This window comes from Protopterus annectens, chromosome 5.part0, assembly GCF_019279795.1.
Source record: "Protopterus annectens isolate FY-2018-M chromosome 5.part0, PAN1.0, whole genome shotgun sequence".
In the NCBI taxonomy this organism is placed as follows: Eukaryota; Metazoa; Chordata; order Ceratodontiformes; family Protopteridae; genus Protopterus; species Protopterus annectens.
This window is the reverse complement of record NC_056735.1, coordinates 1,514,377,346-1,514,449,434: the sequence shown is the minus strand read 5'-3', so window position 1 is coordinate 1,514,449,434 and position 72,089 is coordinate 1,514,377,346. Positions and strand designations below refer to the sequence as shown.

Here is a 72,089-nt window from a genome sequence, read left to right as displayed (position 1 = left end):
CTGGCCAATCAGCGTGCACGTTTTGGGGGGGTCATGGTATAATACTGTTGTTTGGCTAAATCACTCTTGTCTGTCCACATTGTTTTGCACACATACAGTCCAAGATTCAAACCACTATCTACTGGTGTAAGTATGCTGTGAAAGGCAGTATTAACTGCATGTACCAAAGTAGCAGTCTCACCACAAGGATCACAGAACACCTATTTGACAGGCATGAAATTCACAATGTGTTGAAAGGTGCTTGTTCAACATTAAACTGGGCAGAATGAACTTGATGCTATGCTGTTTTTGTCATGTCAGTATACTTACATAATGCTGACCTTTGCTAGAGATGAACAGCCACATGTGTAAGTTCACAAGCTACAGAACTGTACATTAACCATATACACCGCAGGCAATGTCTTACTACAGCTTTTAAAGAAGGTTAAAGCTAGAAATTTAAACTTGTGAGCAGAACCTGTTTCTTTGACATTTCTGATGTCTCTTAAATGCTCTAAATTGTTTATTTTTATATAGGCAAAACGAACAGGGTATTCAAATAGAGAATTTTAGAGCATTTAAGAGACATCAGAAATGTCAAAGAAACAAATGCATTGGCCATGCATGTTAAGAGTGAAGGTTCTGCTCACAAGTTTAAATTTCTAGCTTTAGAACTTGTACGATCTAGTGTTAGGGGTGGTGACCTCATACATAAAACTGAATCCAAGGAACAGAAATGGATACTGCAATTACAGGCTGATAGACCCCCTGGTTTGAATAGTAAGGTTTCCCTCAAACCTTCTTTAAAAGCTAGACCCCTTAAACATTGACCATTCACTTATATATACACATATAATATGAGTTTAGTCAATAATAGGTTTTACATCTGTATATATTTTTTTCTCTTTTTTATATGTACATTTTTATATATATGTATATACATGCACAGCATGGGGTTAGCATTAGCATAGTCATCAATATGTTTTTCTATAGGATTGTACATCTGTACATTTGTACTCAGAGCACTAGCTTTTCTCAGATATATATATATGGATATGTTCTGCATCCTATGTTTTATACCACTGATTTTATTGTTGCTGATAGATTATCTGTCTTGAAGTGCTTTAGTCACATTTGAATTGCCATGTATTATATACTCAGTGATTTTTTTTTCCCTCCTTTTGCAGCTACATTTGATTGGTTGGTTTGTGTTTTAAATACTTGTCAGTTATTCTTGTGATTTTAATTATGGTCTGATGAAGCGGTTTTGATCCGCGAAAGCGCTTACCTGTTGTATAGAATAAAAGATTTTTCTAGTTTTATAAGGATCATTTACCATTTTTGTGAACCACGCCTGGAACCTCTGATTTTTGTGACTTTATACTTATCTTTGCTTTGTGGTTCCTTTATCAACAACAAGGTATTTCTATTTTCGGTTTTACAATGTATACATAACCCTGATTTGAATTCATGTCTTACTAAGGCAACAAGTGTGTGAACAGATGGCTTAATGGTTAAGGTCTTTGCTTCCCATGCACGAGGTATAAGGTTTGATCCTGACCTCTGACCAATGCTTGTTTGAAGTTTGCATGTTTCCCTGTGTCTCCGTGGGGTTTCTCCAATGTCTGAAAAACATGCTGAGTGTTCCCATCTCAAAACTCACCAATGAATGGAGCTGTGGGCAGCAGCACACACTTTACATGGTGCCCTATAGGGGTAAGAGTTGTACAGACCAACCGCTTTGGGCATCTACTGTGGTGCGCAGTATCCTCTAGATAAGAGAACACAGATCACAGACTGTGTGCTTTGGCAGGGCTAGCCGCTCAATGGTGTAAAATATGGCTTCAGGTGATTCGGTCATGTTAACTAATGTTGCCAAAAATGAAATGAGCATGGGTAGTTACTGGTGATAAGTTGGTTGAGGACCCAACCTGGCCTACTCTGACTCATTCCAGGGAACCTTGTGTGCCTGGCATAAAGCCCAGGAGACCTGGTTCAATAAGCTACTGGCTGACTAGTGTCTAGTTGCCCAGCCTGGGTTACCTGGGATAGCTCTGTTGAGCAAAAGCTGGATGCAACACCAACCAAATCAACCTGCCAAACAGGAACTGAGAATTGCTATGCTTAATATAGGTTCACTGACGGGATGTAGCTTGGAAGTGGATGACATGACGGTACTGAGAAGGCCGAACATCATATGTATCCAAGAAATGAGATGGAAGGGCAGTGCAACAAAGACACCTGGCTTGGGATCCAGACTCTACGACTCATGTGGGGACATGCTAGAAATGTGGAACTGTGGTGAGAGAGAGGCTTCAGAAAGCAGTAAGGGATATCATCAGAATTAATGACAGACTCATGGCAATCAGACTCCAGTGTAATAATAGGACAGTATTCATAATCTCAGCCTATGCCCCACAGCAGGGTTGTGATAGTGAGGAAAATAGTGCATTCAGACAACAGCTGCAGGACCTACTAGATAAAGCAGGACAACATGAACTGATGTTGAAATGGGTGACTTGAATGCACATATCGGGACAGACAGAACAGGATATGAGGACTGCCTTGGTCCACATGGGTGAGGCAACAGGAATAAAGAAGGGGAAGCCATTCTAGACTTTTGTGTGGCAAATGGCTTGATAGTAGCCAACACATGATTCAGAAAGAGAGACAGTCACAAGATCACATACAAGCGTACCCAACATGCAACTCAGGTAGACTTCCTCCTAGTAAGGAAATGGCACTGGGGTAGAATCCATGATTGCAAAGTCATCCCCAGCAAAACAGTCGGCACACAGCATAAACCACTAGTTGCTACAATCAGCTGCAAGCAGTGGTCAGAGAAGGCTATAAGGTAAACAGAGATCAGGTTGAAGACCTGGAAGTTGACTGGAGAGAAAGTACAACAGTTCAAGGAATTACTCAGGGCTCTAGCACCCCAAGAAGAGGAGGAAATAGGTGGAGTTGATGAAGAGTGGCAGCGCCTAAAAACAGCATGTGTTAGGACTACAGAAAAGATATGTGGCCAAGCCAGGTATGGAAATAAGGTACATAAGGAAAGCTGGTGGAATGCAGTAGTCCAGGAAATCATCAAAAGAAAGAAGGAGTGCAGGAAGAAGTGGGAGATAGAAAAGACTGACCAGGCTAGGAAGGACTACTTGTTGCCTAACAAAGAAGCTAAGAAAGAAGTTGCAATAGCAAAGAATAGGACATCAGAGGCACTCTACCAAATTCTGGAAAGTGACTCAGTAGGGGGCACAAAGAAACTATATCAGGTTGCAAGGCAAAGACAGAAAGATAAAGAAGATAGTCAGACACCCTTCATAAGAGATGCCAGCAACAATCTGCTCACCAGTCCACAGGACATCAAAGACAGATGGAAGGAGTATTTCCAGCAGCTTCTGAATGAAGAAAACCCCACAGAAGCTGTACTGCCCCAGAAACAGTCTACAATGAGAAAAGAAGAGGAGCCCAGATAGGGGAGAAATGGCTCCTAAGGGTACTAATAGCAGTGTGGAGAGAAAGGCGTATCCCAGATGGGTTGAGAATAAGCATATTCATGCCAGTGTACACAAACAAAGGTGACATCCATAACTGTGGGCAGTACAGGGGCATAGAACTCCTACCACATTGCATGAAAGTTCTAGAGAGGGTGATTGATAAATGAATATGCAGAGTAGTAGAATAGATGGGGGATGAGCAGTTTGGATTGAGATCAGGATGCACCACAATTGACCCGATGTTTGCAATGAGACAAATACTTGAGAAGAAGCTAGAGATGAGAAGAGAGTCCAACTGGGCTTCCCTAGGCTTGGAGAAAGCATATGACAAGGTCCCAAGAAAGCTTATCTGGGCAGTACTGCAGTGGTTTGAAATCCCAGAAACATTGGTAGAATTAGTGCAGGCTATGTACAAGGACCCAGTGACTCTAGTACAAACAGTGTTCTGCCTCAGAGGGGTTTTCAGTGGCAGTGGGTGTACATCAGAGTTGAGCTCTGAGCCCACTGCCATTCATACTGGTGATAGACTACATTAGCAAACAGGTTGGAGGGGACAGATCAACAAAACAGCTGTATGCAGACAACGTGGCAGTACAGGCAGACTTTGAGCTAGAACTTCAGCAAAGGATAGGAGAATGGAATGCAAATCTGAAGGCACATGGGATGAAACTAAGCACAGATAAGACAGTGATAAAGACAGCAACAATGGCAAGCACTACAGGAGAAGTTAGAACACAACAATGAGAAATGAGAAAATGCACTTTTGAAAGCATTATCTTATCACTGGTTTACAAAAATGGGTTTTGAATAAGAATGGGAGCAATTGATGGCAGCCCCTCTCCCAGTATAAATATGTCTCCTTTGATGGGGTCCCTTCTCCCAGTATAAATATTTCTCCTTTGATGGGGTCCCCTCTCACAGTGTAAATATGTCTCCTAAGCGGAAGTGTACACAAAGGATCTTTTGTTGGAGGCAATTCTACGTGAAAGTTCAGGCATATACACACAGTTTCCAAAACGACATACAAACTGCAGCCAAGATCACAGTTTATTCTCTGACTTTAGTGCCTCGAATTCAGCAGTCTTCAAGACGTATACACAAAATTACCAAAGCATTCCCCTAAAATACCCACAAAGAACAATTAATAAATCAATTAAAAAAGCAATTAAACACTTACATCATTAAATCAAATACTTCCAATTAATCTCACAGTTAAGACCATGTGGAACCAAGGTTTTATATTTCAGAATCAGTAAAGATGCTTTAAATAACAATTGATCTTTTAACATTTCATCTCCTAACTTCACAAATTTTTTTTCTAAAACAGTTGCCTGTAATAATTTATAGTCACTATTGTGACATTCTTTAAAATGGACAGCAATAGAGCTATTTTACATTTTTTAATATCTCTACCATGTTCCTGTAAGCGACATTTAAACATTCTCTTAGTTTCACCTATGTATACTAAATTACAAGGACAAAGTAAGGCATACACAATTCCTTCAGTAATACATGAAAAATTCCATAAAACATTAAAGTTCTTGCTTTCAATTTTATCGAACGTTTGAACAACCAGCTCAGAAACATTACATTTACCACAAGGGAAAGCTCCCCTCAATAGTGGACTTATTATAACACCTTCTACAGGGGCAATAAAATAAGATTTTACCAATTTATTCACTAAATTACCCACAGTTTGATAGGGAACATTTGAAAGGATGATATCAGGGTGTTGCACAGAATGCATTTTTGGCTAAAAATGCAACAGATTGATATGAGAGCCTTTTCCTAGTGTAAATATGTCTTATATGTGGAAGTCTAAACAACAGATCTTTTCCTGAAGCCAGTTTGGCCTGACAGTACAGACACCTAAACACACAGTCATAGTATTTTAAGTAATGCTGGAGTTGAACCACCTACCTATCTAGTTACACAATCTAGAAAACACAGTATCAACTGCAAATAACACAGAAGAAGTCTGACATCTACAGTGAGAGAGTGCAGTTTCAAAAGGATGACTTCTTATCTGTGTTTTGGAGAAGGTATTAGTGATAAAAGAAGGAGAAGTGATGGGAAGCCCTTTCCCAGTTTATGTGTTTCTCTGAAGTAGAAGTGTGCACATCACATCTGTTGTTGAAGCCATACTTTGCTGACACTAGAGCCATAAACATACACACACACACACACACACACACACACACACACACACACACACACACACACACACACACACACACACACACACACACACACACACACACACACACACACACACACACACACACACACACACACGCATGCACACACACACACACACACACACACACACACACACACACACACACACACACACACACACACACACACAAACACAATCCTACACTGTTGGATTTGAACAACCTAGCTACTTAGTTACATAATTTAGAAAATAGAGAACCTAGTGCAAGCACCACAGGAGAAGTTTGACTTCTATAGTGAGAGAGTGCACTTTTAAAAGGATGACCTAATCAGTGTGTTGGGGTGAAGATATTTCTGATAAAAGTGGATGAAAGTGATGGGGGGGTTCTCTCAGTTTAAATGCTTCTCCTGAGTGGAAGTGTACACATCATATCTGATGTAGAAGCAATACTTACCTGACACTAAAGCCACCCCCCCACACACACACACCCTCAAGTTCAACACTGTTTAATTCAAACCATCTACCTATCAAATTATACAATCAGAACACAGCACCAACTGCAAGCACCACAGGAGACTTCTGATATTTACCATGACAGCATGCAATTTTGAAAGAATGACTTCATCAGAGTGTTTTAGAAAAGGTGTCTGTGATAAAAGTGGGAGAAACTAATGAGGAGCCTGGTCCTAATTTAAATGTTTCTCCTGAGTGGAAGTGTACACTTCAGATGTGTGAGCGGATCCAGTCCTACCTAGCACTACAGATGCACACACACACTCATGATAGTTAGTTCCCATTGTATTCAAATGCCTACCTATCTAATTACACATTCTGGAGTCCTTTGTAGCAACCACAAACACCACAGGAGAAGCCTGTCTTTAAATTTGTGATAATGCACATTTGTAAGGATTACCACATCAATGTGTTGCAGAAAAGCTAGTGTGCATCACAGGTTTGGGTGAAAAGACATGCATCTTGACAAGCAGAAGTAACAGCAATGTGTTGATCATAAGTAATTACATACTGCTCAGATAACTTATCTATCCTGTCATTATTTATCTTGTCATTCAAGTACATTACAGTAGTGTGAGTTACATGTACCACTTTCATAGTAAGGTGCTTTTGTGACAATATTACTTGTGAAACAGTGCATTGACAATCAAGCATTGATGAGTATTCAGCTCAGTATGATTATATGCAAATAGTAATCATTTGTTGTATCATTTCCAATATTATTTACACTTGTTTGGACAAGGTACAGCAAGACTGATTACAATGTATTAACACATGCTTAATTGCATTTGGAAATGTTGAAATTAGAACTGAAATTAACAGTAATCAATGGTGCTCCATGCCAACTTTCATGCAAAAAGGACTATAGACATACAAACAATTCTGATACTGACAAAATTAAGATGTGTGTTATGTTAATATTTTATGTGTCATATTTTACTCATGCGTCATGATTATTTCAGTAAAGTATTAATTACAAGGATAATACAGTTGGTTGCATACTTACACAGGCCTCATATCTGGTGACTATCCATGTATTTGAGGCATGATATATTGCACTGTATGCAATTGTATGTGTCTGTATGACATCACTGAGTAATACCATCACTCTGTGATAAAAAGACATGTAGGTTGCATAATTAACAGACTTCAGAACATGTTTGGAGATGCAACTAAATTCATCCTATCGCTGTGTGATAAAAGACATGTGCACAGGAAATTAACTTTCTTGGGTTGGTGTATGCCAGGGAACTTTGTTGGCTAGGCTTACTTGGGCCCTTGGGCTGATAGCCTAGTACCTACCTATGAACCTATGTAGTTTGCATAATTAATAGACTTCAGAACATGCATGGAGATGCAACTAAATTCATCCTATCTGTATATAGCAGCAATATTTTTCCAGATGTGCATAGTGTACTATGCTTCTTAATACATAAAGTCTTGATTGCAAAAAAAAAATTATTTTACTCATTTCCATGAATATATGAGCATTTAGGGACTGATTTTGAAACATATAAGGGGACAAACATGTCAATGCTGATGGAATCCTGGACTGTGGAAACTCTATGAAGCAAGGATGTTTGTGTGCAGCATACTTCATAACAGTAGTTACAAATGCAAAATCCCATATGGTGTACATTCAAATTTGCAGCCTGTTCAACGTATCATTATAACAGAATTGTCATAGTACTATCAATTTATCTTTCCACAGTGCAGTATGGTTAACCACAGTTGCATGAGGAACAGAAGATTAAAGCATCTGAAGGCACACACTCACATGTTTTTTGTATAAGCCATTAACTGCCATTTCCCATCAGTTACTATTGCAACTCAGTGCCAAGCATAAAGCAAATATTGTAACATTTCAGGCCATCTTTGTTGTGTGTTACTGTAGGCTTGTAATCATAATTATTTTGCCCTCAACTGTTCAAGAAAGTGTTCCCCACAGGGATCAAACTGATTAAAGTAAAATCAGGTTAATGGTGTGTAAATAAAATATGTAGCCAACACTTACGCGCAAAATAGTAATGTAAAAAATATTCAGTAATACTTTGGCATAATTCTGCATTCAAACACTGATCCTATCTAAAAGTCAATCTTCATACCTGAGCATTATCTCAGCACAACACTTAGGAAATCCTACTTCACAATATTCAAATCAGACAAAAGATCTATGCAGAGGAGAATGTATGAATTAGCCTTATCACAGTAATGACAGTTATAAAATACCATAAGATGTACATTACATCCAGGAGTCTAATACATATTCAAGAGTAAAAATAATGAAACAGACAGTGTGCAGTGTAAATACAGACAGCTCAGAAATATGACAGTATACTGCTTAATAACACTGTGGAAGTGTGCGTGAAAAGGGTCCATACCATTGTACATCATTTGTAAGTCTAAATTTGTGGAAGTGCAAACATAACTTTACATAATTAAGTTTGCAGTCCACATCACAGTCTATTACAACATACACAAGTAATACCACTCACAGTACTTTCTATTTTTCAAAATTGTTTCCTGAAGTGCACTGCTGACAAGCTCATTTGTGCAATTGATGACAGTTTTAGATTATGCATAATTACATTTGAAGTTTTGAAATTAGAACCTGTAAGAAGAGGAGAATGGAGAGAGAAAGACGTGGAGACACGGAGAGAGACATACAAAGATTTTTGTTTCTGGAGATTTCTGACCATGTTTGTGGTGTTTTACTCTTATATTTTTCATCACAATTAATCTGTCAATCTCTATACAATAAACTATTTCCAATAGTGAGTAAGCAGGGTTAGAAAAGTAGACACATGATTAAGACATACGCATATAATGGTGGGTTAATAACATATGTAGCCAATGGATACGCTCATAGTAGTAATATAAAAAGTAAATAATAATTTGATGTAATTCTGGATTCAAGCTCTTGAAACTATTGAAAAAATAGTCTACCACCACGAATTATCTCAATAATAGTTCACAACATTAAAATCACTTCTTTGTAAAGACAGTGACAAAAGACTGAAGCAAGAGAAAATATAGTCATCAGGCTTCATCACATTAATGACAACTGTAACATCCCAAAAGATGTACATTACATCTTGCAGCCTAATACATGTCTAGCAATACTATTTCTATAGCACAGTTGTGTTAAGCACATTTCTGTGAAGATAACCAGACTAGTAAGGGTGATGACAAAAACTCAGCAGTTTTTGAAATAGGATATGAAATGCCTTTTACCAACATTAAACACTGTTGCTCAATGCCATGCTCCCTGCAAATGCTGAGGACAAAAGGTGAAGGCTTTTTTAATGGGCATTTTTCTGGCCATGTCTGTTACTTTGTGTGCATGATTCTATTTTTTGGTCTGATTAAATGTGTGAAAAAGGGGTTGATGGGACAGTGCTGAAAATGAGTGACAAGCAGAGAGTAGAACATAGGGGAAGAATGTGTATGATGTTGGTGGGAGACCAGCAGAGCTATCCACTTCTTCACAAGATAAATATAGATTTATAAACAGAATTTGATGAATCTGAGGAGTCACCACATCAGGTCTGAATGACAACAGCAGAATCATTTTGCATAGCCAATTGGACCAAATCAAGTATGTCAAGCAAACATATAGGCAAATAATTATTTATGGGGCATAATGTTTTGTGGGACAGGTGCACATTTTTTATTTATTTATTTTTCAGATAGAGGGCTATTGGGAAAGGTGCTTAGGAATAACAGGGTCAGGTAGGTCGCATAGGTTAGTAGCAGGCATAGACATACATAACATATAAGACAGACAGGGATGGTGATGGACACAAAAGGTTGGGGATACCATTATTGTGGATAGATATGGGGCAATTGAAGGTGCATCTATATCCAGCTTAAGCACAGTGAGAATCTAGTCATCAGTGTCACTTTCAGAACTGTCATCACTGTCTCCTGTCTCAGTTTCCTGGGTGAGTGCTGCATGTGGCATCAATTTTTTAATTCCACGAAGGAACGTATCTACACTACTGAATTGGGTAGGCTCCTGTCCATCATGTCTCCAGCAGCCCGCTCAGTTCCTGACAGGTGACAAAACCACTATCTTCAGGACTACTCCTGGTAGGTAGTTCTGCACTTGCAGCTGGGGCAGCACTACCTGACACAGTTGGAGTAGCTAATGTAGCTGTTGTAGAGGTAACACTAACAGGTTGCAACCAATATTTTCTGCCTATCTATGGTGCTTTAGCCAAGTGTGGAGATATGGTGGTCCAAACCCCAGTGGTCAGTCTAGCTCCTTCTACTGATGGCCATTTGTGTTGCAGCAGCAATGTGTACAAAAAAAAAACATGAGAGAGAGAAAGGGTGATAGATAATAACATTATCATTAATAATAATTAATAAAATTATTAATTATTATTTTAATATATAAACAAATACAACAATCAATGGCATGTCACATTACTATTTCAATATTTAAACAACTACAACACATAACTATGTTCACCTTCACCAGATTCAGATAAGATGTGAAGGCATTAATGTGTCATAAAATTCATTAATCTCAGTGCTATTATAAATAGCAGGGAAACAGTTATTTCAGTATGTAATATCGGATATAGTCATTCCATTTAAATAAATCCACCTACAAAAATGGAATGTTTAATGTAATTTAGTATAATGGTAATTAATTGAAATATTTTATCCTATAATAATAGTTACTTTTTGCTGCTGGAAACTGAATCCACACACAGCTAAGTTAACATACTCAGTGCCTAATAAATCATCAGAAAGCATTTGCTTGATCTAAAGATTAGTTATGCCTACTCAAGCTCATATGGACTGATGCCCTAAAAAAGTATGATCTGGCTTGCATTTATTCCTGATGCATACTTACTGCAGGCCTTTCAGAAATTAGACAGCCTCTGCTAATGCACTTCTGTGTTCAGGAAAATCGTTTCAGCAGCTGTACAGTACAGAAAAAAGACAAGAAATGGAATCAAAATAAATAAATGTATTGGCTGGCAAATCCATACTATATCATTGACTGGGGATAGTTCACTATACTTCCACAACTGATGGGAGTTTGCAGTCTTTGAGTCATTCTCCCATTGGCACAGGAGGTCCCACTTGTACCCCTTCATGTCACTGCAATGTTGAAGATATTGTTCCCTGGAGACAGCTTTAACATAGTCGTTCCAAGCCTCAACCTTGATCTGAGACCCAGTATAGTCCCACTGCAGAAGCCTACAGCTGTAGTCCTTGATGAGTACAGCCACAAAGATCATTGTCTCCTCTACACCACCTTTAGGCTCTGAATGGAGCACCATCCACACCTTCACCTGACATGTCTACTGAGCTATACCTAGAATGACATGTTTGAACTGGCACCCATTTCAGATCTCTCATGTACCAGCCCGTGTGTAATAATGCACAGTCTTGCCATCTGCATTTATGCATTTAAAAGCACAAAAATACCTCAGCCAAGGCATTGGAAATTATTCCATAAAAATACAAATGTGGTGTGAAATATAGCAGTGTGACTTGACCCTGTATAATAGTCACCCTATTTACACATGTTCCACTGTTAAACAATAAAATGTTTTATGATGTTTGCTATAACCGGTGTTGTTTGGAGGTAAAATGCTATGAACTGGGGTATAGTGTGTTGTTGGGACATATACAATACAAAAATTGACTAATACCACCTGCAAATCAAACCCAAGAGAAAAATGAAGGGTAAATGGTAAATATTGCCTATTAACTGTCAATATCACAGGAGAGCTTATTTTTAAGTTGTAAGTTAAGGTATACAAACTTCAAAGTGAATGAAAATGTACTTAAGAGATGCCTCTATGTGTGTTACTTTAACGACTAATGATAATGGAGTTTTATGAAAAAGGGATTCTTTGTTGTTCTAAATACATTTCATATGTGATGAATCATACTAATTTTAAATGCATATTGTGCACGTTGTACTTTGTGCAAGTGCATTTTCCATCAACTATCATCATTGCTATACTTAACATAACTTACACACATAATATTTGACTTGCATGATAGCTGTGTTCCAAATTCATGTTTGTAATTTTCATCATATTTAATGATACATCAGCAAAGAAAATTATGTGACAATACGTTTTCTGAACTCCTCAGTAAAATTCTCTTAAACTGGATTCAAACCCTCCATTACCTGCACTCTTTCTCCACAGTCACTGCAATTACACATTGTGCCACAGAGATAGGTAGTTGCAGGGTGCATTTTATTTAGTCAGTACTGTCCATAGTGGTACAGCAGTGTACAAATGACAGTTTTATTTGTGCTACTGAAGGCAGCTCAAATTAGATATTTGACTTTTGCTTGTAGATGTGAACCATTATTAAGCAATGCCAAGTGACGCACAAATGCAGAAGCCAACTAAACTAAAACTAAACCAATTATTGGGTATCTATAGCTATGAACAAAGCACTTATGACATAAATCTGACACATTAATTCTGTTAATATCGGCTTGTCACCTCATATGTTGCATTTCTGTTACACATTATCAGGCCTTCGGGTAATGCCAATTATTGAGAAAGGGGGACACTCAGAAGATTAGATAAGATAATTTTTGGCACACCATATACAAATAATTATGACATACTTTTAAAGGAAATGTACTATTGTCATGATTACATGACAAGCCTTCCAGACTCCCTCAGCAACCATTCTCCAACCTTTCTATACAGAAAACGTGTACATTTTCAAAGCAACATTACTTAGAAATACATACTTAGCATGAAAGATTTCTCCCCGATATTTTTAACCTGCCACTTAAACATTGAGACTGGACACCACTAAAAAAAACTTCAACTAGATCAGGCTGTTTAGTATTTCAACAACACCTTCCTTAATATACTTGATAACCTTGCTCCCACCAGGAAAATACGTAAAAAAGCCAAGCACCTACCTTGGTTAACTACCACCACCAAACTACTACTTAAACAAAGAGATAGGGCCTGGGCAGCTTACCACTCCACCAAAAATAATGGAGACATCTTAACATATCAACAGTTACGGAATGTAGCTAAAAAACAAATCAAAAAAGACAAACAAACCTACTTCCTAACTTGTTAACAAAAGTACGTAAATAACCCCAAAATTCTGGCAAAACATCAACTACCTCCTCAATCCTGGACATTCCCCAACCCCTGCCCCATTCACCCCAAATAACAACAACCCTATTGCAACTCACTTCAACTGTCACTTTATAAGCACTATAATCTCCCTGCTAGGCAACCAGCCTATGCAACCACTTACTCTGACAAACTAATGTTAAAGGTAACACTCTTACATAACTATCACGGTGACTCCCTCTATTCTTTCAAAGTTGCCAAACTCTGGAATAGCCTTCCTCAGACCATCCAAGAACAATCCATACTATCACAAATTCAAACAACTTCTGAAAAACTGCCTAGCTAGTCAATGGCTCTGCTCCCGCCAGACGCCATGCTAATCTACTCCTTCACTCCTTATTTCCTACTGCATCTATTATCCCACCTTCAGACTAAGCTATATTCTTAACAACTATGATATTCCAGTTAAACTTTCACAACGCCATAATTTTACATGGTTGTGTTGATGTTCTGTAAGAACTTTATATTTTATCTACTAGTATATTTACTGTTACAGCCAGAATTTTACTCTGTATGTACAATTGTATTTTAATTTTGAGTATATTTACTGTTACTGTCTTGGAGCTTTTCTCCCTGGGCCTCTGCTGAAAACATGCTCCCAGCCCAGCCAGACACTACCCAGTTAACAAATGTAATAAATAAAAATAAAAATAAAAATTACTACTTGGGAGAAATGGATAAGTAATCCAGCATATATTATGCATTTTATATATACAATATTTTCACATTCCTCATCTTATTGATTTCCTACTATCTCACTTTACAAACTGTCATATTTTTCATCATGCATATCAAATGTTGTTATTAATAAGAAAGTTAAGTTCCCAACAATGAAACATTTTTAACAATACTTTACAAGGGCTATAGGTAAAATAAATAGCATTTAGCACACAGACTTAATTTGTTTAATTCATATACTAAAATGTGTGTCAATACTTAATCTGACCCCATAAGTAAAACTATTATTGGTAGTTTAGATATAAACCCATAATTACCTCTCCTGCTGTTCCCAACTCAATGTATTTGCAACTTGTGCCACAGACATAGGTAGCTGACATGTGCATTTTCTTCACTCAGTACCATTCAGGGTATTGACAGCAGTCCACTAGTGCCTATCTCATTTGTGATACTGATATGATTCCAAATTTATTTTGAGTTTTTGTCTTGGGAAGACAATCATTATTCACTGCTAATAACCACTGACAGCAGTGTACAGTGCAAGTAGCATGCAGAGAATGAAGCAAAAAAGCAAAAAAAAAAAAAAGGATTGTAAAATGAATCTGTGTGATGTTTTCTCAACTTTGTTGTTTTATAACATAAAAATGTGCACATTAAACATTACTACTTATAAACAAACAGTACTCTCTCTAGATTTGAACATTGAAACCATGGAATTAACATGACACATTTGAGTCTCTTTTCAATATTTGCCATGTACACAGGCATACTATGAAGAAATGAAAGGAGATTATGTATACTCAAGCTGTGACAGTGTATCACATATTATGGGTCCACAATAAAGTACTTTCTCACAGTGGTCCTTCATAATTTCTCAGTAGATGGATGACTGAGGTATTTGCAACAGTTAAGCTAATAATTCTTGCCTCAACTGTGATGAATACTTGCAATTGTGTTTTTTTCTCTTTCATTTGTGGGCATTATTCTCTTTTTTAGGATTTTCTAATATGAATGCAATGTCACTTGGCTTTATTTTGAAAATATGTTTTTTTATATTTATCTGCTATGGTGGCTTAAGTGATGTCTGCAGTATGAATTGCAGACAACATTTTACTCAGAGGCACAGTTAGAACATAAACATTTAATAATACAATTGTTATAAAAGTTTTCTCCTAACTCATTCAATGTAATCCCCTGACATTTGGTAAAGCTATTCTCCCCAACACACCTTCAGTAATTGCACATCAAAGTGGCAGCAGTGTGAAACAATTATTCCTACAGGAAGAATATCAGTGTGAAACAATTATTCCTACATGAAGAATAAGCATTCATACTTGCTAACCCTTAGCAAGAAATACTTTTCAGTGCTCATTCTTGCACTGCTAGGGCACATCCACGGCATCATGTAGGTCCTCATACCATATTTCCCTGCCCAGCACTTCATGCAGATTGAGAGGTTCATGAATGATAATGAGTTAACAACTGATCTGCATATTCACAGTGCTCACAGGGGATAGTCTGCTCTATATAAGCTCATTGTGGTGATAAGACACTTGTCTCTTACAAGTGAGAGCCTGCTTGGATCCACAGACTTCAATACTGTTGTTTCACTGCTGTAATTGCAATTATTTGGGTACTTTCATAACATTCTGTAAAGGCATGTGATATTTCTTTACTAATAAATGTTTTAAACAGTATTGATGGCTTAAGTGATGTCTACAGTTTGTCTATTGGTGTTGCCATAGCATGCATATCAGTTGTTTCTTTTTAAGTAAACCCAGGTAATTTTACCTGCCTTTATAGCAACCTTTCTCTGAGAATGTGAACACATGTTACAAAAAAGTGTTATATGAGCAGTAGCAATGGCAATGATATGTTGTAGTCCAACAACTGTGTTAAACCTGTTATATACGACTGAGATCAACAATTTATCATAACTGGTAACATGTTTAACTTTCTACATTTTCATTCATATATTTTGTTAATACTGCTATCTATGACTGACTTCTTCATTCTGGTTTTGCTTATCAGAGGATTGTCATTGCTTTTATTTATTTATTTTTTTGGGGGGGGTGAATTTATACTTGTGTATATCATTTGTACCCCTAGATAGCATAAGTTAATTTCTGTTAGTGATGCCCACTTACATTTATATTTGTTTTGTTGCCAGTCACTGCTTAATTTTCAGCCACATATATCTGTTTGTATTCTTTTTCATCCCATACAGGGAAATAGCTCTGAAGAAATCTGGCACATGTAAACCAGCAATCTCAGATGCTAGGAATGAAGTGATAATACAGGCATTTTGTAGACATGGATCACACATATTAGAGAAAGTCAAAGTTAACAAGTCATTCCATGACCATACCTGGCAACAGGTAGTTTATGATATCAGTGCTGTGGGTGGCCATGGTCATGATTATGTCTAAATCATACAATGGGCCAGTGAAAAGATCACCAAAGCCAAAATATTAACCACTGCTATAGCTCAGAAACAGAGGGCTACAGATGGTGGTCCTGTTACCAAAATACCACTGACTGAGATGAAGGAGTTCCTATCCACTGTAAGGGATCTGGACAGCTCATGTAGGGTTTCCAATGTAGTGGTTGATATAAGTGCTGTTGTGGAGGATGACAAAAGGGTATTTACTGTGAAGTTCCAGGTATGCCTGATTAATCTTCATTTGCATATGTAGAATGAGAGAGTTGGATGGGGAAGAGAAAGAGAGAGAGTGAGATAGACAAAGGTAAGGAGGAAGAGAAGGAAAGTGGAAAGATAATAGATACAAATATAAATGCATAAGATATTTCTTAATATGCAGATCTAGTTGAGTTTGATGTTTATTTGCACAGTTTGCATTATGATGCTTATCATCACTCTTTCATCTCTATTTGGGCTCTCTAGACACCATACCTCCCAACCGTACTGAATTACTCAGTTTTTACTGAGTTTTTGGGGTCTAATAATGGGGTGCTACAATTCCTGAGTGGCACCCCTTCATTTCTGACTTTTTCCAAGCTTTTTTTTCATTTATTTTTTTTCCACCTTTTGTTGACGTCATCACATGAGTGATGATGTCAGCTCTCTGAGCCTGTCAGAATTGAGCTCAAGGGCTCATGTGCGGCTGCATTTCCGCCTGACTTCCTCCTTCTGTTTGAATTGTCTGTGAGCAGGAAGTGTACTGCGTATGTGTGTAGGATGACAAAACATGCCCGTTGAAGTGTCAAGAGAGAGCTTAGAGCAGACAAAGGGGAGCCTCTTGAAGTACTGGGAATGAATGCACGTTAGGACAGGTGCAATCTTGTGCAGAGAACATGATGTTTTATATTTGCTTTATGGTGTTTTGCATCATGGGTATTGACTTACAACTATAATCCTTGTATGTACAGACCAGTTATTAGATTAGTGATTTATTTTTCATTGGGAGAAGGGGCTTTCAGTGTTAAGGTTGGAGAGATGGCCACAAATGCAGAGAGTAATCACTGCATGTACAGATTAGTGTGTATACATTAATATAGGACTGATCTACCGGAAGGATATCTGACTTTACTAAAAATACATCTGTTACTTGAAACTCCTGTTGAAAGTATGTTTGCATACTTCAGCATCAGTATAATCAAATTAACAAATGTATCAAACTCCTTGAAAGGAAGTAGAAAAAGGCTTGCTAGTTCTTCGCTTAGAAATGCACCCTTGTGGTCAAAACCACAGTTTTATACAGGTAATCAAAAAGCAGGCACCTCTTTTTAAAGGCTGATGGCATGAACATAATTCGAGGATTTCATGTCTTGCTGTCAAGTTTACCAACCAAACTGGGGCTCACTGCAGCATCCATGAATGACCCAATTGAATATTATTATTATGAGTATTCTCCCAGCTATGCCGAGACTTATCCTGATCCAGCTACTAATGATCCTTGTTATTCCAAAAAACACTCTTATTTAGAAATATTTATCCCCATTCTTTATACTGTCACATTCATCATAGGCTGCCTTGGCATCATATTTGCGATCATTGTAATGAGGTTCAGACAAAGCACACAGAGACTGGTGGACACTTTTGTCATCAACCTGGCCTTAGCAGACCTCATCTTCATTTTCACATTGCCTTTGTGGTCTGTGTCTGCAGCCACTGATAATCATTGGCATTTTTGAGACAGTCTATGCAAACTCAGCAGTTACATTATAGCAGTGAACAAATTCTCTAGCATTGCCTTCCTTACTTGCATGAGTGTGGACCACTATCCGGCTGTGGTCAGGCTCTTGAACACTAGGTTTGTCAGGAGCAGAAGATGCATACTGATAGCTTGTGTCACCATCTGGCTTGTTTCTCTCATCGTGGGTCTACCTTCTTTAATCTACAGGTATGTTCAAAGTGATGGAGATTCTACAAGGAAATTGTGCATGGCAGAAACCCCTTCTGCATTATTTAATGCCTTCAGTCTGTGTTCCCTTTTGCTGACATTTGTTGTACCCTTAACCATCATTCTGTTTTGTTATGGTTCAATTTACATGAGGCCTCACACTCACTTTGAAATGGCAAAGGCTGAAATAAAACACAATAATTCTCTCAAGATTGTTTTTAGCATTGTGACCGCTTTTATTTGCTCCCGTTTGCCCTTCAGTGTTTTCAAGGCCATCTGGCTAATGGATCAGTTGTAGATGACAACACTGTCATGCCAGGGCATTGCAACTGTGAAATGGGGGCTCATCTGCACAGCCTGCTTTGCTTTCTTTAACAGCTGCATGAACCCCATCATTACATGTCCCTGGATCGTGACTTTTGCTTTGTGAATCATTTGCAGTTCTCCCCTAGCAGTTTCAAGCACTATCTGCACTTTGCTACAATGCCATAACACCCCCGTGCTTGGAACTTCCCCCGCCCACAAAGGTGTAGTGAATGCACACTGATTGTGGAAAACTGTGGTATTGTGAAACCCACCTTGCTATCCTCTATTTAGTATGGACTAAAGACACACATGTTATGGAATAGTTAGCACTACCAATCAGTTTCTTTATGCCTGATGTATCACCCCCCCCACAACGAAAAACATCAATATGTCCATTAAGTACCCCATGGAAATGAGCTGCTATCCTAATAGGGTCTTTTACGGGTACAAAAATCAGAACAAGACAACTCACTGACTCGGTGAATGCTGTGCACAAGTGTGCCTTGACATTTCTGCCTTAGCAAAAGTTCATTGTGAAAGCATAATGCTTCTTCCTGTTTACAACTACAAAGAAGAACATCTTTTTATTTTCAGCATTTTTAATCAGGACTTTTCTGTTGTTAATAAGACATGCAGGGCAGGATACTTCATATCCCAAATATCTTGACATCTACCTGGTGTGGATGGTGTGTAACAAATAAACAATTAGTGTATACATAAATAAAACCAAAACATTTGAAGTGTTATGGGTTAGGTATAATGTACATTATGGAGTAGTATTGTGTAATGGTTATATTGCTAGATTTTAGAGGAGGTTGTTGGGGTATTAACTCATCACGTTGGTTGGAATGGGTTCACAGTCAATTATATTGCCACTTTTAGCACTAGAAACTTTCAAACTACAAAATGGTGTTCAAGCCTTATTTTAACTTCCTGCGGTGTGTTAAAGACCATGTTTACATGTTTACATTTTCTGTTTTTTTTCTAAGCACGTTATTATAATGAAAAAAAATTGTCCAGTATTCTATACGTTGTATATTTAATGTCAATGCTGCGCCACTCTGTTTGCCCTTTTACAAACCATTTGTGGCGTAATTATTTAGGAGGGTATCACAAATGTAAAATTAAGCAGACTTGATAACTGCATGCACCTGAAAGTTATTATATAGTGATTTCCCCTTTATACTTAACTATCACTATGGAAGAATGGTACAGGGGATTAAGAGCCACGTTTTCCCTTGTAAACTTCCTTCCTTAACTATGAAAAGTTGCATAGGAATCTTAAAACTTTTTAATAAAATAGCTTGATGATGGCTAGATTGCATCATCAGTACTAAGGGTCTTGTTTTTTCATGGGAATGAAATTTCTAATAGGTTTCCATTTTCATGGTCAATTTTCTGCCTTGTCAGTTGTGATAAAGGTCTTTTTGTTATGTCTGACAGCCTCTATGGTCCCTTTTGAACATACATCTCAACCTCTAAGAGCAATACATCTGGACAAGGACCCCAAAATATGGATGCTTCATTGCTCTTACAAACTTAGAAAGTTGACAGAATAGCAGGTTTTGCGTTATCATGCATTTTCTGAAGGGGATGAAGTCTGAATCTCAAATGTCTGCTATTGTTTTCTGACTTTGACCCTCAATGATTTGCCATAAAACTGCAATTTTATGACAGCTGTGAAAATCTGTACAGTTGAGAGGTATGCCTTTGCCATGACCTCTCACATTCTGAGTTTTTATACTGCAGTGTATTGCCAGTGGCTGCAGTTGTACCCCGGCACACCTTCCCCAATTAGGCAGTGCCATATTTTGTACAATCCTGCATTGAGGTAAGTTACTTGAAGTCTGTTGTGGTCATGTGTTGTGTGATTGGGGTAGTGAGTTCTGTTGATTCCCTGAGTGATCTATCAATAAATCCTGACAGAATAGTAAAGGATATATTTGTTTGTGAGACATTTTATTGCAACAGAGAAAACCAAGTTTGTACTGGCCAAAATGAAGCACTTGAAATTATATTTCCCTTCTCACCTTTTGCTTTCAACAGTGCTTTCTGGATGAAATGTATTACAGGGAATATATAAAACCAAATGACTCTTCCATAGTGAAAGTATCTGTGGCTAGATCTTTGGGATTGAAACACAGAATGTAAAATCCTGATAACTGGTAATTCTAATAGGATGTAGTGAGTGAGATTCAAAATTCAAAAATGCTCTGTTAACTCTCTATTTGTGTATTAGTGTTTGTGCACTGTGCTATAAAATGTAAAAATAAAATCCAAATAATCATTGTAGAAGTAAAGCAATATGCACACATTTGTGTTTATGGTAAACGGGGCGAAATAGCCAGTTAATGGGACATTGGAATGGCTGCAGGGGGACTCTGGTGCCATATTTTAGTTGTCTGTTCTTCAGTTTGTGTTTGAAAGTTGATATCCCACAGTTCCATTGGAGTGGGTGGGGTTATGTAATTATGTATGTAAATTTTATGTTAATCAGCATACAGATTTATACCTATTTTTTATGGGCCTTGTCCAGATTTTTGATGTTTCCAGGTTGAGAGGTATGCTAGGCAAATCTGGTGCTGACTTTCCATGACCATCTGCAAATGGCATGGGCATAACTTTTTTATTATTATTATTATTACTATTTATAAAAGTTTCTTTAAGTCTACCTTAATTCCTTTCTAATTGCACGTACATGTATTATTGCTTCTATTTCTCTTTGTTGTGTTTCATTACTTGTTACCACAGGTGACCCTGCCACTGGCACTGTGGAACTTCTACTGCCTGATGTTGGAGTATCAGTAGCCTCCGATGATGATGGGGGTGATGAAGAACACAGTTTGGGGATGCAGATGTTGTGACTGCCACTTCCCTTGCCCATAGTTTGGACATAGTCAGCATGCCTACGCATACCCATGACATGGAGCCTTCAGATATAGGACAGGCTGAGTTTGACATGGATAATCATGGTAGGATGGTCACTCCAGTTGTAGAGTTGGTTGAATCTTCCTGCAGCCATTGTGAGGCTGAAGTACTGCACAGGGGTGTTGGGTAGAGGTCCTTGGAGTAGGGTCATCAGAGAGGCAAAGGGATTTTCCACCAGGGATTTGGAAGAGATAGTCCGAGTACTGGATGTTGTATATTCTGATGTACAAGACTGTCTAAGCCATGTGGGTGACTCCTTGGACAAGATGAATGACACACAGTGGATAACACAATGGCTATGATGGAATATCTGCTTCCTGGAGAGCCAATACATCTTCCAGTGTTTACACTTGACTAGTATAGAAACCATTCAGGTACAGATATTCTGGAAGTCATCACTTCTGTACAATTAAATTAAAGAGTAGGGAATTCTCCCTTCACTAAATAAAAAAAATGTACATTTACTCTAAATTCAGAGTGCACCAGAACATTTTTATGCATAACAAGAAGAATGTGGACTAATTTGTTTATCACTCCAGTAAAACATTTGACTTGTGGTAGTATCATAAAAATACAATTATAAGAACCCAGTGAATTAAAATTTGGGACTATCATTGTTAGACATGCATTTATTGGTCAATTGGCTTTCACAGCAACAAAATTAAGAGATTATATGCCATATATCATTTAATTCATCTATGGTTAGAGTAAGGACAGAAAAAGATATCTGTTCTGCAAAATGTATACACTTGGAAATAAATATATCCCCTGCTGTGGCCTCTTTTCTTTACAAACTGCATGACTGAGTTTGCAATTAATGACTAGCACTCCAGGCAACAGATCCTGTTACTGGTGAGTAAACTTTACTAATACATTAAGGACAGAAGAAAAGCCACATAAAATGAGACAAAATGGTTTATGCTTACAGTACAAGGCAAATAAGGCAGATTACGCAGAGGCACTAACGTTACAATTTATGTGTGATACTTTTTATGCCAGAAAATCTCACGTATATTAATACTTAAGAATATTTGTAAAGCTACATAGAATGGAATGTACTGTACTGTGAAGAAGCTACTGATGCCAGTCCATTATTTTACTATCTGCACCATGTAATGGGCACATTGTTTTATCCAAATTACAAAACATAATGGAAATGTACTTTTTCTCATTTCTTCCTCGTATCTGTCATGATTTCTAACTTTGAACAATGAACTATATTCACAGCAACTGCAGATACCATAAAGTCAAGGCCAGTCAGTGCAAAACATGCAGATGTAAAGATCTGCCAAAGTGCTATATAGTAAGCTGTTTCTTAATATTTGATATACCTCCTTCCAAAACTACATTGCATAATAGGTCAAATAAATAATTCAAAATGACACAAAAATAACAGTGCTCTCACATTTCTTTCTGTTTTTTTGTATGTATTTCATATAGTATGCAGGTTCTGCTGTACTATTTGATTAGACTGGGTTTTTACCAGGTGTGTGTGTGTGTGTGGGGGCTTAAACTTTGCTATGCAATTAAACCGATGTGCTGTCATATAAACTTGATTTCTGCCTTCAGCAATATGCATTTGTCACTTTGTAAACTGACGTTTCAATTCCTCTACCACAAAATTAGAATTAAGCATATAGTAGTACATTTGATATGTAAAGAATTTGTTTCAGAGTTGGTAAAATTGCAGTACTTCACCTTATGCATAAATTATATTATTTGTTGGATTGCTCTGAAGTGCACAAAGAAAATGCCAAAGATGTATCTTAAGAAATCTTCTCTTACTCTTCCAGTTTATGAGAAAAATGCTAGGAATGCTGAATATGAGCAGAACATTGAAAAGCACTGTATACATGGAGTGCCCATGCACCCATGAGCACAAATTTTGACAAAGAATGCAAGAAGCCAGAAAAGGAATTAACACATTATAAATTAATTCACAAAGAGCGCTTTGTTTGAGAGGGTCATAATACAAGAGACTTGAAAAATAGGTAAAGATCTTAAATACAGCAACACTTTTATAAACTGTTATTAATGAGGCAATGAAAACACATTTCCACTTGGAAAAAAAAGAATAACAAAACCTGGAAAATGAAACATTTGACTGTTTTTGGTCTTGAAAGGACATTAGATGCATTTTAGTAACAACTGAAATAGGAAATGCTGAAATTCTGATTTACCTTTTGTGTCACAGTCAGCATAAAAAAGCTAATTTGATAGGCCAGTGTCAGAAACAGGAATAGCTTTTCCAGACTGTGATGGATAATTATTAATTTTAATGACTGCAGCCTTTATTACCATTCCGAACTGAGTAATCAGAAAATTAGAGTTTTATAGATAGACCAAAGGCAAGACTGGTTGTCATACCTCTCAACTCTACAGATTTTCACAGAATGTCTAGATTTTTGCCTCATATTTTTGGTCTGTTCCTCTTATAAGTTTTGATTTTCTGGATGTTTGTGCCACATCAATGAGGGTTGAATTCACTAAATAATGACGGTCATTTGATTTTCAGACTTCATATCTTTCAGAAAAGGCATGCAGGACCTTTTATTCTAGCAACTTAAGCGGTATTTAAAATGTGTCCCTATTTTTGAGGCTTTGTCCCTGGTAATTTTTTTCTTTGCCCAGATTTTTTATGCTAAGATGTTGAGAGCTATGTTGGTTGTAGCTCCCTTTGGGCATAATTCCATGACTCAAAGTGCAAACATACTTGAGCCCCACACTGCTGATCTACACTTCAGTGTCTGCCAGATAATTGCTCATCTTTGTAAATTAACATGGCTGCTCCTGCTAACTTGTGTTAATGAACATGACCAAAAGTTCCTGATCACCCATCAAGGTAAAAGTATGTGCTGGTCAGTTTAGCAGACAGGTAGTGTCGGGGTGTGTTTACGTGTATGGATGCATGTGTGGATGTATGTGTAAGAATATGTGTCTGTCTGAGAGGTCTCAGAAGGTGGTGTTAGTTAGGGAATTGTGTAAGTTTGTCTGTTTGTGGGGGTGAATGGGTTAATGTGTCTTTCAGTGCATAAGGCAACAGCAGGAATGGGTTTGTGTGAGTTGAGCAGTCATTGCAAAGTCTGGACAAACACTAGACATCAGAAAGAAAATTCATGATATTTCTAGGACTCACACAAAAAATTAATAGAGCAATTGCTGGAGTATTATGAGCAATAAGAATTATGTAACTTTAATGCCTGGCATTATTGACTGACTGTAAGGATTTGTGATTTACAGGGACAGAGACAAATGCATGAGAAGACTTATCAGATTTTTTAACTCAGAGACAGATAACATGTGTGTGTGTGTGTGTGTGTGTGTGTGTGTGTGTGTGTGTGTGTGTGTGTGTGTGTGTGTGTGTGTGTGTGTGTGTTTGCATGTGTGAGTGTGTGTAAAAGTGAAAGAGGGATGCGTATGCCAATATGATGCATAGTTTGCCAGTACTAACTAACAAAGGAAAGCATTGATCTGCACTCATGGTAGTTAATGTTGATTCAGAAACAAGCAATCTAGCCAATAATGAGATCTTTCCACTTTGCAACTAATGTGTCTCTGAATCCATCAATACCACATTGTGAAAACAGACCCTTTTTACCAGTGCCCTTAGTGTGAGTGTAGGGTTTATTTCTTCATCCTTAAAATGGTTTCAAAAACTTTGCAGAAGATCGCAAAAACAATATTTAATTTCTTTTTTTTTATATTTCATTTTATATTATTAAAATTGTTAACTAGGCTTGAGCACTGATTTCATTTCATTTCATCAGGTAAGTTAAACCCTTGGTTTATAAAGTCTTCTCTGTGGTCATAAATAAAAACAAAACATATTATCACTCATTGTAGAAGAGCCTTTACATAATGAGACCACTACAAGACACTATAACTCCACCCACTGTTACAATCTATTTTAATAATCAGAAAGTCAATAGTTATTGAGTGTTCTTGATAGATCATGGCAATTTTCCTAATAGCACTTAATTTTGGCAAAAGAAAATATTTCCACTGAGTTAGAAATAGAAATAAAACTATTTTTATTTTAATGTGCCATAAAATAAAATAAAATTACTGTGGTTGTCATCAAGGGCAGTTTAAATAACAGGGCTGACATTTCAGATAACGTTTACATGGGTAACCTATGGGTGGGCGGGTGGCTGAAGATTTAACTCTCAAGCTTCAGTTGACAACAGAGTTTCTTAAGAGGAAACCACTGTTGAAGAATTGTGCCAGCAAATATGCCTTTTTAGGAGAATTCCTCCCTTCTTTGAGTGGGTGCAGCCATGCCACTGGTTCAGGAGTGGGGGTGGGAGGTTTATCCCCTGCAAAGTAAAACACTTAAAAAGTGTTTTTTGGGCCATTGTTTTTGGTGATTGCAGTTTGGGAATTCTGATCCGAGATGCATTGAGTTTTGTCGACTCATAGAGAAAGCACTTTATATGTATATCACTCTGTATATAGACAGATATAATTAAAACATAGCTGTCCTTCTCAACTAGTTATTTAACACTTACCCCATATCCCAGCCACACCTCAGCCAGGCATCCATGATTATAACACCCCAATCAACCTGAGAGAAAATACACTTTCAATAATAGTTTTATTCTTCCTTACTTTTAAAATGTTATGTGACTGTGCCTTCATTTCCACTCTTTTACAAAGAAAATGTCTATTAATTAGCAATCTGATTAAAAATATACTCATTTCAAATAAAATATGCATTCTTTCTACACGCATTTGATTGCTTTTTTGTAAATGGAACTGCCTATTGTTCTGGGTTGTAAGTCACTATTGTTTATAAAGACTGTATGTTGACTGCTACAGAAATGCAGTGTACAGTGCAAATTCATAGCTTCATAGATTAGTACTAGACTAACTGCCCTTGTGAGCCATTTTAAGCCTAACCAATTATCCTATGTGAGAATCAAAATCCTGCACCTTGTGTCTGTAAGGTAAACACCTTAACCATTATGCCAACCTCACATCGTTGCAATATGTACTGACATTTGCTATATATATTGCTGCACTATTTGTTGGAAAGCTAGTATCTTTTCAAATCGCAGCATTAGTATAATTCTTACAAATACAATGATGTTCAACATTAGATCACTGTTTCAGTAGCCTTTACTTTTAGGATTACATCCTGCCAGCAATATCACCAACTGGCCAGCTTTTCAAGACAAAAAGGGTACTTTCCATGCACTGTAATAACCAGGAGCCTGAACAGAGCTCATATAAAAGAACATCAAAAATCTTCAGAGCTTTCTTGCTGCTGAAGTGCACTCATTCTGCTGGCTTTGTGGAAGTAACAGTCATTTAGAGATCCTTCAAGGCTGGTCATGTAAGTACCCTGCTGGGGAAAACTTTACACTATTTCATTTTTTTACTTTGAAAATGAAATATTTTAGGCTATTTGACTTACTTTCTTTGAACTGTTGTTTTGTTTTAGTGAATTTTACTGCTATGTACTGTTGGAGTTGATTTTATTTCTTTAACAAACAGTTATAGAATGTACGTGTTGAGGCAGGATATGGTGTTTTTGTGAACTGTCAGTTTGTATTTTTGTTTTATTTTTACCTCCAAACCACTTCATTGATTGGAACTAGGTTTATTTACTCTTACAAGCCCAACTACTCATCTTCAAGGCTTCTCTCTTGGTTAGACAAAAGGAGCAGTTACTGGCCTGTCACTCTCTCTCTCTCTCTCTCTCTCTCTCTCTCTTTTGGTGTCAGGCTGGCAAAAGGGAAAAAGGGATGGTTATGTTCTTTGAACGTATATGGAGATATATAGGATACTCAAATTATAAAATTAATTTAATAACTGACTTTATGGGATTGGTATTGGATTATAATTACATATATTTTGAGGGGGAATACTTTAAACAGAAAAAATGTGTAGCTATGGGGGGCTTCTAGTGCCCCTATTTATGTGAATATATTTAATTAGAGTGGGAACAGAACAAGGTTTTCAACAGTGAGTATTATTAGTATATTAAGTTATATGTTCGTTTTTTGGATGATATTTTCATCTTATGAAAATAATCCAAAACTTTGATAAGTGATTTATAGAATACCTAAATAATTCATCTATTTTTTAAAGTTAACTCAGTCTAGCAATGAAATTGGTATAAATTACCTTGACATGTTTATTGAAAGTAGTAATAATAGATTTAAGTCAAAAATTTACAGAAAGCCTACTTTCAGCAATTCCTACTTGGAGTTTACTAGCTGCTATCCCTTAAGTCAAAAGAAAAGTATTGTTACAAGGGCAATGCATCCGGGTAGCCCAGATGACATCCCATTTTGAAGATGTTAGTGAGGACCTTAGGAAAGTGGCAAATATGATTTATGCTAGAGGATATCCACATAAATTGGTGGATGATATTTTAGGATATGTTGAATCACAATGGGGCAAAAGATATATAGCATTGTTGGGCACAGGTTTTTCTGAAAATGAGATCACAACTAGAGAACACATTTGAAAGAGCACTGGTAGTTTCCTATGGCCCTATGGCTAGCGCAGTTAAGAATATAGTGGTAGCTAATTGGAATATCCTTAAAAGTAACCCCTCTGTTTTCTCCTAATTAGGAACACACCCCTCATTTGTCTACAAGACAAGTGGTAATATTAAGTCAAGTTTAGAATTAAAAACATGTAGTTATTATAATATAGGTCAAGATAACAAAGGAACATCTAAATGTGGGAGGTGCTCCCAGTGTAAGTTTATATTAGATGCAAAGGACATTTATTTAGAGAATGATCTGGGTTCTAGAGTTATTTTGTGAAAGGAAATTGCCAAACCACAGGAATTGTTTATATGGCTAAGTGTTTGGGTTGTCCAGCATTTTATGTTGGTATATAAAATGTCCTAGCTTTAAAAATTATGGTTTTGGGAGAATAGAATGAGTTATGGTAAATCTCAAAGAGGAAGATTTTAAAACCCTATTAGAAGAAAAATAAATAAAATGGCAGATAAAATTACACACTACATATGTTCCCGGTTTAAATGAGAGAATTTCCTTGATGCCTGTGTTATATAATAGGGCTATTTTATGAATATGAAGGATAGACAATTTGTTGAATAGAGCAGAATTTTTGATTATACAATGTCATATTTATAAGTATTTTATTGATACAAGTTTTTATATGGTAGTATGAACTTTAGTATGGTACCTTTAACAATTTTAAAATGGCTAATTAGTAGTCAGTTTACTATGCTATATAATATATATATATATATATGTATACTGGTGGTCAACTTAATTGATTCTGATGAACTCCCAGTGGTGGGGACGAAAATGCTGAATCAGTTTTTACTTTGAAATAAAAAGTTTGTTTTTAAAAAAACAAAAGCATCAAGTCCCTGTTTTCAGCTGACAGCAATGTATCTTTTTATCTGTATGTTTAAGTATTTACCTCTGTCTTTTAAGAACATGAAAAAGTTAACTTTTAGTTGCCCCTTAACTGAGGTAAAATTGTTTTTGAAGGCCACTCTTTTGCATGCTTTTCATGTAGCAAAACACTCCTTGAAGGGTTCTTATGATGCTGCTGATACTGTTTCCAAACCTGCTACTTGTGAGTCAGTCATGAGAATATTTGTTATGCTTATGTACTCAAAATGTTCCTGAAGATTTACCTGAGAAAACTGCCAAAGGAACCAAGGTACTTGGAGCAAATTATTAGAGGGGAAAGGTAATAGAATGAGAAGATGCCAAGAGCACATTCGGACTGCTGGCTAGAGACTGCCTTCCCTATCAAGGATTGATATTAGAGTATAGGTAAAGAAAAAGGAATAGGGGATCCTAAGTGAAAGACCAGCACTTGAAGAATTTTACTAGACTCTAGAACCGAACTGCTGTTAAAAAAGGGATAATTAGTAGGGCATATAAAATATTGCATGATAACTATAGGAAGCATTCAGAGGACGTTAGATAGGATTGGGAAGAGAGCTTGGATAAGCAATTCAAAAAGAAAATGGGAGGATATATATATATATATATATATATATATATATATATATATATATATATATATATATATATATATATATATATATGTGTGTATGTATATATGTGTGTGTGTGTGTGTGTGTGTGTGTGTGTGTGTGTGTGTGTGTGTGTGTGTGTGTGTGTGTGTGTGTGTGTGTGTGTGTGTGTGTGTGTGTGTGTGTGTGTGTGTGTGTAAATATTGCTCTCAAATATTGCTGGGAAATATTTGCATAGGTATTTTTATACTCCAAGCAGACTCCAAAGAATTTTTCTTCAGGTGGCTGGCAAATGTTGGAGGTGTGATAGGGGAAGAAAGATATAATTGGGAACATATTTTTGGGAGTGTAATATGTTGTCAGACTTTAAAAATTCCCTGCAGACTACTCAGGCAGAAATACTGGGTGAGCAAATTGGTGCAAATAAAGAAATTATTTTTTGAACTCTGATATGGAACTGGAGTTGCCTAGACATAATACGTCCTTGCGGAGTTTAATTCTGGTGGCTGCCAAAAAAGCAATTACTAGAAAATGAAAATCAAAGTATAAATGAACCATACTAGAAGTAGTGAATATAGTAGCAGAGATAAAATAACTGAAACAGGCTCTTTAGAAAAGGGCGGGAGTAAATTATACAGAAAAAGATAGGAACTGTGGAAGCAATACATGTAAAATAATGTTTTGGAGGAGAAATGAGGTTTAAGGGAAGGCAGGAATGAATGAACTATGTAATGTTCAATTGACAATGGCTGTATATAACATTACATGTGATGCATAATGTTTGCTACAGAAAATATGTCAATCTGATTTGTTTTCATTTATACAAATGTATGATTGCATATGTCATGTGATGATTCAATAAAGATGTTTCTTGTTTATAAAAATGTTCTTGAAGATGTTAAGACTGAGATTTTAAATTCTCCCTCAGACAAAAAGTTCTATTTGTCTCATATACAGATGAGGATTTTAAGAAATTTGATGAGAGTAAAAACTTGTTTGAAGAGGTGACACAAATCTTTCAATCTTCATTTTAAGGCAAATAAAAATGTTTCATCCACCTCAGCTCCCTTTCTCAAAAAGCAATTTAAACAGCAAATTGCCAATAAACAAGATTTTAAAAGCAATGTCAAAGAGCCCCCCACACACACACACAAAAAGGAGGAAAGTGTCTCAAAGTCAAGGGCAGTCCAAAATGTTCTAAAGACTATTTGCCTCTTCAGGCCCTACCACACACTGGCAATCACTTTCTCTCTCTTTAAGTCTGCATCATCATTTATGATACCAGATTATTGCCAACAAATAGGTCTAAATGTTATTCAATAGAAGTACATTTGTAAATGGAAGTCCTCTCTTTTTCAAGAGATTCCTCACTGCCCAGTGAACCAAATATCCTGGTTTCATACACTACTAAAATATAAGTTATATTTGGAGTAATAGAACTTGTAACTGCCCGCCAAATGGTCAAAGTGTTTTATTCAAGGATTTTTCTGGTGCTAAAGAAAAAGGGGGCCTGGAAGTCTGGGCTAGACCTCTCCTTCTTCAATCTTTTTGTCAAGGTCCCAAAGTTCAAGATGTTGTACCTTCAGTCCCTATTACGTTTTGCTTCTTTAATAGCTTTCTTGATAAAGTAGATTTAGAGGATGTCTATCATCACATTCCCACTGGCAAACATTGTTGATGTTTCTTAAAATTTTTTGTATCTGAGTTATACTATCAGTACTCTGTCTCACCCTTTGGACTATCTATTCTCCAAGGGTATTTACAAAGTGTCTGGCTCCAGTAATTAATGGATTATTGCAGACTTAAAGGCATTTACATGTTTCCATATTTGGGTAATTTCTTATATTTTCAATTGTCAAGAGGACTTGGCAAGTGTTCAGAATCTCCTACTTAATCTGGGGCTTCATGTGATCTCACAGAACTCATCTCTCATCCCTTCTCTTCTTGCATTATAGTGTTAGTGGTGCAATAGGTAGCACACTTGCCTTTGGTGCAGAAGGCTGTGTGTTCACTTCCCACTTAAGTTAGATAGATTGCTGATACTATAGTGTAACAGGGGTGCTGCACTCCTGGGTTGTTGTCCTTTCAATGAGATGTTAAATGAAGGTCCCGCTTGTTGGCTGTTCAGGTGGATGCAAAATAACCTGTGGCACCTACTGCAGATAGTGGTGGAAGTTCCCTGATGCCCTGGCCATATTTCCGGTAATAATATAAATACCACCTCAGGTCTCCCCTGAAAAGAAGCAACCAGCCTAATGAGAATAACTCCATAAACAAAGGATAAGCAAATACTCAGAAAATTGTTTTCCTGGGATGTATGTTTGATTATACCCTAGAAAAAAAATTCTTTGCATCTAGATAAATTAGAATTGTATCAAAAGATTTTTCTGAAATTTTCCAATCATAATCTGTTATCTACCAAGGAATTTGTCTAGATTTTGGAATACATGGCTTGTTGGATTTTATGATTCCCTTGGCCAGACTGCACATGAGGAAAATTCAGTGGTGCCTTAGGTTAGTCTGGACTCAGCACCTACATCTTTTGTCTTTTGAGATCCCTGTTCTGGGATTTGTAAAGAGGTTCTAGGGTGGGTAGATCAGTTCTCTTGGAATTCAGGTCTTCCATTCTCCTTTCTGCCTCCTCTCCGGTCTATCAGAATGGATGTTTTAGACCTGGTGTGGGGAGAAGTTTGAAAAAGGATAAATGTGCAAAGTCTGTGGAACAAACATGACAGACAAAAACACATAACTGTTAGAGAGACGATGACAATAATAAATGCTTTGAAAGTCCTAAATAATCTCTGGTCAGCAGGACCACTGCATGTTTTCTTAGACAATATCAAGGTGAAGCGGTAGATCAACAAACAGGGGGATATCTGATCTTGCCTTCTTTTACCGATTTATTGTCATCACCTGGGAGGTAGTAACTCAGCTCAGTTTGAATCTTCAAGCTCTGTACAGTCTGTCACTGGAAAACATTGTAGAAGACAAGCTAAGCAGGACACAGACAGAATCTCATCAACGGAAACTGCACCCGAAGGTCTACTGGAAATTGATTAGGTATTTGGAGAGAGTCCGTAGTCATTCCTGTTCATAAGAGAAATTGGTTTGGTATTTGGAGAGAACCCATAGTCATTCCTGTTCATAAGAGTGGCATTTCTGGTTTGGTGGATAATTGCATGCCCATAAATGTAACCAGTCTTTTTAGAAAGGTTTTTGAATAGATTTTTCTTTTACTTTTTTAAATTCTTACAGCAGCTAATTGATGCTAACCAACAGGGGTTCATTTTAGGCTATTCTTTTTTAAACAATGTACTGGGATTTTACCACAGCATTGTAGGCTACTTTGAACACGAAATTCCTGCTGGTGTGATTTGTTTGGATTTTAGAGCCTTTGACTGTTTACCTGATAAAAATATTATTCAGGTTATGTAATATCTGAATATAGACAAACATATTATCAATTGGACTCAGGTATGGCTTAGTAATAGGTGATGCATGGTCAGAGTAAAGGACAAACATTAGAACAGTTAGTGCAGGTGCTTCAAAGGACTTTGTTTTAGGACCATTCCTGTTTAATTTATTCATGTCTAACATTCCAACAGGTGAGGGAATTGAAGTAGTAAATGCAACGATGATACCAAAGTAACAGCTATTGCATACAATGAGAAAGAGCATAAAATATCACATTTTTAGATACACTTTATTAGTAGTCTGTTAAAAATTCTGTTTTGTTAACAAGTCTAAATGTACAGAACTTCACTTTAGTCATGGTAATAATGACTATCCTTGTTCAATATATCAGGAATTTGTTCCAGTATCAGCATTTATTGGGAATTCTGTTTAATACCAAGAATCACCAAAAACGATGGAAGGTAGCACACAAAACGACTATAAATACACCAAAATGCTACTAGAGTCGCAGAAAGAGTACCAAAAAAGATTTTATGTTGAATTTATTAACGCTCTTCACATAACCATACAGAAACACGCGTTTTCATCCCTCTCCACCAGGACTTCATCAGACAACTACCTATTAAAACCTTTCCATTTTTATACTTTAATTAATAACAAATTATCCAGTAAAATCATCCATACAATTAAAAATAGGATTCAAATACACCAATCCTGCTTGACCATTCATGAATATTTAACAGGACTAATACATATTCATATATTAAGACTTCTGAAATCATTCAAAGACTCATGTGAAACAGCTCCATCTAGTGTGCAAATTCTGCAATACCATACCAAGTTTCATATATACACTTGCAAAAATAATGACAATTGTAAAAATTATAAAAATTAATTGACCTATTTATAACTTACTATAACAATCTAAATAAATATTGTTGAATTACTTATAAATAAATAAATAAATTTCATATAATTTATACATAATTTATAGTAAACATATTAATATATTTAAAATGTATTTAAAATGTTAAAATATCAAATTAAAATATTATTATTGTTACCAGGATCATTCTTATTAAAACTTCATCCATCTTTTCATACTTTATTAGCCTTTATCTTTAATAATGGTTTCACAGAAACCATATCATTAAGACCCGGTTTTCTACTCGCATCTAATCTCACTTGCCACCACAGTTCCTTATTCTCCAGAATGTCTTCCCATGGGCCCCCTCTTATATCACGTTTGACCTGCTCTATTATAAACCATAAATAATTAGCTTCCTTACAGTCTATACAATGCTTATATAAAGCATTTGTCTCTTTAGACCTACTGATGTCATAAATGTGTTCATATATACGTCTTTTTAGGGACCTCTCAGTCTTCCCTATATAAAATGAAAAACATTTCTGACAAATAGCTATATATACCACCCCTTGGGTGTCACAACTATAATGATCCCTACCTCTTAATTTCATATTCCTACTTACAATACTTATCTCTTCTACATTCATTATATATGGACATTGTTTGCACCTTCCACATTTGAAGGTGCCTTTCTTCCTATAACATGTTTCTCTATTATTCATTGTTTTACTTTCAAACATGTTACGTATACATATTGGATTTTTATATATGACAAGGGGTGTCATATATTTAATTTCTTCCATATCTGTGAAGGATATAAATTTCTCCCATTCCTTATTTATTGTACTTTTTATATTCCTATTAATAGAATTGAACTCTACTATTAATCTTTTTTGTGTATTTTTATCATTCCCTTTTCCACACTTACTTTCATTCAAGTTCATATCTTCCATTATTCCTTTGATGGGATGGAATCTATCCTTCCTACCAATTTCCACTTCTTTCCTAATGTCCCGAATAAACTTGATTGGATAACCCCTTTCTAGGAACATAGTTTCCAATTTATCACATTCTTGTGTGAAATCTATGTCCCTGCTTGTCATCCTTGAACCCCTCACAAACTGTCCTTTGACTATATTTTTCTTACAATGTGAGGGGTGGGAACTATTATAATGCAGGTAGGAATTACAATATGTTGCTTTTCTAAAAACCTTGGTTTAAAATTTTTGGTCTATTTTAATAACCTCTACATCTAAGTAGTTTAAAATGTCCTTATTTATGACATACGTGAATTTCAGAAACTTTGTAGACAAACTAATATATTCAAAGAACTCATGGAATTTTTGTATTCCTCCAGTCCAGAAAATCACAATATCATCCAATAATCTGTGGTATAATGTCCAGTATTTATTGAAACTGGAATTAATGACATATTTTTCTTCCCATTTTGAAAGAACTATATTCGCATACGTAGGAGCACATGCTGCTCCCATGGACACCCCACTAATTTGTTGATAAAATTCACCATCAAATATTAAAAAATTATATTTCAATACGGTATCCATGAGAGCAACTGTAGCTACCTTATCTTCATGTGTCATTTTATGATCAAAATAGATGCTTTCCTCAAAATAATCCATCCCTTCCTTATAAGGGATACAAGAGAACAGGTCTATAATATCAATTGTTATAAATATTAAATCTTCTTTATATACTTCAGGTGTGAGTTCCCTCAAAAAATCCCATGAATCTTTTAATATAGTTTTATTATTGACCCAAATATGCTTTGCTTTTTCATCTACATATTTAGCCAAGGGTACTGTCTTAGCTCCCTCAGCTGTAACTATGGGTCTAAGGGGGGGGGGGTTTCTTCATTCTTATGAGTTTTGGGAATCCCGAAGATAGTGGCTATTCTCGGGTTTCTATTTTCAAGATATCTATGTGTCCTAACATCAATTACTTTCTCAATTAACAAGTTTTCTAACACCATATCAATCTTTTTGTATGCTATTTCGATTTCATTCTTTGATACTATACTATACTTACTTTCATCTCCCAAAATAGAATTCATTTTAGCTTCATACAATATTTTATCCATGATTACAATACCCCCTCCCTTATCCGGTTTCATGATTCTCACACTCTCATTATATTTTAATTCATTTAATATTTCATTTTCCTTTTCTGTCAAATTATGATTAAGTCTATTATTGCCCCTTACTTTTCTAACTTCTTTTTCCAATACATTTTCTAAGTTCTTAAGCTGCGGTAAAAGTGGTGGGTTATATACAGAGCTCCTGGTCAATCTTACCCCTTCACTCTCATTTCTTTTAAACCCAGCTCTTGTGGTTAGGATAGACAAATTAATTTTCCTAATAAATAATTTGATATCTAATATAGTTCCTGCTACTTCCCCTTTCTTAGTTGGAATATACTTTAAACCCTTACTCAACAAATTAAAATGATCCTTAGTTAACAAAACATCACTGAAGTTATAAATAGAGAAACCCCTGTATGTACCTTTGTCTTTATTAAAAATAATATCTTGTGAATCATTCAACTCTGTACTGGATGAGGGGATACAACTTAGTATCTTCCCCTCCCCCTTCTCCCCCCTCTCATGTGAAAATTTCCTCTTTTAGCCTGGGGTGGTTGAACTTCATCTCCATTGTTCCTTAAAGGGGGAAATTCTTCATCATACATTTCCATTCTCCCCCATCCCTCTTCATTATCTCTCCTATTATAATTCTGTTGTTGAAACATTTGATTCTTAAAAGTATAATTATTTCTTTTACTATTAATGTATGCAGGTTTGGGATAACTGGTATTATTATTATATTCTTTGATATCCCTATCCAGTTTTCCCATTTTGCGCTGTATGATAGTTTCACATTTAGAGTCTATGTAATTTTGAATCTTAAAATACTTTTCTTTCTCTTCTCCAATATTGAAAATTAAATCATTCTTAATACATAAATCTAATTCATGAATTTCTTTTCCCAATATTTCCTGTCTTCTAACATTGTCATCTATAATCAGCTGGACTACTTCCAGCCCACATTTATTAAACACTTTCACCAAATTTTCATGAAACAATGAACCATTCTCCACATTATTGGGATATTTGTACATCCTAAGCCCCTTAGGGACTATCTCTTTAAATAAACATTCATTGAGATATGCATTCTCAATACTTAATGTCCTGTATTGTGTCATTAATTTAGTAAGTTCATTTAATTTAGCTGCATAGGAACGACCTTCAGTATGGTTTTTGTAAGCTTGTTGATTATCATCTTTAAACAAATAATCTTTCTTTAACCACTCGTTTGTGGTTTGATATTCCAAAACAACAGTACCTTTAGATAGCAGTGAAGACTTCGGTCTAGCCCCCTGCGAACTATAGTTCCTTTCCGGTATTTCAGTTCTTTCCGTTCCTTTCACCAAAACACTAGGCGTTCTCATGGGGTTGAAACTCGTCCCTTCAATGTCCTCAGGGTCGCCGGCTGCTTCTTCTCCGCCAATAAGCTCCCTCTTTCTTTTGGACGTTGGCCCCAAAGGTCTCTCGGATATACCGCCATCCGAGTATATCGCTGCCTTACCAGGCAGTAAGGTTTGACACAAAGGAGTAAGCAAGTCGATTAGTTCTGTCAATTGGCCAATGAGCTTACGCGTCTGGCCCACTTCTTCTTGCACTTCCGTACTCATGGTACTGTGTTCGAATTACACAGTCAAACTGCAACTCAAGTCCACGCGATAAACACCAAGAATCACCAAAAACGATGGAAGGTAGCACACAAAACGACTATAAATACACCAAAATTCTGTTTAATAAATATCTTAGGTTTGAATCACATATTATATGGGTGGCATTCATAGTCATTACACAGACTCGATAAGGCTATCCACACTGCCTGTGAATGAGCACAGTTAGTCCATCATCTATACAGGCCACTTACGCTAACTCACAACAGCCATGAATGATCATAAAGCAAATGAACTCACAATGAGATGTAAATGAGAAATTATGTAAACCAGGGTATGCTAATGAGGTATTATTTTGCTTGTTTGCAATTCATAGTGAAATTTTCCTGCCTTGTCATGTCATCTGCAGATATGTTATTTAAGGAGAGTCTCACCAATCCTAAATGCTTTGTAATGCATGAAAATGCTGTCACTTCCTGCTAGTCTTGCTATTTCCCAGTGTGAGCTACTTGTCATAGCTGAGCCATACTGTTTGTGCCAAGCAGCACCCACCGGCAAAGAAGGGCAGATATAGGCAGAGGATAATTTACTACAACTTTTATAATCAGGAGATACTTGATAGGTTTAGAGTGGACAGGGATATTATAAGGGTCTTAATGAGTATTTATGACCCCCATAGGGGTACTGGAGGAATGCATCCTATCCCTGTGGATATGAAGGTATGTATAGCCTTCAATATACTTACAACGGGAACCTTCCAGAGACAGACTGGGGACATGCTGAGTATCTCATAGGCTTCTGCCTTGAGAAAATTGCAGCAGTTGCTGGATGCACTCTTGGCACTTGTGGCTTAAAAAATCTATTTCCCAGTGTCACCTCAGGACCAAGCCTGGACTATGCATATCTTTTATTGGGTGGCACATTTCCCTGAAGTATTCTGTGCAGTAGAGTGCACCCATGTTACAATTAGGGTCCATCTGATCAATGGGGGACTAGTACTGCAATAGGAAGAGGTACCATTCCGTCAATTGCCCAGTAGTATGTGGTCCATAGAGGAGTATCACCTCTCTGCCCAGCATACTGGCAGTGCATATGATTCCCATATCTGAAGCACTAGCTCATTCTATTACCTCTTCCAGCATGACAGGATGCCAAGTGGTCAGATTGGTGGTACGATTAGCATTTTCTTTTTATTTTATTCCTTTCTCAATGAATTTAAGTATTTATCAACATATACTGTATTGATGAATACTAAACCCCTTTTCCTTTGACAAGCTCCCCTTTTCTCTTACTCTTTTTCTTTTGTCATTTTTTGTCTTTCAGGTGATGTTGGCTATCCACTGGAACCATGACTCATGACACCAGTGACAAATTCCAGTTGAGCTGTAGAACCCCTACAACACATCCCTATCCCAGAACCATATGGTCATTGAGAGAGTCTTCAGCCTCTTGAAGCATCATTTAAGATGACTGGTTGAATCTGGGGGTGACCTTCAGTATGCCCAGCTACTGCTTGCAGGATGTTTACAGCATGTTGCATTCTGCCATGCCCCTCAACTTCTTAACCACAAGAAATCTGGACAAAACCTAAAATAATGGGGGAATAAAGGCCCAAACATAGGGATAGCTTTAAAAAAAACTGCTGTTATAAACTTAAAAAACAGCTAGAATAACATGATTTGTGTTAGTATGTAGTAGCATTGTCGCCTCTCAGTATGACGTTGTCCTGTTTGATTCTCAGCTAAAGCGTCTTCTGTGTTGAGACATGCGTGAATGGGCATACCTTTGTTGAAGGTTGTGTGTCAGAGCTGGTAACTCGGTACATAAAAATCTACTACCAATTATTAGCAGACCGGAGTTCTGCTGTGGCGACCCCTAACCGGGAAAAGCCGAAAGATACAACATGAAGTTTGAAACTAAAACGTATGTCATTATTTAGTGACTTAAATCCACAGTGATTTGCCAGAAAGCCACAAATTTTATGAGGACTACACAGAAAATATGAGGCAACAATCTGGACATCCTGTAAACTCTGGACATTTGAGAGGTATGCATTCTGCACATGATCATGTACCATTCTGCTGGTGAAGTAGCCCATGTTGTCACTGCAACTCTCTGTTCCAGTCCTACTATGACTGATGACCAGCCAGCAGAAGTAGTAAGGGATCACATACGGCAGGCTGTTCAGGTAAAGAGGTGGCATTTAGTCCAGAACTATGGACCATGATCTTCATGCCACTGTTTCCTTTCCTATAAAAACACATGGAGTATAATGGATGCATGTGGTGATATCTGTGGGCTGTTGGTCTGCTGTCACTATTCATCAGACAGTCCTACTCATATTATTGTTTGTAAAAATCATCCCTCAGTGCTCACTGACTGTTCAGTGATGTCATAAGGCATCATAAAAGGAATAATCATATTTGTAACTCTTTTACACAATACACGCTAGTGAAGTTGTGTACCTAAGTATGCATGTACTGAATGTTCTGAAGTGGTACAATTAGCAAGAAATGTTACTTCAATATTTAACTTAAGTTTATAGCTTGCAATGGAAAGAGAAATGATCATACAGTTTTTTGTATTATGCAATGTTTTACAGTTTACAATACATGTTGTTTGTTGAGGTTCTGCACATTTGATTATTTTATTTTGTCACACACAATAATTTGTTGCCTCAGAGACAAAAACTATCATCATTTGTGTAACAGTGAGAAAGTGGCCACAGTGTTTTTTTTATATGGCAGGGTACTCATTTTAATCAGTAATTCTCTCATTACTGTGTTTCCGTAGTAACTTGTGTATTACTAGTTCAAAGACATAGGTAAATGCCAGCTGTAATAATGAAAATGCATAGGGAACTGGTGTTACTGACTGTAATCTTATGTTATAGCATTATGCTTTCTTTCCACAGTTCAGTGAAGTTTTAAGAAGTACATTTACATGAATGTATACAGTAAAAAATTGTCCTAAGCCTTCCCCCCTTTTTTTGTTTAAATAACTTATTTCCTTTTGAGTTAAACATTGATCTGTGTTTGTGAAGGTCATATTATAAGTAACAGAAATGTCACACTTGAATCACAATAGGTTAAGGTCAAATGTGTCAGACACATCTCATAAAGATAGGTTGGGTGATGGTGCAAGTGATTTTGAAAGGGGGCTATCATGAGAGGTGAATAGTGAGTTGGTCTGATTTTGTGACCTACTTGATGCAGGTGATCCTGCAGATACTTGATTTGGCAGTGCTGTGAGACTGAGATCAGGACCTCGAATGAGAGGATCTGTTTGGTGTATATGAATGCTGACATAGTCTACGTCAAATCAGGTGGACTTTTTCCATCTGACTAATTACAGTACTTTTTTGAGAAGCACTTTAAGTCTCATGTGATCTACCCCCACATGTCTGGATGGTACCCCATCCTTTTCCTCTTGCAAGACTGACTCATGCTTGAAGTCCTAGCTAGTGTATAAATGGAGACGCCACAAATGCTTGGTGTGCCAGCATACTATGCATCAGTGTTGTCATGGCATTATCCCTACTCTGTGCCATTTACAAGTAGCGATGGAAATCATCATGCAAAACATGGAGAACTCTAAGCATTTCCAACTGACTCTCTGTGGCAGTGCTGAGAACCTTACAAATGTCATGGCAATTTGCTGCTGGTCAGCCAATGCTTTACTTGCTTCCTGGGGTAGTTGCAAAAACAATTCTTGTACTTAACTCTCCTTTGTAAATGTTTCACTGTGGACAGTGCTGCCTCTGAATGTCTGCCGTCATCCACAAAGTGTTCATCTGGGTTTGGAGATAATTGTGTAGACTTGCATGGGTTTTCCTCCTGTATAGTATGTGTACAATGCCTACATCTGCTTGACTTTGTGATACACTGTCACTTCCTTCAGAGTTACTAACATGCTGGATGCTGCAGTGGTGCAGTGGTTAATGTTGTTGCCTCACAGCAAGAGGTTCTCTGGTTTGATTCTTGGCTGGGGTGCCTTCTGTGTGGAGTCTGCATGTCCTCCTTGCAGTCACATGGGTTTCATCCCAAAGACATGCTACAAGTGGATTGGACACTAAACTGGCCCTACGTGTGAATGGGAGCACATGTGTGTGCCTTCTGTGGAAGGTTGGGGGTCGGGCTGGCAACTCGACACTGTAAAACTCCACTGAAAATTGTTCTGTGGACCATTGTTCCACTGTGGTGAACCCTAATGAGAAAAGCCAGAAGAAGATATTAACTTGTGACTTAGAAAACTGTGGTCGCTTTACAGTAAAAAAAAATAGTAGAACTATTGTAATTCAATTTGAAACACTTAACAAAATCTGTCAAAATTAGTGAGTTAACTTGATGAAATGTTTATTTTACTGATATGATGGACATATTACCAAAGCTTTGGTGACTAGTGTCTCAAGCTTTTATTTGTAATTGAAAAATCATTACAATAGCAGAAATAATGAATTCCTGTAATAATCAAAATGCATGTGGTACTGGTGTTACTGACTGTAATTATATGTTATAGCATTATGCTTTCCTTCCGCAGTTCAATGAAGTTTTAAGAAGTACAGGCATAAGGAATAATAGGAAATAGTGATCACAGAGAACTTCATTTACTTTGGTGTTATTCAGTGATTCTGCAAACACGTGTGTTTTAATTGTGAAGCATTGAAGTGGTAAGGATGTGCTGCTGTCTGAGCATATATTTGTCTTGGTTGTTCTCTGAACATATATTTGTCTTTACTTGGTGATAAATTCCAAGCACCCTGACCGAGTAAATATCATAGCATATGCTGAGCTATTTACAAAATCCCTGTACAGCCATATTGATAGCTGTATAGAGTGAGCTGTGCCCACTCGTATTAAGAATAATACAAAATCAAAAGACAAGCCATACTGGTGGAATCACAATGTCAGTCAGTCATACAACAAAAGAAAAAAATTCTTGGCCGAGCATAGGAGGAACAAAGCCAACAAACTAACCCCCTCCCCCACATTCAATCTAAACAGGGAGCTAAGAGGGTTAATTAATACTTCAAAGGCTAAATATGAAGGAAAAAAATAACTTCTCAGGTAAAGGACAACCACTAACCTTTCTACAGTTATGGCCATAACCTCAAGGGAAATACACAACAGTGTGCAGAACTTATTAAAAAAATGGTATCACCCACACAGAACCAGGGGTCATTGCCAACTTTTTAGCTGATCGGCTCAGCTGAAATTTCTCCCCCACTCCCCTGGTAGTCCAAAGGAAATACTGCATATCACAATCCCCCCAGCCATTACTAGGGAACAGGTCTCCAGTACACTTTCCAAGGCCAAAACACTGTATTGATGGCCACAATAACATCCAGGGATGCTTACTAAATAGCATGAAACATGACCTTTTTGTTCCACTTGAATCACTTTTCAATTAGAGCCTACCATCAGGTTTTGTGCCCAAGAAATGGAAGGTGGTTACAGTCATTCCTCTGCACAAAGGAGATCCAACAACTGATTTGGGTAAGTACAGGGCCAATAGTCTGATGAGCCTCTTCTGTAAGGCCATGAAAAAAAATCATCATGGACATGATAAATGAGGACACAGGTAACCTCCAAACTCTGGACCCATCACAATTCGACTTTGTAAAAGGAAAGTCATGCCTGTTATCTCTGGTGGGCTTTTTTATGAGGGTTACCAAAACAATGGATGAGGCAAGACTGTGCACACAGCTTACATTGACCTGGCCAAAGATTTTGATACATTACTCCACTCAAGCATTATAGACAAGCTCACTAATTTAGGTATAGACCCTCTTATCCCTTGCTGCATAGTTACTGATAGGACCCAGGAGGTCAAAATAGGTGAGGCCACCTCCACCAAGGGACGAGTCACTAGCAGAATCTCCCAGTGCTCGGTACTGGGCCTGCTTTTTTTTGGCATCTATTTCTCTAAAGTGTAAGCAAATACTGAAGGTTTATGGCTGACTAAGTTTGCAGATGTTTGCAAGCTGGAGGATATCATTGACTCCATTGCAAACACTAGCATTCTTCAAGAAGGTCTACTTCTGGCTAACAAATGGTGCCAAAACCATGTTCTTAAACTCAATGCTAAGAAATGCATAATTGTACCCTTTGGGAAGTCAACCATCCCATTTAATTACCATGTTGATAATACACCCCTAAGAGTCAACCCAGTGGTCAGGGATCTAGGTATGCATGTAGACAGTAGCCTTACCTTTGACCACCATGTGGTCACAGTGGTGAAGAAATCCTTTTATGTTTTGCAACTTATAAGTAAGGACATGGTATCTTGGTCCAAATCGGTCATTATCCTACTGTATACTTCCCTTATCAGACCAATCATTGAGTACAATGATCCCTTTGGCATGTACCTGACCAAGCATATGCAGAAACTAGAGTGACCTAGAGGTTCCTTACAAAAAGAATATAAGACATAACAAACCTGCCTTACACAGAGTGCCTTAAAATCCCTTCCCCCTACTCAGTCTTCTATAGATTGCTGAGGGGTGATCTATTCCTGCTTACAAGGCATCCACAAGCCCCATACTTATGAATTTCCTGTGCATTCATAAGTCAGACAGTACCAGAAAAACAAGATCAAAGGACCTGAATTTTGTCTGTGACTTAAACAGAACCTACTGGAGAGACAGATATGTGTCCCAGAGACTGCCCCTCCTATGGAACAGCCTTCCCATCCATGTGAAGCTGACTTTGTCTGTTACCTAATTTTAGAGCAACCTAGACCAGTGGATTTGGAATAGGAAATTTACACCAAGCCTGGCACTCATGTTCCTTATGGACAGAGGTAGTTAATAAATGCCTGGTCTTCAATGTCCTATTTGGATACAAGACATTATTATTTTTCTAGAAAACTTGGTCAGGCATAGACCCCCCCCCCCCCATGTTGTTAGCCTAGTATCGATCTATGAATCTACAAGTGTCAGAGAACAATGAAAAATTACAGTATTATGAATGTATGAAAATGGTTAGGGCTTAGGGAAAGATGACTCTGTTAAAAAAAAATGATTACTTTATTGTTCTGAATGTATTTACAATACTGCAGACATTAGTATAGCACAATGTTACTTGCCTGGACAGAGTTTGCATGTGTATATAATTATGGGGTTTGAGATACCTAACATTTTTTACAGGAGGCTGGCAGGCACACATTCATTGTTGTGTATTACTTGACTGATGATTACATCAAAAGTTTTTTGTGTATGACCGTGTCATTTTTTTCATGTACAGTTATGATCCAAAACAAGGGATCAAGGCAGAGAAATGCAACTTCAGCCAAGAGGAAAACCAGATTCTTGTGGCAGCCCTTAGGATATATAAATGGGATATATGGGAAATATTTGTTTGGTAGAGGGGGCCCAAACAAGCTGAGAGGACAAAAGCCTGAAATCAAGTTGTTCTTGATAATAATGCAGTGGGTGGCAGAAACCGCATATTAACACAGTGCAAGAAGAGGGCAAATTATATGGTAGTACATGCAAGATGTAAGGTGAGGCAGAATGCAGTTGCCTGTACAAGTATTGGGGGGACTCTAAGAATCATCCCATACACAACAGATGAGGAATGCCTCATCTGCATCCATGGGGATTACTATGGCCCTGGAATAACTGAAAGTGGTATGGACACTGGCTGTTACCAATCTCTGCAGCAGCAACAGTCATCTACTCAGGAAGGTTGGTTTAAAAACAGTAGCATATATTTATATAGAGAATTGAATGCTGACATGGAATGATTACATTAAACACATGACAAGTGCTATTAACAGGTGAATCTTCCACATCTACACAGAATGGCAATGAAGACAGTGTGCATGGTAAGTGTCCCCACACCTCCTTAATAAGTATACCGTTTTATATGTTATTTCTTTATTTGTAATGTTTACAAATATTTTTTTACATGGTTAGTAGCGGAAACAAACAGTTTCACTATACTAATACATGTATAGGCTATCAGCAACAGAGTGGCCATTGAAGACAATGATTTTGATAGCATAATTATATTTAAGAGGCAGCCTGAGGAAACTGGCACACAGTCCTAAGATTAATGGAAGGATCTCACCTCCCACATCATTTATTTATTTATTTAGTTAACATCTGTTTACCAAAAAAGTCTGACTTGGAACCAGCCAATTTTCAGAGGAAGCCCTAGGAGAAAAGCACCAGATGGGAGGAAACCCACATGAATGCAAGGAGGACATGCAGTCTCCACACAGAAGACACTCCAGCCAAGAATCGAACTGGAGAACCTCTTGCTAGGAGGCAATGATGCAAACCGCTGCATCACTGCAACATTCACCATGTTAGTGAGTCTGCAGGAAGTGACAGTGTATCACAAAGTCAAGCACATGTAGGCATTATACACATACTATACAGGAGAAAAACCCATGCAAGTCTACACAATTATCTGCAAACCCAGATGAACACTTTGTGGATGACGGCAGACATTCAGAGGCAACACTGTCCACAGTAAAACATTTACATCATGGCCACCAGTTAATATGTCACTTTTAAACTGTATCAAATAAGATCCTTTTACATTTATCTCTATGAATCACAGTAACATGCAAATGTGTATGGCCACTTATGCATGTAAAGTCCTCTTGGTTACTCATGAACATGGCCTGGTGTTAATGTGAACATACTACAGAAAGCAGCAGAGTCTGAAGCATTAAGTCTCCAATATACCACTGGAACATGCAGATAGTCTCAGATATGCTCAAGTCAAAATATACATAGAAAAACAAAATGGAGTCTTATGCAAGACAGTTTGCACAACCATGAAGTGGAATCTCTGCCCATCTAACATCATCTGGCACATTTTCTCAACTCAAACCGTTCAGTATTTCATAAAGGTTAGTAAGAACGTAGATAGGAATATGTATTTCTGCAACCCCCCCCCCTACAAAAAATAGTGCTGTTCTACTTCATGAATAAATGACATTCAGGTCTAATACACCAAAAAAGATAGTTAAGGCTATGCCTAGCAATTGTAAGTAATGCAAAGAGATATAATGATTGTATACTGTTTTTTTATCCACTATATAAATGAAATGTGAAAGTATTCCTTTAAGAAAACATGTATGCTACAGAGCATTCTTGGTTAAACCAAACTTGCCAATAATAACAGTATCTGGTCTAATGCCCCTACTGGTTAACTGAGTTTGCTTACGGTGATGTCACACTCCAGAAGGAGTGGTTCATTTATTTATACAGAAAACGAAAAGAAAAAAGGAAAGAAATTGCATTTCCACATAATAATTTTATTTATCATTGCTTGCAGCATCTGAATATATACAAAGTCATAGAAACCCTACAGCTTTCACTTAGTACATCAGATATACTTAATTCTTAGCTGTAGATACTTTACATTATTGCCATACGTAGGCATGTTTCTCAAAACGACTTCACTTTTTCTTATTCACTGCTTATAGCGTTCGGTTACCTTATCTGGTTATACAGGTAGTAGTGTTCTTCGTGAATAACTACTACATTGCTGTGAAGTCCCAGATTATGAATACCACCCTGGCTGTCATAATGTGCTGCAATCCTATCATAAGTGACATATTTTACTGTATCAATAGTAGGGAGGAACAGGTTTGAATTCCACTATACAGATCCTTGATTGGGCCGCATGCTGAGTATTGTGAACAAGATGGTATTTATAATCAAAAAGTAGGAAAATGTTGAAAAAATACAAAGAACCTACATTCAGTACACAGCAAGGATACACAATTTAGCATACAGAAAGAAATGATAAGTTTTGAATCATTTTCTTTATAGCATAGATCACTAAGGGTTGATGCCAAATTGATATATAAATGCTCCAAACATGAGGTATCCTCATTAAAATTGGTGTTTATTTTTGTCACATAAAAAGTTTAAGGAATAATAATTTCTTAATGATTTACCTACTGCTATTTCTCAAATTTATAGATGAAAAGAGATAAAATTTAAGATATGAAATTCAATCCTGTTAATAGTGGCCACAATTTATAATTTCAAAGCATAGTTAGATATCTGTGTTGTGGATGATGTGTATTAGGTATAGACTTCTAGTAAGCCTCATTTAACTCTGAGCTGGCTCTGTTTACCACATTGAACACTATATTTTACATAAGCAAACCAAGAATCCTTTCATTATAAATCTTGTTCAAAAATGCAAGTTCTTTAAGCAGCTGAGATCCAAACATCAGAATTAACTCACTAGCATTACATTTTGCAGTTGCTGTGGGAATCCCACTTTGCAGTGTATATATGTAGCAAAATTGTGGAAATTCCTATCACCAAATATTGTATCAGAACAACACTACAGAACATTTTTAACAAAATTATGGAACCATTTAGTTCATACTTGGAGCTGCCCATATGTAAAATATAGACCAAGACATTTTGCTTAATACTAGAATCTGCTCTTTAGAGAAAAGTGATCTACTAACACTAACTACAACTTTACCTAAAAATGCTACATTACAGAAAATATTTTTCCAAAACATTTATCTAGAGTTTCCTTCTTTCTCTTACTTTCAAATAACAGCTATTTTCATACTAATCACTATCCTATCATCTTTGTCATATTTCTTACATTATGCCCTCTGTCTAACATATATAATTGTTGCTAAACTATTTTATAGGCAAAATATAAGTTACATGAGTATATTTACACACACACACACACACACACACATACTCAAACACACAAACAGGCAAATGCAATGACAGACTTACACATATACACACAGGCACAGGCTTACACACACACACACACACACACACACACACACACACACACACACACACACACACACACACACACACACACACACACACATACAAATGTGCCCAGCAGTTACAGCCACTTTCTTGACTGTGTACATCTCATATCTCATATTGTGATGAAATTAATGAAAAAATGCATAAACAGTAATGATGATACAATGCAATGCAAAGCATGGCAACTTTACCCCTGCATACATACACTGTTTCTCATAAATGCACACTCACGCCATGTAGAAAAAATTGGGGAAAAGAGGGCTGATGATGATGATGATGATAAATGTAGTTATTTGTTTTTCATCACAAAAGCATCTGATAAACAAAATAGCATTGTAAACACAGCAATAACTGACTATTCACTTCAAAACAAAACTTTTAAGGTTTGCATAATTTTAGACATAGCCTTGTTACAATGCATTTATACATGCACACATGCTCACACATACAGACACACATGTAGATAAACACAGATAGAGAAACGCAAACACACACACACACACACACACACACACACACACACACACACACACACACACACACACACACACACACACACCCTGTAAGTTGAGTGTTGTGAAACAAATGCATCAGCTCATTAAACAGATGAAGTCATGAGCGTCTAATGAATGTTCCATTCTTTGCATAGGTATTCTCTATAGTCTTTTAGATACAGAAATGTTTTCAAGGACACATAATAGAAAGTATAATGAAATTAATAACTGCCTTGCAAAACCATAAAGAAAAGTGCCAGTTTGCTTAATAAAGAACTTGAAACCCACATCCACCAGTGCTCTGTGTAGAAAAGCTGTGACTAGAAGGCCACAGAGGACGTATTTGTAGTAACATAGACAGTGTTTGAGAAGTTTGGCAACTGTTGTGCTGAGTTTGCATTAGTATTTATTAAATTATACTTTAAAATAAATATGCAGCTCTGTAAATCATAGAAAACAAAATGAGTTATAATGCAGGTGCCTCATCACTGATTTGACAAGATCCGGTGACAAAACAATGCTAAAAATCATAGACTGAGTTCTATAGGTTTCCATATATATTGATGAGCAAAGTTTGTATTCAAAACAATCGGGAATAGCAAGCCTGCTTCTGCAGAATGATGTCAGAAGTGGCCTGATTAATTGGTTTTACTGGAATAGTTGTCACAGTAGCTTTGATCAGCAAGCATGATATCTAGAAGAGAGTAAGAGGTTGGCCTCTGTTCTGCTATGGGAAAATATTTCACTAACAGCAGGGTTCAAGCTCTGCTAACTCAGGCCATAAATGTCAGAGCATTAGTTGAATAATTCTGAGTACAGAGTGCTTTCAAAGACTGCTGCCAGATCCTGTACGTCTGGTACTTTCTGTCATTCCTAAGTTTTATTTCCTGCCTTTAGCTGTAATCAAATAAATTAAAAATTAAAACATTCCAAGACGCAGATATCAGTATTCTTCTCAAAGTAGTTCTAAAAAAGGCAAAGTGATGAGCCTTTGGCATTGCTTATATTTAAAGAAATCCCATGTAAGATATAGTGAATAGATAAAAGAATGTGGTCACCTTTGACTGTACCTGTCTCCTGTCTCCAAAAATATTTCATGTATAAGCCAGCAAGTGCTTCATTATGTGTCTTTTTTTTTTTTGCCTTTTTGTTTCTTTTTTTTCTGGAGTTATTACTGTAAATTGCCTTGCACTGATTTTGCTTCATGAAAAATGTTTAAAACTTGTAACTATAATAAGGTTACGTGGATTAGGATAAAACACATATTACTGAGATTACATCACTTGTTTCATATTTTGACAAAACTAATGTAAGTCATTAATCTATGTAAAGATATGGGGCAAAGGTATTCATCTGTTAAACTGGTAAGTGGACATTTTGCTTGGACTCATTTCAGCTACAACTTACATGATTAAAACAATAATGATGCAATAGCAACAGTAAACAGTATGCAACTGAAAAATTCCCTCTTGTCTAATATTAGGGAGCAGAGTAAGTACATACTGGCCTGGAAATTAGATTAGTTTTTTTTTTACTTTCTGTTAATATATCATGCTGCAACAATGTAGGTCTAGGGTAGGCTTATTTTGCTTCCTGAGATTCATTAGTGTGAATACCTTGCTCGCTGATGAACAATTACAGAGTTGGGTAAAAATGATGTTCTGGTGAGGCTGAATAATATACAACTAAGGGATAAGGTAAGGCAGAAATCCAAAGCAACTTTATGAAGCAGCATTACTTTCTGCTAAGGAATGTATATTTAATAAACCAAAAAAAGCAAGTAGAGAAAACAGTACAAAGAGATAATATTAAGTCCCCCAGCCTTGGATGCTGCTTAGAATGTGAGAGGCTGCACAAGTGATAAATTCTACAGAGCAACAATTGTAGTTTAGAACAACTGAACAACGCAGCAGGGTTACATAATACATATCTTGCTTATGGAATAAACAAGGTATAATGGAATGAACAATTCTTTGACAAATGAAAAGCATACACCAAGAGGGAGAAGGGAGATAAAGTAGTTTTCTTTTGTCTTTCTTTTTTTATTGTGAATTTGTTTTTTGTGAAGTTGTCTGAATTATAAATAAAATACCATGTTCAAGCTAAAAAGCTAAGGTACTATTTATAGTTAGATGTATTCTCCTAAAAGAGCAGACAAAACTTGAGAATTTGCAGTGCAGAAAGGAGGAACTTGCTTTAGCTATCCATGAATCATCATTACCTTGGGATTTGTGTTATTGCTATTTCAGGATGTTAACCCATGAGGATTTTGCCTGACCAGAGATGACCAAGCTAAAAATGCATAAAATGCATTGGACCGATATAAAAATACTGACTCATTTGTTGATGAACACAGAGAAAAGCAATAATCTTAAGTTGTGCCTTTGGGGACACGAGTGAAAAGAGTAAGCTAAGGAAAGACAGGTCTTTACTGTTAATCTTTAGTCTGGATTTCTTTTAAACCAAAGTACAGACTTTGAAAAAGCACTGTATATTCATGATCAGCTGACAGAAAAAAAAAACTTGCTGACACAATAAAAGGCCTCTGATAAGTCCAAAAACAATTCACATTAGTTTACTGTGATTTGACCTGTACAAAATTAAGTTAAAAAATTAACTAGAAATGTTCTTGTTGTTTTGACCTTCACATCATCCATGCTGTTCATGGGAAAATAGAATATACTTAGACAGCTCCTTCTACTTATGTGCACAAATACATACATACATACAAATATTTCAAGCACTAGCATTAATGCCCTTCTAGCTTGCCAATATACCAAAACACTTGTTCCCATAATAAGTATCCAGGCTGTTCTTAACAATATCTAAACTAGTACTTGCTTAATGTAATTTGGTAGTCTGTTCCATACATCAGCTACTATGTCAAAGAACCAATTAGTACAATTCTCAATCGTATAGAATCTCCTACATAGGATTCTGATGATTCTCTAGTACTTTTTGTTAACCCCAAACATTCCCAGAGGTAGTTGTCACTAAATGAACTATATACCTGAATAAGATCTCCTTTTAGATATTTATAAGAGACACTGTACACGTTCAGATATTTTAGTCTTTCATAATAACTTAAATTTTCACATCCATGGATAGCCTTGGTATATTTCCGTTGCACTCTTTCCAGTTTACTCATGCTTGTTTTCTTATAGGTTTCCATGTTGTTATTCCATACTCAAATTTGGGTCTAATGTAACTAGCAAACATTGACTTCATTATTTTTGATTTCCTAGACTTTATAAATCTGTTTATACAACCTATAGTTTTATAACTATCATTAACCAATTGGTTGATATGATTAGAAAAACTCATAGCTGAATCTACCCATATACCCAGGTCCTTAAATGAGTCTGCAGTTTCAATCACTGTGTGCTATATTAAATATTCATCTTTCAATTTATGCCTACCAAATCTCATATACTTAGTTTTTGATGTATTTATCAGCATATTATTCTCCTGTGTCCAAATGGTCGATTTAGTCAAGTTATTTTGCAGACATCCCTTATCTGTAACACATGTAATCAGTTTACCCAATTTCAAGTCGTCTGCATATTGACTATCGAACACCTCAAATGAAAAAGTTAGGTCTGAAAGATACAATCAAAACAAGTAGGGGCTTAGGACAGAGCCCTTTTGGACTCCCTGACTGTAACCAAGGATTTTGCCTGTCTAGTTGCTGTATGATACTTGCCATGTCCTATTTGTAAGCCATGCAGCTATCCATCTTATCTATCCATCATATGTGTGGAAAGAGATATTTCAATTAATTTAGAAAGAGTTATCAAAAAAATATAACATGATAGCAATAGTTGTTAAAGGATTAAGTTAAGTGAAAGACTGCAGTTACCAAGTACATTACATTTGTTTATTAACAGAAAGAGACAACTGGCCCTCTTTTTAAATGCATTTTGCATTCTACCTCACCTCGATCCCGAAATTCCCTCTCAAACTTTCTCTAACTATCAATTCCCTCATGAATATCTCTATGGATTCCTTTGTGGTCAACTATTAATCAATTTCATGGCTCTACAGCCCTATCTGTGAGGAAGTGCTTTCAGAGATCCAGGAAGTGTTCCCATTCTTCCTCATCTGTCTTTCCAGTTCAGGATGGTCTCTTGATCTTGTGTGGCAATATTATGTTCCTCCTCTCACTTATGGTTTCATGTGGGAAGACCACCGACTGTCTTTTCCCCACCATTCCACTGATCTTTTTGTTGGCTGTCCTCTGCATTATTGCCTGCAGTATGATTGTCCCTTTTCAACCATGGTCAAAGTCCTGCATGTCTTGACCAATGATTTGTAGAGGGTGGGGCTAACTATCTAATTACTATTGACTTGGCCAAGAGTTACTGGTAGGTGCCCTTGACACCTGCAGCTAGGGAGAGGTCAACATTTGACACTCTGTTTGGATTGTATGAAATTACAAAATGCCTTTTGCTTTGAAAAATTCCCCAGCACTCTTCCAGAGGCTCATAGGGCACATCATAGCAGGAAAGTACATTTGTGTAAAATCTTACCATAACAATAGATGCCCTTGCCTTCACTGCTGTAGTATGTATGGGATCATGTATGGAATTCCCTGCCATGGAAGGCCAACATCCAACCATTTTACCAAAGCCTACCATTGCTTTAAGATATACTGAAAGTCACCCAAATGCTACTCGTGTAATATAGGGCATAAAGGTGATGTTCAGGTGTACCATCCTCAGAACTAATTGCCCCAGTAGGAATACCAGTCCAAGGAAAACCAAAGAGAACCTGCACATCCAGGAATGAAAAGGGCTATGGGGATGGAGGCAGGGAGTAAATACTGCAGTAGTGAAGGCAAGGACATCTACTGTTATGGTATGATTTTATACAACTGTACTATGTCCTTATATTTACCTCTGCAATATTCATCACATATGGGAGAGTGCCAAAGCTCAAGAAGAATCTTGGGAGGAGGACGCACCAGGAGAACCCTCTAAGAAGCCATGAAGAATGGCATTAGCAAAACCAATTCTAGCTGTGGAGATACCATCCAACTTGCAGTGTTTGGTAAAAGTATGCACAGAAGTCCAGGTAGCGACTTCAAGATTAGAATTAGTGTCTAAGCCCTAGAAAAAAAAAACCAGAAGAAGCCACAGGTCTAGTGGAATTAGCCTTTACAGAAGAAGGAAGGCTCTTGCCATGAAAGGTGTAACAAAAAGAAATAGTCTTTGAAATCCAAGTAGAAATAGTTTGCATGGAAACAGCTAATCTTAAAGACCTAGCATGAAAGGAAACAAACAACTAATCAGGTTTTCTGATAGCTTTAGTGTTATCCAAATAAAATCTGAGCTGTCTATGCATGTCCAAAGTATGCAGCACTCTCTCACTTTCAGATTATGGACAGGGGCAAAGTAATAGACTGATTAAGTGTCAACTCATTAACCACCTTAGGCATAAAGAAGGATTAGTGTGCAAAGACATCCTGTCCTTATGAAACACCAAAAAAGGCGGACAAACCATAAGGGCTTGCATTTCTGACACCTGCCTGGCAGAAGACGGATGTAGGCAAACAGACCGACAGTTAGAAACAGCATTCAGACTGGTGGCAAAGAAGTTCTGAGGATTGTAATCCTGAATATCACCTTTATGCCCTATGCTATGCAAGGAGTGTCTGGGTGATGTTCAGCATACCTTAAAGCAATAGTAGGCTTTGGTATACTGGCCAGACGTCGGGCTTCCATGTTAGGAAATCCCATAAGTGATGAATACTACAGCAGTGAATATAAGGACTTCAGAAGATTATGGCCTTGTCTATCTGAATGATATGGCCAATGACAGCCGGTCCTGAGCAGAATATATGCAACATGTCAAGGAAGTGTTAGGCAGATTGCAAAGAGCATGACTGACTATCAAGGCTAACAAGTGTCAGATGAGTATGGCAGAGCTATCTTTTCTATGTCACAGAGAAGGCAGCGGAAGGATTATGCCAAAACCTAACAAGGTTGAGTTTTCCTGGCATGCCACACCTTTACAACTAAGAAACAGGTGAAGGTATTACTAGAGACAGCAGAGTATTATTGGAAATTTGCTCTCCAGTACAGCACAGCAGCTACTCCCCTTATAACCTTTACTAGGAAAATTAACCGGATAAGGTTGTTTGGACACCAGATTATGAGCAGGCATTTTAAAATCTCAAGAAAGCTCTTACTGGACCCCCTGCATTAGTCAGTCCATTGTATAGTCAAGAATTCATTGTACAAGTAGATGCTTCAAACTGTCAGGGGGGAGTGTAATTAGCCAGATTTCCTTGGAGGGAGGGGAACAGTCAATTATGCATATGAGATGTAGACTTGAACCAAGGGAGAAATCAAATGCAGTCACAGATAAGAAGTGCCTGGGCAAAATTTGGCCACTGTATAAGCTAAGAACCTCCTTGTATTATAGAAAGTTCAATGCAGCTGAGACCATAACCCTTTAAAATGACTGCACAAAGTAAGTGGACAGAATGGAAAGCTTCATAGATAGAGTTTAGTTTTCAGGTCCTACAACATGACTATCCAACATCGATGTGGTAGTACCAATGTAGAGTGGGTCTGGGATAACATACTGTAAAACTGCCCCTGGTCTCAAACTTTTTTTCTTGAGGGACATCTCTAGAAGACTGATGTTCTTAAGTGGGATGCGAATCGTGATGTTAGCAGCAATGCCAGGCTAAAGGGAATGCCAATGCAATGTGTGGATGCCAGGCTGAATGAATCAGAATGTACCCTTCTCTGTGCTTTTTCTCTTCTCTCAGGGTTTTCTGCCACTTGTGCTCTCATGATACAAAGAAGGCACGTTTGTCTGTCCAGATGTCAAAGGATAGGGAGATGTGCTAATTATCTAGACATGATGGCACCTCTTCTAATATAACAAACAAGGACAAACAAGCAGTGGAATGCAATGACTACTTTAAGACACAAGGGAGATTTGATTATTAAATAAAAACAGATGTATTTTTGCAAACCTTGATGACTGGTAGGCTAGTTTGTCAGACATTTCCTTAATGACAATGAAATCATGGACACTATGACTAGCAAAAAGATTTTTACTATAAAATGATATGATATAGCAGTTGAAGAAGAAGAATCTGTATCTGCTGTTGTTGCTAATTATGTTTCCCTGTGGAAGTATCCCATCTGTGAGAAACTACATATTTAATTGTGGGAGTGCTTGAAGGTAGAATTAAAGAGCTTATGCTCTGAGGCAAAGAAAATGTTTTTGAACTCTGTAGAGCTCTGCTCAAACATGTCTTGTTTTTGATCTATTGTAAAAAAGCCACATTTAAGGACCCTTCTCTCTTCGGGCACTATGCACTGCAGGATCAATGTCTTAATGTCCTCTTAAGAAAGAAATCCCACGTATACCCACAAAAGGGTGTGGGGCAAAAATGGTTAGAGTGGAGTAAGCCTGATAAACTGCTGGCCCACAGGCCTTAGAAGGGAACATACAATTATAACAGGAGTCAGAACATCCCCATTGGAGCAAATGGTCACATCACCTAATGGCATTAATAAAATATTTTTTGACCTTTTTTGGGTATCTTTGTAAAACAGTAGCAACCATCCAAATTTGTCTGAAAAAGCAAACTCTTTCTGAAAAACTCAACTTCCCCCACATATCAGTACAGCATCAAGCTTTACTAGTAAATCCCATATCTGAGCAGGAAATTAAATGCTTTCTTGGGGCCTTCTAGAAGGAAAAAGTGCCCATTCCAAATGGACTGAATATGGAACTTTAAACCTCTGTTTTCATGTTTTAACTCCACATCTTGCCAGTCTGTTATTGTAATCCTTTCATGCCCCTCAGTCTATTAATCACTCCTTCTCCTTTTCTGCTGTAACTATAATACCCAACCCTGACAAGGATAACACACTCCCACAAAATTGCCAACCTATACCTCTTTTGAATAAAGATATTAAATTATACACCAATGACCATGCCCAATGAATAGAGTCCATATTGCCAAATATTATGCTAAACACACAAGGTAAATTTAAAAAGGGAAGGAGTAAGTGCAGATCATATTTACACACTTATATTGCATTTTCAGGGCCTAAAAAAACTATTTTAACTCTATTTTGGCACTTCTTGTGGATTTTGAGAAAGCCTTTGACTCCCTTAAATGGTCATATATATGAACAATTATGCATGGGATGAGCTTACAAGGGAATTTATTAACTCAACTAAAGCTATTACTGTTATCTGAAAACGTGTGTCTTCAAAAATGGTCTGCCTCCTTTTCCCAACCCTTTTCTTAGTAGCTATTGAGCCATTACGTGGGCTCCTTAATGAGTTTGCTATGTTATCAGTGTGGTTTCTGTATGCTGTGGATACCACAGCACTGATGTTTGTGGATGACTCCATTATCCTCACTAGAGGCCCCCTAACTTGCTTTCCAATGATACATGGACTATTACAAAAATTAGTAAATTATCAGGATTGAAAATTAATGTCTCCAAGACAGAGACATTCCCTATTAATTACAAAGTCAGGTCCTTAAATGCCAGCACTATTTCTCTCTCCTTTAAGTGGACAAAATCTTACCCCCATTACTTGGGCATTAAACTTCATTCTGATATCCAGAAATACTTAAGGTTAACATAATTAATATCTGGGATAAAGTTTTTCCTTGAGTCCACTCAAGGTATTGTTTACACATCAGTAATGGGTTGCATCACAGCTTTTAAGATGCTAATCTGCTCTCTGTTGTTTTATATCTTCTGACACATACCTACCCCATCTTTACTCACTGAGTTAAAGAAATAAACAAACAAAAACATTTCTAAACTACTGAATGCATTTCTCTGGAATGAGGCAAGAAGAGAAGAAATCAGGTGGCTCCGCATGCTTCAACTATGATGTGTTGTAAATCCCTGATTGTGGTAACTATACTAATACCATCTTGTTATCTCATCTTTTTTTCTCTAAATCATTCTGCCCTACCATGATGTGCCCTAATTGAAGCTAAAATCATAAAAGTTACTAATCCCTGGAATTTAAGCAGATATCAGAAATCTGTCCCTAAATATCTAAAACCATGGCATTCCATTTCTTTAACTCACATTGCTCTTGAAGCATTTAACAAAACCCTAGATTGACCTAGCATATGTGGGTTCAGCTTGTCCCCCTTTAGATGGACAAACCTGGGAATCAGATGGTTATCAAACGTGACAACAACAGTAGGTGAAACATGAACTTTGAACAGTTATGAGGGTTTATGCATTCCGATATTTAAAGGTTCTTAAGGATATGGTATATGGTCCTTAAGTCCTCCTTCCTCCTTTGTTTCTCATATTACATCAGTGCAATCCCCCATTTGACCCAGTCAATGGCTACTTGCTATTCTAAATCTCCAGAGAAATGTTATAAGGTCTCTAATATATGCAGTGACCTAATATGAACCTTCTGTGCTGAATCTTAAAACTGTTTATGCTTGGCTCTCCTATCTTGATAAGGAAATCCCAGAGTTTTATGCTAACATTTTCTTAAATGCCTTTAAGTACTTTAAAGCCTTTTTATATGTTTATGAGAAGTTACTGTTTTTATTAAACTAGGGTTATTGGGACCCTACTACTTCTGTACAGAAAGATTGTGCTTGTCAGATGACTTGCCAGGAGTATGAGTATCCAAATCCCACTATAGATCACACATTTTGGGATTGCCCTCCAGTTTATCAATTATGGGTTACAGTAGCCTTTTTGGATTAGCCTATTCTTCGTCCCATCTCTCTCTTGTTCCAAACTTTATTATGTGCTGGTTTTCAATCTTTCTCTGCCCTGCAGACAATGAACAGAATGTTAAGGCTATTGCAGTTCTCAGCATTTATAAGGGCCTGTATTGCTTCAGCCTGGAAAACACTTTCCACCCTATCTGAGGAAGGGCTGCACATTTGACTTTTAAATTATGTAAGTCTTTCTGCTAAAGCTCATCTGAAACATTTAAAGTTCACTATTCCAAGTGCCATTTCTTCTTGTATTACTCCTAGTACTAATTTATGGGCAGACCTTTTATCATCTAAGATATACGTGGACTCTCCCTCATGCAGTAACTCCTAATAAATTTCCCTAAATGCCTCCCAATCTATTCCTGTATTCATAAGCTTAATAAGTTTAACTATGATAGGTTTACCTTGCATTCCTCTGAATTTATAATGAGTATTATAATCTAATGATAAGTCTCTCTATACACACTTTTACTTGGTAATTGCTAGACTCCCAAGTTGTAAATGGTTATAACTCTATGTTTATATTCTGCCTGTCTCCCAAAATGTAAATGCAGTCATATAAAATGCCGTGTTCATTATGGATAATTAATTTGACACATTTTGTACATGTATGATTATAAGTTCTGTTCGGATTAGTTATTAATGTTTTATACCTGTTAATGAAGTGTTCTAAAAGGAATTAGCTATTTCAGGGGCAATACTTGTGGTATCATCTAGCTAAGGAACTTAGATATCTGGAGTTAAGTTTTGCTTTATGCATCTTATCTACATTTGCTGCATTTTCTTTTAATTTTCCTTGAGTGACAACTTTAATGTAGTTTACTCTGTATTCACACTGTTCTTATTATTTAAGTAAAATGTGTTTATCTTTTTGCTCTTGTGGATGCTATTTATTTAGTTATTATAAATGTATTTTGCATTGCTGATTTTTTGACAAGAAAGTGCTGATTATTTACACCATGAGATAGCAAACTGTAGGGTACATGCATTCTAGACTGCTTTGGCTGACTACCAGTGAAAGAGATATTAACTGGTGAATTCTATACTTGGCTTCCTTAATAATAAAACAGTATATGGAAGTTTGTAACTTTTCTCAGAGTAGTAACTGTACTACTAAGCCAAGAAGACAACCATGGGAAATTAAATAATTCTGCCAGCCTTCCCTGGGATATGTGTGTGTGTGTGTGTGTGTGTGTGTGTGTGTGTGTGTGTGTGTGTGTGTGTGTGTGTGTGTGTGTGTGTGTGTGTGTGTGTGTGTGTGTGTGTGTGTGTGTGTGTGTGTGTGTGTGTGTGTGTGTGTGTGTGTGTGTGTGTGTGTGTGTGTTCAATCAAGGTGTGCATATATGTGTGTGTGTGTGTGTGTGTGTGTGTGTGTGTGTGTGTGTGTGTGTGTGTGTGTGTGTGTGTGTGTGTGTGTGTGTGTGTGTAAAATATTTTCTGTAAAAAGCAGTTAACATGGTCAGAAGGCCTGTGAGATGTTAGCTAACAGAGAGAGTGGTGTGGCTCTGTAAATGAACAGTGTGCATTCTAATTAGTGAGTGGAGATTAGAAAGTTATGTTCAGGACAGCAGTTCATATTCCCCTCCATGCTCTCGGAACCAGGAAGTACTGTATAGACAAGTCATTAAAACAAATTGTGTGCTCTTTCTTGCTATCACTTCATCCTTTGTGGAGTCAGGTACCATTCCCCCATCACATTTGGGAGAAGAGGTTACAGTGGTCCTCCACAAGCTATGTTAAAATATAATACACAATAGTGTTGCAACTGACCGGTAAGCTGTGAAATTTTACTCACTTCACTGAGTCTGCTCCTGTTGTATTATATTTACTTTTCTTTATGCTGTGGTCTTAAGCCCATTAGATGTGTATCTGTCAACTCCTTGCAACAGCTGAACTTCAAAACCCATAACATTTTGAAAAAAATGGAATTTACAGAATGGGAAGTTAAAAATGAAGCTAAGCTAAATAAAAACACGAACGGATGGAATAAAAACTTTTATCTCACAAAGCACAATAGAAACATCACAACAGGTACAGAACTGATTCATTATTATTTTTAAGTATGTTTAACAACATGAAAAAAATAATTAAGCTAAACCAACATTTACCTATTTTTCATAAACCATAATATACAATGCAACCATTTTAAATACATTGTTAAAAAGGTACATTAAAAATGCACAGCTCCACATTCTATTGTAATGTGCATTCTTAGCAGATTATGAATGCTAGCATGCTCATCTCATCCTTTTAATTTTCAGAGTAGTAAATTAGTCCAGTTCTCTCTTATTTCATTTGTTTAAATTAGTTGATCACTACACTGGTAGCCTTCCCCTTAAACATTAATGAACTTCGACTTATACTTTTCTATGTGGCAGATGTGAATCCATACCTAGAACTTCAGACATTTTTCAGTTTACTTTTAAAGTCTCCAGTTAGTACCAAGTACCTAGCACTATTCTGCAAAGTAGAAACATTAAAGCAAACACACTGGATTGATGATTATTATCATAGACTATTTAAGAACTGCTTCATACTCACAGAAAATAAAGTCTTTTTTGATTTGATTTTAAATATCTGTAAGAGTTGTAATCATATACAGATTACTGAGTATAAATTCTTATCAACCTCACCTTTGATTATACATACCCAGCTAACATTACTTATGCAGAGGTTCTGAAGACTACATCCAGAATACATCTACAAATACCCAGCCACCCCCTGCGTCACCCTCAGTTTTTCTCTACTATAGCCTGGATCCAAATTCCTCCATTACATGCTCTTTAAGTATCGAAAGCTATCTTTTGTTTTTGTAATACTCCTTCCACTTCCATCTTAGTTAATAAGCATAATATTAGAAACATTCCTTTCCAGTAGAATTTAGTACTCATACCCCTTTGATGGTGATGGACTGGATGGTGATTTGTAAGGGTTGGAGGTGTAGGAAGGAAGGACTTGGATGTTGCTGGTGATGGTGTGGCCATCTGGGCCTGCAGCTAGAGGCAGGTGCGAAGATTGCAGTTGGAAAGAGGGTCAAAAGGAAGGACTTAGGCTTGGATGTTGCTGGAGATGGTGTAACCATTTAGGCCTGCAGGTAACAGCGGTTGGAATGTCGGTGGTGATGAGAGGATGGTCAGATGAAAGTACTGAGACATAAATGTTGCCCGGGATGCATGGAGATGGTGGCGGGGTGATGGAGGTAGTCCATGTATCGTACTTGTTTCAAGATTCTGGTCTTCGGATGGCTCCTTCACTGTTGCTGTATAATTGTATTTTGTTGATTCTTGTATATGTTGTTGTGTTGATGCTGTTCTGTTTTTGTGCATGAGCTTGAAGGAATGAAATTTCATTCAGCTGTAACTCGGGTATGGTTAAATGATAATAAAGTTATTTTTTTGGCTTTTTTGACTTTTTTGACTTTAGTGTTACTGTAAAATCAGTCCCTGAGAAACAGCCAGTATTTCTGCACAATCTCCTCAGTCCGTATTCCAGTCATTAGACACACAACTTTATCTACTTATGCATCCAGATATTAAAGTCTAATCATCTCCCTTCCCTGAAGCTTGGCTGGTGACACAACTCTGCCATCTTCGTAGCTCTGCTTGTACCACCTCAGCAGACCCCTTTATCAGACAAGTGTTGCCTGTATATACTGCATCACTCACCCAGCCATCTCAGAAACTGACCACCTTGGTCAACTCCACCCATATCTTAGCATGTCTAAGCTCTTTGACTAGATTATATGTAGCCTGGTGTTTCTTCCTCCTGTGCTAAGATTATTAATTCTTGAGAAATGGTCGCCTCTATCCCTCTATTAGGTCTATTCTTACTATTACAGTTTCTACAGGCTGTATACTGCACGATACTCCCCCATGCTTGGACTGAGTATCTCACAGTACTTACTTAGTCCTGGTTCCCTCTGGTATTGTCTCTAGCATGATCACCTCTAGCGAATCTCAGTTTCACCACTCATAATGACTTTCTGCACTGTGTCTGCATGCTGTCTTCCTTCCTCTTGTTATTTATGTGTTTCTTCTGCCATATTTCCTCTTCTTGACCTCTCTTCCTCACTTTCTGCCTATCTCTGTCTCCTGTTTCCTACTTGTGCCCTTCACTTGTCACTATTCTTCAAGCTCTCTCTGCCCACTTTTTCCAATCTCTAGGCTTTTTCCCCTAACTTTTCCTAGTGCATTATGTTTCCTAGTTTTCTGTTGTTCCCCATCTTTCTTTATTAGCCCAGCTGACAAAAGTACTAATGTTTCTAAATCCTCTATTCTTGCTTGAAGCTCGCTACCTTCCTGCTGATCCTATGCCTTTGCCAGCATGAGCCATATAGCTTCCCGTCCATCTCATTTTACTCTCTCCAACTCTTACTGCCTTCATTGCTTCTTTCCTCCTGCTCCATTTTTATAGGATGAATACCTAGGTAAGTCTTTCAGCCTCAGGTGTCTTCACTAACTGACTTTCCACTATTTTTCTACCAACCTGGGCTATTTTTCAATCTGCATTTAATTATTGGTCTTGTTCTTATACTTGCTAAACATTTAACCTTGTTCCTTTCTTTTACTTCACATCCTGTGTTGTCCAATATCTGTTTATGTTGTGTCACCTCCTATGTACTCCTTCTTACCCTGACGTTGTGTCACAAAATCCTGCAATGCCCTTTGCTAATCCGTCTTTTCCTTCCCTCACTCTGCCACAGTATCCTATGCACAATGGGTATGTGTGGAAGGGGGAAAAAAGAAAAGAAAGTTTAATTACAAACTAAAATCTAAACATCAGAATCATTCATACTGAAGAGTACTCAGCAGCTGTTCAAAGATCTGAAGAAAATATGAAAGTAGTGCCATAATTTTTGGACATAAAAATTAGTAGTGCAGCTTTACAATTCACATAACTTTGGCCTCAAAGAAAAAATACACAGTCGGATATTTGGTTAACCTAGAGTTTACAAAATTCACAGAAAAAGTTTGCTAAAAAGCAGCACTAAAATAATATTGCAAAAACAAAAATAAAATATTTTTAGCATAAAAACAAAGCCTAAAATTAGATTACCTGAATCACCAGTCCTCCAACAGCTGCCCAAACAAAGCAGTGCACATTGGCTGTTGCTAATTGAGACAGAAAATGTTTAACACAGTTATCCTACTACAGAATAAGCTCTAGGGTGGAGCTTTTAGGACTCAAAAATATCTTTAAAAAAACATTGCTATAAGGTTTAACAAAAAAAGAAGAAAAAAATCATATTCATTCATGCTCACTGAACTATGGCTTAAATAAATCCATGAAATTGGATATAGCACCTGATGCTACTTTTTGACATTTCATAGTTCCATAAGTATATATTAAGCTAAAGACCACCCGCATCTTTATAAGCCGAGCCATGCAATCCAACCCAATTGTGTCCCTAAGTTTCATGGACATTTATTAAGAGGGGTGTGTTAGGATGTTTCTAGAGGTTATGTGGTGGGGGATATGTTAGTTTGGGCATTACTGCTTGCCTCTGTCTCTCAGAGACAGGGAGGCCAGACCTAGGGTGAATTTTCAATTTCCCATCTATTGGTCAGGGTTACACTTAAATAGGGTTAGGGATGGACTATGCATCACATTGATGATGACCCTGATCCAGAACATCGGGATCCTATTAGACATGTAACTGTCTCACCAACATGCCTTATTAATATCACAAGCTAAATTTAAATCCTTGGATCTAATGGTTCTGATGCTGTTCATTTTGCAAATGTTGGCATTAGATTGGGGTTGACATTAGATCGGGGGGTTGGCATAATGGTTAAGGTGTTTAACTTAGAGACATAAGATAAAGGGCTTGATTTTCAATTTCGCTTACTGTCTGAATATTGGCTTGTCATGTGATAGTCTGCAGACTGATTGCCTAGTATTTACCTAACCCAATTTAAGTGCAACCTAGAAAAGTGGATGGAGAATTAGAAATTTACACCAGGCCTGGCGCCCATGTACCTTATGGTCAGAAGTAGCTTATCAATGCCTGGCCCGCAATGTCCTGTTTGGATACAGGATGTCATTATTCTTTTGGGAATACTTGGCTAGGCTTACAAAGGCCCCCTGGGTCATTAGCCTAGTAACAATTTATGAATCTATTAAAAAAAATATACAAAAAGTCCATCAGAGCTGGATCTGTGGATACCTTGTATGCCAGGCACAGATCACCTCTCAGTAACCTGTAGGAGATGGAGTGTAACAACAGGGCTTTAAGGCAATCTGTAAAGGACAGTGTGTTTATATCCCAGATTTTCTTGTTAAGGAACCTTTGTAGGTGTTCCATCTGTTGTATATGTCTGATCAGGTACAATATCCCGGATTCTCCTGTTAAGGAACCTTTGTGGGTGTTCCATCTGTTGTATATGTCTGATCATGTACAATATCCCGGATTCTCCTGTTAAGGAACCTTTGTGGGTGTTCCATCTGTTGTATATGTCTGATCAGGTACAATATCCTGGATTCAACTGTTAAGGAACCTTTGTGGGTGTTCCATCTGTTGTATATGTCTGATCATGTACAATATCCCGGATTCTCCTGTTAAGGAACCTTTGTGGGTGTTCCATCTGTTGTATATGTCTGATCATGTACAATATCCCGGATTCTCCTGTTAAGGAACCTTTGTGGGTGTTCCATCTGTTGTATATGTCTGATCAGGTACAATATCCTGGATTCAACTGTTAAGGAACCTTTGTGGGTGTTCCATCTGTTGTATATGTCTGATCAGGTACAATATCCTGGATTCAACTGTTAAGGAACCTTTGTGGGTGTTCCATCTGTTGTATATGTCTGATCAGGTAAATGCTGAAGGGGGGAATTATACTGAATGATGGGTTTGATAAGAGCTGAATAAGTGGTACTATGACTTCCTTGTACCTGGGTACCATGCCCTTACTTATAAAATGGGCATCATAAAATGATTTTCTTACTACTTTGACTACATGTGGGTCAAAACCCAGATTACTGTCTACATATGTTCCGAGATCCCTGACTACTGGGCCAACTCTTAAGGGACACTTATCAATGGAGTAATTAGCCTGAGTGGCAGTTTTCCCAAAAGGCACTATAACGCATTTCTTGGCATTTCATGACTTTGGCACCAGTCATTTGTCTATGTTAGGCCCTGTTATAAGATGTTTATGGGGAAAAGCAATGATAGCTCCCAAATTGCAGTCATCTGTGACCATGGTCAACCAAAGGCCTTGGCATTAGCCATTACCTCTGATAACTAGATGCCAAATAGGAGCAGTCCCAGCAAGAAGTCCTGAGGTTCCCTGCTGAGTGCTGACCATTCTCTTGGTGGAGGTGATATCACTAATCCTGACTTACTGGATCCTGTCTGTGAGCCAGCTGGCAAACAAGTGAGTTATGTATTGATTTATGCCCAGTTCAGTGAGTTTATCAACTATACCTAAGTGAGGTATTGCATTGAATGCCTTAGCAAGGTCAAGATAAGCAGTATGACCTGTTTACCCCTCATCCATTGCCTTGAAGAACTTCTTATAGAAGTCCACCAGGTATAGTGGGCATGATCTTCCCTTGACAAAGCCAGACTGAATTGGGTCTGGTGTCTGAAGTTTGCCTATATCATTGTTAATCATTTCCATGATAATTTGTTCCATGGCTTTGCATATTAGACTAGTTAGACTAATGGGTCTGTATTTTCTGGGGTTGGTTGATGGTCCACCATTACAAAGTGTGAAAACCATTGCAGTCCTCCATTCTTGTGGTACAAAGCATGCTTTGTAGCTATAGTTGAAAAATGACTCAACTGGTCCTAATAGGTCATGTTTCAAAATAATTATGAGGCATCCTGGGATATTGTCAGGGCCCATTGAGGCTGTGTTTTTGGCCTTAGTGAGTGTTGCCAGGACCTGCTCCCTATTAATAGTTATGGGGGATAAGCTAGTAGTTATTTAAATGGGGAGGCATTGGGGGAGTGGGGGTAAAGTCTGAACTGAATTTGTCAACCAGCAAATTCACTGTGCCACTCTGCTCAGTGAAGATGGCACCATTAACCATCAGTTCAGCACACTGATGTATGCTGCCTTTGAGGTTTCAGCTGTAGAAGGCCTTCTGGTTATCTTTAGCCTGTGAAGCTATCTTGACCTTATAACTGGCATTGTTGCAATTAATTACTCTTCCTGTTTTGTTTACTTAGAGAACTCCTATCATTATAGGAATTGTTCTTCCTGATTTTAGCCAATATTTCTTTTCCATTTGTTATGTACCCTAATAAGTTTAGGATTCCACCAGTGTGGTTTGTTTTTACAGTTTGTTTAGGGATTACTTCTAGTATGTACAACAACCTCTATACAGTCATTCACATGGTTATACATGGCCTCTGAACAATTTCTCATAGTTTGTTATGAATTCAGGATTGGGAGGGGCATTAACTTTTGACAAGCTATCACATAATAGGATGTAGTTTGCTTTGGAATAGTTTCTAACTGTTACACGGTTTGCTGAGATTACCAAGGTGATATTTATTTTGAAGGAGACAGCTTTTTGGTCCACCCTCACCAGTGAGGCTGTGACATGGGGGTTTGCAGCACTCTCCCATATTGGTGAGTACCAGGTCCAGTATTTTGCAACCTCAGATGGGTATGAGGAATATCTGTTCAAAGGTATTTATGTTAATAAAATCAAGAAATCATTGTGACTGAGAGTAAAAGGCAGTGTATGTTTCCCAGTCTACAGAGGGGTAGTTCAAGTCTCCCATGAATAGGATATTTGGTTTAATGGTGAGTGTCTGCAGTAAGTCTTGGTATGAGCTATTGAATACTAGGGATACAGAGGGTGACCTATAACTTGCTAGGATATGATATGGGACTTTGTCTAAGGTGATTTGCACATTGATAAATTCCAGGGCATTGTGAGACTCCTACACCTTTTGTCCTTGTCTGTGCAGCTGGTGGTCTAAATATGTTGAAGGCACTGAAGCCTTGCACTGCCGGAGAACTTTCTGTGGATTTAAACCATACCTCAGTAATAGCACAAATGTCTATATTCTCCAGAGTGAGGAGAATATAGACATATTTTCAACCCATAAAATTATAGGCAAGTCCTAGGCTAACTGCTCTTTTGGACCATTTTAAGCTTAGCCAATTTCCCCTGAGTGAGAATCAAACCCTGCACTTTTTGTGCATGAGACAAACACTATTATGTCAAGCCCCAACCTCACTTACCTCATAAGTGCAGCAAAGACAGCAAAATGAGAAAGCTGACTAAAGGTCCACAAAGTACATAAAAATCCTTTTGCAAACAAACCAATGTAGACCACCACTGTCCAACGATAAAACTCTGATTTAATATAATAAAACTAATACAAACAAGCAGTTTTTAACACAGATAAGCGCTTTCGGGCTCTGCCCTTCTTCAAATAAAAGAAAACAGTTTCAATCACATTTAAATACCTAGTTTAAAATCACTTTAACCAATCAAAATTTATATTGCACCCTCCTATCTTTGAGGGCGGGTTTCATGGGAACAAATTCATTTAGTCCTGGTGTCCTGTGGGCTAAAAGCTCAATTATCCACCTTGTTTCTTCTCTCTCAGTGGCATCTACTAAGCTACCTCTTCTTATATTAGGAAAAACATTAGTAATAGCTCTAAATTTAAATTGATGGTCATTATTAACTTCTATATGTTTATAAATAGCATTATGCATGTTTCTAGTTCTTATACATGAGAGATGTTGCAAAATTCTGACTTTAAACATATTATTTGTTTTTCCCACGTAAGTGGCATGTGCATGCTTTAACTAATTTGCATTTTTGTTCTGGTTATAGGGTGAAATTGCTATGGTGGTTAATTACTAGTAAGGCTTTATAGAAATTGAGACAATCAAAGAAATGGATTTAACTGTATTGCTTCATCCTAGTATTTCATTTCATACAAAACTTCCCTGTTAAGGAATTTATATACTTTTATGCCTAGATGAAATTTATTAATTTAGAACTATATGCTCCACACATCCCCTGTTGTGTGCACGTTTACTTTTCTACTTAGAATCTATAGGAAAGTAGAAATATTCTTTATTACTCAAGACATTCTGCATGTACTAAGTAATACATTTATCCATAAGAATGTTTCTGTTATTGCCTTTCACTTTCCCTTATTGTTTGTTTCACTATGTAAATCCTCTGCCTTTATGTTCTTTTCCTTGCTTTCACCAAGTTAACAGATTTCATCTTATGGTATCAAGGTGTTTTTCAGACACTTGTTGACCCTTTATTATCAGACAGTGGACCTAATTCAGAAAACTTTGCCACATTTCACTAAGTGAATTTGCTGATGAATAGCCATACACAGATGCACAGGTTGAGTTTGATTCAGAAATCCCATCTACACTACATGCCTAGGCCAAATAAGGTGGTCAGCCATGTTATATGTTAATGACTGTGTAATGTGTAATGAAGTGTCACGTATGGTCATGAAGCAAAACAAGATGGCGTAGTAATTCAGAAACATCTAAATCTTGAGTAGCAAAACAGATATTGCCTTAGATTTGAACTTGGTCATATGTCCATGTTTAGATGGAATATTGCACAAATATACTTGGGGCAGCCACAGCCATTATAAATATGCATCTGTAGGAAGCTCTTATTGTAGTTGCTTTCCCAGTGGTGTACAACATTGACCCCAAAGGTGCAGGATCATTCAGCTAATCTTAACATTCCATGTCCTCCACAACACCGACATAGTCGAACAGTTCTCTATGGACAGGAACACCATGCAACAAACCAAAGAAATGTGCTGGCCCCATCTGTAACCTCAAGGGAATTGTGGAGTACCTACACAAGTGGATATCAAGGTATGTGTAGTTCTGTGTATATCAGCTACAAGGACCTTTACGTGGCCTAATGGGGGCACAATGACGGGCATCTCAGGCCTCTGCATACAGAGTATTCAGTCATTTTGTTGATACTATGCTTCAACATGTGGATGAGCATATGTGGTTCCCATGTACTCCAGTGGGAAAGAGCCATCACCTTCTGGAAATTTGATGATATAGCCCATTTGTGGTTATTGAGGTTCTGGGGGACATAGACTATACCCACATTGAAATGTAGACCCATCTGTTTTACTGGCAAGGAGGTACATGAAGTGCAAGGGGTATCACTCCATCAATTGCCAAGATGTCTTTAATGCACAGGATTTCATCTACTAAGTTTATGCAGGCCACCCTGGCAGTTTTCATGACTCACACATATGGCACACAGGTGACCTGTACAAATGGTTTGCAAAGGGTGACTTCCCACCAGGGCATCATGTTGGTGGTGCTAGATATGCTCTCGCACCCTGTTTCATAAGAACCATCAGAAATCCATGCAATCAAACAGACCAGGGGTATAAACATGCACTATCACAAACCAGAAACATTATATTGCATGTGTTCAATATGTAGAAGGCATGCTTTTGCTGTCTCCAGCCAGTATGACCTAGCCACATGGCAAAATATTGACCATGTGCTCTATGTTACTCAATATTATACTTAGAAAAGAATTACAGCAATGTGGCTTCTTGCAGGACCAGCAGTTCCCAGCACTACAAGTACCAGAGGCTAAGACAGACAAGGAATCGGGAGTAACCAGTAGCAGAGGGTGATTATACCAGATGGAGGCAAATACAGTATGTCACCACACTAGCAAAGAGACAGAAGATTTCTCATAGCTTTGCAACATAGCTATGCAAGAATTAAGCAGATACACAACAGTGCAAATGATGTATTCTTGTAAAAACAAATGGTATAAATGAGGCATGCAAAAATACCAGACTGTGCTTATCCATGCATAGGTTGGCCATGCTGTGCATCAGACATAGGCAACCCAAGTAACAAGGTACACATTCAGGGCACAATTATCACCATTTGCATGGTTGAACAAGGGAGAACAGGGATGCATGTCTTTCACAGGGAAATGTGTCAATGTGTGTGATATATTTATTTATTTATTGATATTTGATTACTGGAAAAGTTTGAATGGGTAGGGAGAAAACCTCCACAGTATTACAAAAACATTTTAAGAGCAAAAACTTTACAATCTTCAGAAATAATACAAAAACATCTACAGTTTAAGTAATTATACCAAGTTAGACATAATATGAAAACATGGTTAAGAATAGATACAGGTTACATGACAACGATTTAATATATAAAGACGTTTTATCTAGTTTATAGAGAAATTAAATGTAAGTTAGTATAATACAAATAGGAATTGCAATATGAAGTGAGAGAAAAATAGATTTATGGTATATTTAGAGAGAAAGCCAAGGACAGAAATTGATAGACCTAAGGAAGTGAGTGAAGCAGGGAGAGTAGTAAGGATATGTAAGGTATGAATAGGTACTTGTTCACATTTAGGGATACAGTTTATCCTAGTGTTGGGCAAGAACACAGCCAACTTTTGGTCAGGAAGTCTTTTATAATGGTTTTGAAGGATGGGAGGGTATTGACCTGATAGATGGTAAGGAGTTCCAAGTCTTAGCAACATGGTATGAGTACAAAGAATGCCCAGCAGATTTGACAGACTTGTGGACAGACAGGAGTTTTTGGTTACTGGATTATAATGACCAACTGGGAGCATAGTTGTGGAGAATGTTACTTATTGCTGGACAAGCAGATGGATGCCGAATAATTTTATAGGTGGTAAGAAGCTGTGTATATGTTAGTTGAAAGGGTAGTTGTAATCAATTTAGGATTTTTGCTGCTATAGAATGGTGGGTTCTGAAAAGGGTATTTGCTGCAAACTTAACAACTTTGTTATAGCATTGCCCAAGTTTTGAGATTTTTGAAGCCTGGAGGTTAGTAAGGATGGGAGTGCAATAAAGAAACATCAGGACATAGGCACCAGAACCATAGAGCGAGCGGGAGGATTAGAGCTGCAAGACCTGTTTTAGGACCCAACAGAGGACTCATGCTTGCGTTGCATGCACCCTAACATGAATTTTAAACACAAACATGCATGGGTTCCCAATCAGATCATTACTGCCAGAGTCACCCACAGTAAGCACTGCTCCATTTATTTTGTTATGAAACTGTTGCTGGGCTCGTTATTTGTTATGAAACTGCTACTGGGCTTGTTATTTGTTATGAAACTGCTGCTGGGCTCATTATTTGTTAAGAAACTGCTGCTGGGCTCCATTATTTGTTATGAAACTGCTGCCAGGCTCCGTTATTTGTTATGAAATTGCTGCCAGGCTCGTTATTTGTTAGGAAACTGCTGCTGGGCACGTTATTTGTTACGAAACTGCTACTGGGCTTGTTATTTGTTATGAAACTGCTGCTGGGCCCCATTAAGTGTTATGAAACTGCTGCTGGGCTCCGTTATTTGTTATGAAACTGTTGCTGGGCTCCATTATGAAGTGAGTGCGTGCATGCATGTGTGTGTGTGTGTGTGTGTGTGTGTGTGTGTGTGTGTGTGTGTGTGTGTGTGTGTGTGTGTGTGTGTGTGTGTGTGTGTGCGTGCGTGCATGCGTGCATGTGTG

At 37.4% G+C, this 72,089-nt stretch overlaps 1 protein-coding gene across 1 annotated transcript; it reads left to right on the top strand.

The window, feature by feature from the left end:
• The first annotated feature begins 17,759 nt into the window (after positions 1–17,759).
• GPR15 (G protein-coupled receptor 15) lies at positions 17,760–70,211 on the top strand. The gene is given in 2 exon segments (XM_044072017.1): positions 17,760–18,655; positions 70,103–70,211. Coding segments are annotated over 2 exon segments (1,005 nt in total).
• The last annotated feature ends 1,878 nt before the right edge of the window (positions 70,212–72,089 follow it).